General features: G+C 36.4%; 4 protein-coding genes and 1 pseudogene across 5 annotated transcripts; 2 read left to right on the top strand and 3 right to left on the bottom strand.

The window, feature by feature from the left end:
- Positions 1 to 5,003: 5,003 nt before the first annotated feature.
- LOC110727113 (probable carboxylesterase 6) lies at positions 5,004 to 6,441 on the bottom strand. Its single transcript, XM_021906656.1, has one exon. It carries the CDS (start codon positions 6,291 to 6,293, stop codon positions 5,283 to 5,285), a length of 1,011 nt encoding a protein of 336 aa, XP_021762348.1. The 5' UTR covers positions 6,294 to 6,441; the 3' UTR covers positions 5,004 to 5,282.
- An 8,674-nt stretch (positions 6,442 to 15,115) lies between these two features.
- Positions 15,116 to 22,868, bottom strand: LOC110727112 (65-kDa microtubule-associated protein 5-like). The gene is made up of 11 exons (XM_021906655.1): positions 22,435 to 22,868; positions 21,221 to 21,424; positions 20,883 to 21,128; positions 20,582 to 20,797; positions 19,757 to 19,912; positions 19,488 to 19,647; positions 18,955 to 19,106; positions 18,479 to 18,566; positions 16,784 to 16,857; positions 16,358 to 16,432; positions 15,116 to 15,890 (listed from the first exon to the last, which is right to left on the bottom strand). Exons 1-11 carry the CDS (start codon positions 22,492 to 22,494, stop codon positions 15,639 to 15,641), a joined length of 1,683 nt encoding a protein of 560 aa, XP_021762347.1. The 5' UTR covers positions 22,495 to 22,868; the 3' UTR covers positions 15,116 to 15,638.
- Positions 22,869 to 23,482: 614 nt separating this feature from the next.
- Positions 23,483 to 29,675, bottom strand: LOC110727111 (proteasome subunit beta type-3-A). 2 transcript variants are annotated; one of them, XR_002512480.1, is made up of 8 exons: positions 29,520 to 29,675; positions 29,233 to 29,414; positions 28,930 to 29,037; positions 27,752 to 27,841; positions 26,541 to 26,625; positions 25,711 to 25,805; positions 23,774 to 23,903; positions 23,483 to 23,736 (listed from the first exon to the last, which is right to left on the bottom strand). XR_002512480.1 is itself a non-coding variant. In XM_021906654.1 (7 exons), exons 1-7 carry the CDS (start codon positions 29,523 to 29,525, stop codon positions 23,855 to 23,857), a joined length of 615 nt encoding a protein of 204 aa, XP_021762346.1. In that variant the 5' UTR covers positions 29,526 to 29,675; the 3' UTR covers positions 23,513 to 23,854. The 2 variants fall into 2 exon arrangements, 1 of the variants encoding a protein (XP_021762346.1); XM_021906654.1 differs by having other exon boundaries at positions 23,513 to 23,903.
- Positions 29,676 to 42,680: 13,005 nt separating this feature from the next.
- LOC110727109 (cytochrome P450 4d2-like) lies at positions 42,681 to 53,920 on the top strand. Its single transcript, XM_021906653.1, has 7 exons — positions 42,681 to 43,227; positions 44,613 to 44,812; positions 46,066 to 46,704; positions 48,578 to 48,728; positions 49,746 to 49,922; positions 50,839 to 51,008; positions 53,260 to 53,920. Exons 1-7 carry the CDS (start codon positions 42,930 to 42,932, stop codon positions 53,365 to 53,367), a joined length of 1,743 nt encoding a protein of 580 aa, XP_021762345.1. The 5' UTR covers positions 42,681 to 42,929; the 3' UTR covers positions 53,368 to 53,920.
- Positions 53,921 to 55,430: 1,510 nt separating this feature from the next.
- Positions 55,431 to 58,879, top strand: LOC110727110 (annotated as a pseudogene).
- Positions 58,880 to 70,811: the final 11,932 nt, after the last annotated feature.

Raw genomic sequence — 70,811 nt, 5'->3', positions numbered from 1 at the left:
GTTCTCTTTAATTGGCACACATGAGTGCCGCTCACAACACAAAAACGATTCCGATCTTGAGATTGTTCCACAACAAACAGGCATCGTCATAGTCTCCAAGAGTAGACCTCACAATCGAATCCAAGGTATTCACAACCAGGACACCAACATCAAGTGCACGGCAACCCAATCCTCAAGCTTCTCAGCATCACTCGGCTTTGCAACCGTGCCATCAATAAAGCCAAATTTTCTCTTCGCTTTCAAAGCCATCCTCACGACCTAGCCTATTCATCGTAGTTTTCACCCCGAAGTTGAATTGGAGTGATGATGTTACCCGGCCCGTCGCTGGAGACTAGGTGATAGGTCAAGTCGACCATCTGCTTGTTTCCTCCATCGCCGCCAGTCATCCCTCAATCTCACACACAAAAGAAAGAAATTAAAAATAATGTAGGTTTGTGAACTCTCACAACCAATCTCACAATGAACGTTGATTATGAAAAACAACGTGTAAAAAAAATTTGGATCTCAATTAGGCTCTGATACCATGCTAAAATATACTCTATAATTATGTTCTGTAATTCTCATTCAACCTTCATGGCCATGTACAAAATATATAGACTAAGATACTTTGAGGGCAAGACCAAATATTCCTAAGATAATTCACAAAATATTCTATGCTATCTTTTCACAATATTCACAATGTTATCATATCTCTCAAATATATCCCAATAGTATATTTGTATGACATATGGAATTGAATTAGTAAAAGCTAGTAACCTTCTAATTTTGAATATACACATTGTAATGCATCTAATAGAATTACGTATGATTATATATTATCTAATAAACTAATGTAAAATTATAGTCAAAGTTTATAAATTTTGAACATAAAGAAATGTTACAACATTATTGAAATCTAGCAAATTTTTTGACTTTTTTAAAGGTAGTTAGGTAAAATAAAAAAAAATGTGCTAAAAAATATTACAAATTCTAATAAATGGTTGGTTACACCATGTGGCCAACTTACTTCGTTAGTGTTATAAGGGTTGTTCGGTAAGTGGTATATAGGTTACTTTGTCAGTGTTATAACTGTTATTTAGTTAGTTTTATAGGGGGTTATTCGGTTAGTATTGCAGGGGTTCTCGGTCAGTGTTATATAGGGATTACTTTGTTCTTTTACAAGCGTCATATGGTATGGTCAATTGGGTTTTTTAGGCGTGATAAAATACAAAATAAACCAAATAAAAAATTATTATTTTTGTTAATTTCTACTGATATTAAAGCTTGAAGTTAATTTGTCTCTGGCGTAGCTTAGATTATCTTGAGTTGCTTGGACTCCAGAATTGTAATATGTTCAAGTTCAACTAATATTAATATTGTACGTGAAAGAAACTTCGCAGCAAATATATAAATTTTTCTATGGTGTCTTCCCTTTCAAATTAATGGACCCCTTTGAATCTCATTAATAAATTTAGTTTTTTTTTATAATTAAAACTTAGCTTAATCAAAGTTAAACTCCGATTCAAATACTTTTACCACAAAATTAACGTGGGCATTGATGACTCAATCATTACATAAATTAAATAGCGACTTTACCTTAAATTAACAACTAACACAGCAGGATATAGTTTACTCATAAAACGTGGTATCACGAACAAGATAGGAAAAAGGCCGGCATAGATCATAGGAATACGATTCTAGATAGGGATGGCAACGGGTCGAACTCGGAGCGGATTATTCTAAATCCGACTCCGATTCTACAGGAAGTCGGAGGCTAAATCTGACTCCGACATCCAACTCTGAGACTCTGTCTCCAATCCGACTTTAATATCCGTCCTCCAACTCCGATCTGACCCGATTTCCGAGTTTTTTTCGGTTTTTCAACATACTTTGAGAAATTGGGCTATTTGGGCCTTTGCAACCCACACCCACTGCCACCACAACCCACTTCCAAATCCACGATCCGTCGGGGTCGGATAATCTGTCAGAGTCGGACCTTTGTTGGAGTCGGATTTTTTTCTCGGATTTTTTGTAGGATCCGACTCCGTCCCTCCTCCGATTCGGAGTCAGATTGTTTTAACGGACTCGGACTCGGATTACTTTTTTCTCAGACTCGGAGTGAATTTTTTTCTTCGAATCAAGGCGGAATAGGGTACTCCATATATTTTTTTTCCAATTCGTTCAATGCAGAGTTGATATAAGTCAGCCCGCCCAACCCACCCTGAACTCGGGCAGATTTTGGGCAATTTTTTCGGCCCGAAATTGGGTCAGGCCCGGCCAAATTTAAATTTTTTTTTGACGGTCTTGGTAATTCATTTTTATGTAATTTTAGTTGATTTTTTTACCCGCTCTGAAATTGTCCGAAAAGCCCACACGGTCCAGCCATTTTGGACGGATTTGGGCATATAATTTTCGACCCATAATTTGGCCCGCCCTGAGAAATGGGCTGGTTTTTTTGCCTTGGCTCGAACCCGACCGAGCCCGCACTTTAATCAAGTCTAGTTCAATGATACATCAAATTTAGCACATTTGTCAATTTATACTTTTAACCTATTAGCAATAATTAAGACATTTATTGTTGAATTAACGCGTTGATACACGTGATATAAGAAAGTTTTAAACGTGTCTATAAATTTAAAACTAAAGAAGTATATGTTTGTTCAAATCGCTCATGTTTCTATTGAAAGTCATTTTCAAAGAATGGTGTCCAGTTTAAGCAGTACAATGTGGGCTTGGGTCAGTTGACAATATGACATATCACTTATTAGTGACAATTGCATATCATTTCGGTTACTAGTCATATATAGTATGAATACCCAATTAGAGCCCACATTGTACTTATGAAAATTCAATTATATCAAATACTAGCTTAGGACCCGTGCCATGTACGGTTATTACTAAAACTTTATTTATTGTTATCTTAATTATAAATAATAAAAAAAAAATATAACAATATATATCAAGCTTTATTTATGTAAAATATGCATAAAAATTTGAGTACAAAATGGACAAATATATTATACACCTTATACAACAATAAAAGGTTTATAATAAATTTTGTCGATTTGTACTCAATTTTGTATGTCAAACCATGATAGAAAAAATACATTTCCTTGAATTTAATTAATAAAGTGCTAAATTAAATTATCTTGATTGTTACATCAGTTAATTTTAAAATTTTGAATGATTTAATATTGTTTATAAGTAAAAAGTACAAATTATATGGTCAAATAAACATAAAAAAAAAAAAAAAAAAAAAAAAAAAAAAAAAAAAAGATATTACTTATATATTTGCATTGTAAAGTTTCATATGCATCTTTTACAACGTTTTTTTTTAGTGTATGTATTTCACTATGTAATCCAACATGTAATATACTTTGTTAAAAATGATATTTATTATTTAATCATCATATTTGATTTAATCTTTCTATAAGGTGATGGTAGTAAATTTTGCTGACAAATTAAAATTGTCATTTTTATGTATAGAATTTATTTGTATTTGAAGATTTAATTTAAAAAATTATATTAGCAATATATGGAATAATATAATCTTTGGTGATAACTTTTACATATTTTCTATAGTACAAATGATATGAATCATTATTACTTATTATTATTATTACATGATAAAACTATTGTGCTCAAATAGGAAGGTTTATATTATAATAATATGTTAAATATTATTCTAAGAAGATTTGACTAAATAAAAAATGGTATTGGAGAAAAAAAAACAACACCAGAAAGTGACACGTGTCATTTCTAGTGTCTGTTTTAGTATTATGTAATTATGTAATGTAATGTAATGTAAATGTAATTGATATATAATAAATAATATGTACTCCGTAGGATATACAAAGTAAAAGATATAAAATAATATCGTATGCAGTAAAAGAAATGGAAAATATGTGAATAAATTTTTTGGAAGTAAATCACAATTATATGATTTATTGAATATTTTTTTAAGGATGTGAATCACAATTATTTAAAGAAGTGAATATTTTTTATAAGAAAGCGAATAAAAAAAATGTTTTGGAGGGATATAAACAGCACCAAGATAAGAAGTGACACGTGTCATTCTTGGTGTCTGTTATCACTGAATGAATGAATTGCATTTATAATTAATTATTCACTATTTAGTGATTTCTCCTAACTTAACATGATATAAATCAAAATAAATAAATAAAAACTCATGTGGGAGCTGTGGGATAAATGTTTCTTCAACATTATCATTATTCACGATATAAATTTTATTAGAATGAACAAAGGGGTAATTAGCAATTTCAATTCCTCTGTGAATTCATGCTCAACTTAGGAGAACAATTATGTGAGAACAGAGGAAGTACTTATTTGCATGATACTTCTTGATCTTTTAAAAAATTGTCGATACATATCGGAGTTACTATACTTATTGTGGTAAGTGCGTAAGTCAGCGGATGTGGTCGTTAAGGACCACCATAATTCAAGAACATATATATATAATTTTCTATGGAAGCTGACTTGAAATTTTTTTCTTGGGTGCATATTCTTCTGGAATATTATTAAATTGTAGCCGAGTAATAGTGGGGATTTAGTTATTTAGTTATTAGTGGGGATTTAGTTATTTAGTTGGGCGTTGGAGGTATCAATTAAAAAAAGAAAAGTAAATTTCTTATATTAAAAATTTAAGACTTTAATTTTGTTGGTTACTCAAGTCATCCGAGACTGAGAGTTGATTAGTCCACAATTCCCATAACTAAAGTAGAGAGAATACCAAATTAGAGAAAGCATCCTTTCTCCTTTCTTTTACTAGGTATTATTGTAAAAATTTTTGCAAAACTTAAAGATTTAATTTAACAAGACGATTGATATTGACAAATTATAGAGAGTAAGGGATGCTCAGGTGGTTAGAGTTTTCCTTTCGGTTTCAAGTATTGATTTTCATTATCTGCTCTTATGACTCTCTAAACACCAAAAAAAAAAAAGTTACAATAAAAATTAGAAAGATGAAACATTGCAACAAATATGAAACTTTTATATAATAATACTTTTTTAAAAATAAAAGTTAAGGAGTACAATAAGAATAGAGCAAGGAAAGTATTCATAAAATTGTTTGTTGACAAAATCCAAATAGCAAAGATCTTCATCTAAAGTACATCACCATTCAACCTACATAATCATTATTAGGACAATATGAAGCTACATTACTACTTGTCACACTAATCACAATATCTAAAGTGACACAAACACCTTCATTATTTGCACCAAAAAGAAAAAACAAACACCTTCATTGTTATGATTGTTGATTCATAAGTCTTTATCTCCAATCAATGTCTTCTTATAAATTCAATTATAGCATCATAAAGTTTACCAGTTTGGGCCTTAGTCTCAGGATCATGGTCCACTGCCATTTTATTGAGGTAAAAGCTATGAGTCACATTTTCACTCATATAAAGCTCCACAGTTTTATTAGCCTTCTTTAAGGCTTCGTAGAATTCCATTTGTGTGTCAATGAACAAATCTTTTTCAGCAACACAATACATGATTGGTGGCAATTGGAGCCCATCTAAAGGCGGTGCGGCGGGGCCCATCGGGCATGTAATTGGATGATCCTTGTTGCTTCCAATTGGTAAGGCTAGGTTCAAAAACTTATCAACCATGTCTAGGGTCAGAAATGGGGTTTGGGGCATTTCTGACTCGGACCGGCTTCTCGTGGCTCGAACCACACCCGGGTGGATCGGAATCGACCCGGCTAATTTTAATGGGCTCAAATTAGTTTTTCCACCCTGGGCCCCCACTTCATGAACTAGGTTACCACCTGAGCTATCCCCGATTAAAAAAACCCGTCCAAAATCAGCCCGGCCCGTGATCCACTCATCATGGGCCTTGGATTGGGCCAATGAGGTAAGCCACAATAGGGCCGAGAACCCCTCATTAATTGCAGACGGGAGCCGGTTCTCGGGAGCATGCTGAAGGTAGACCGAGACGACAATGGCCCGGCCCAACTTGGCCAACTTTGAGTAAAACACATAATACATAAACCAATCGGGCTCACTTATGCAAAACCCACCACCCGGTAAGTGGAGGATCACGGGTAACTTCTCATTCGGGTCATCCTCGGGTCGGGTCTCGGGCATGTAAACCCGAACCCGAGGACCCGATTTGGGGTCCACATCACGGACTGCAACCCCGTCGATGAATTCTTCATGGGCCGGAGCCGAGTCAACCATGAACTTTGCCTCGGGTGGTCCGACCCATGAACGGTCCACGGAACCGTCATCGTAAATCCTAAGCCAACCGGAGACTTCATCAACTAGATTTCTCTCTTGGACCGGCATGGCTATAAATGGTGGGAGTTTAAGTAAGAGAGAGTTTGTTATTAGATGAGTTTGGTGTGTACTGGTATAGTGATGAAATCTAAGAGCTATTTATAATAGATTGATAACATGATGTGGAAAATAAGAAAAAAAAAAACAAAAAAGTAATAGTGCATGCATGCATTACTGCATTAGTTTGGAATTTTCATGGACATTTGGTAGTATTTGCATGTAAAATAATAGGGTGGTGTAGTAACATACTTTACTACCGAGTGTCTCCTTTGACGCTACCTAATATTCCATTTTTGGAAGACTATTCCCTTCGGGTCTTATTGCATTGTTGATGTTATAACAAAAAACTATATTAAATTTCATTAAAAAAAATTAAAATAAAATAAAAAATTTAATAAGTTAGACTGAGGAGTGAGGACCTAAAATGAGAGAAATTAAATTAAAAAAAAAAAAAACTCCGTAAGATATGAAATATACTTCCTCTTTAACTAATTAATTACGAGTACAATATTTATTGCACAAATTCTTATATGTTGTTTGACGTATGGTGTGGTCACTTCACATTTAAAATAATAATCGGGTAATAGGGGTTACAGTGATGAACAAATGGGATTACATTGGCGGATGTGGGGTTACTCTATTGGTGAATTTATTTTTTTATTTGTTGAAAAATTAAAACAAAAAATAAGAGTTACTTGAATGAACAAATAAAATTATTTTTTTAATTAATTAATATTACTCGTATAATGAGTTTGGATTATTTATATGAAATGGTAGAGCTAAGATTTTCAAAGAGGGGACGTTGCATAAATTATTAATCTAAATTACAATTTTATCTACAAGTCTTCACTATTGAACCCATGACCGTGATATAATTCTTTATAGATTTTTAGGTAGAGAGGATGGAAAACGAGTAAACGACCTATTAAAAAAAAAAATGATGCGCAGGGAAAACAGATGAAGTCGCTTAGAACGTTACTACGGGGTACTCTAGAATTTTTGAAGATTTGTCAACTTGACTTGTCTGGCCACAAAGTGAGTTAGGTGTGTGAGTGTGGTACATCACATCAATAAAATGCACTCTTTTCCACAGCAATTTCCATTGAAATTACATAAATAAGGGAGCTACTCATTTACTCTTCCTTATTGACTGTATAAATGTTCATTCACCCTTATCTATTCTTGACCGACTTAAACTAAGAAGGTTTGTATTTTATAATCATAAACTTGTGGGATAATTATTTTAGGAGTCTTTTTGCGGTGAGGATTCTCTTATTGGCTTATTGTTTTTCCACTAATTAAAGTGTTTGGCCACTCACCTAGCCTAATTTGATATATGAGAGGTTCTAACTCAGTAAAATATTCTAATTAACTAAAAAAAAATGAGAGCATATTTTATGCCATGTGCAACCATTGCTTTTTTGTGAAAAATGTTATAAAAAGTAAATTATGTAGACGAGATTTTAATTCATACGCATCAAACGTCATTTTAACCTAAATAGTAAATTAAAGTCTACTCAATTAATTATTTTAAACCTCTAAGCAAATTCAAACATCATTCTTACTTCACATTATCTTTGCTGATCTAACGTCAAAATTATAGCATTGGAAAAGATAACACTGTAGGGAGTCCACAGCCACACGATAATAAGAGTCAATTAGTCACTAATTCACTATCTATATATGTTTCTCTATGCCTATATTATACTCCCTCTATTCCATTAATATGTAAGAGATAATATGTTCATATGAGATCTTGTTGGATTCGTCTCGTTCTATATTTTATTAATATCAAGGTTTTATAATTATAACGCGTATGAAGAGGATATATATATCTAAGACCACATTCCTTATGTGAGAACCCTATTATATGTGAGGACTCATTATAATCATTGGATCAATTACATCCAACGGCAACAATTAATCCCGATCAAACAAAACTCCTGCGTTTTTTCTCTCTCCTCCTTCCTCTTTCACGCGTTATTTTCTCTCTCCTCATTCAATTTCTCTATTTTCTACTCTCTTTCTCTCTGCTATTCTCTCTGATTTTTCATCACTACTTCTTCAATCTTCATCAATTCTTCGTCAAGGTGAGTTTGTTGTTTATATTTTCGTATTTTTCAATTTATTTTAGGTCACATTCAATTACATTCATCGTTGATTTTGGTTTTGATTTTCGTTTGATTTTCACTGATTTCAGCTCACATTGTTTATTAATTTGTGTCGATTATGTTTTACTTTGTTTTTTAGGTTGATTTTAGTTTTATTTTCTTTTTTTTTTTTTAGTAGTAATCAAGTTGAATTTAGTTTTATTTGCCTTATTTTCGTTATTTTTCAATTTTTTCGTTTTTTCTTAAAACCTAGAAATCACTGATAATTTGTACTATTATGTTGATTTTAGCTTGATTTTGGGTATTTTAATTATTAAGTGTATTTTAATTTGATTTTTCGGTTTATTTTAGTTCTCAATTATGTTTTATTTTCTGGTTTTATCTTACTTTCTGTTTGATTTTAGCTTTATATGAGTAATTATTAGTTGATTTTAGTTTTAATTTTGCTTCATTTGAGTAATTATCTTACATTTTCTTTGTGTTTTTTTGGAAACCTAGAAGTAATTGCTATGGATTCTGCAAATGAAAATGTTGCTTAATCATCCCTAATTATTCTTCAAGAAAATACAATGTATGTGTTTCTACTCATTTTATTTTTATTTTTTCATTTAATTTATTTGCTCATTTTATGTTTGTTGCTCAATAAAATACTTTGTGTTTAGTTTTACTTTTTATATTTTGTTGCTTATTTTATTTTTTGCTGAATTTCGCATACTTTTTGCTATTGGAAGTATGATATTCAGTTTTGTTGGCTGTGATAGCTTGGCTGGACAGTAAGAATGAAATGAGTGTTTGGTTTTACTCAATGCTGTTATGAGGTTGGCATTTGTTAATATTGGGTTCCCATTAGTACATGATTCCGAGACCAAGCAATTAGATGAGGCTTATGAATTGCGGTTGATACTAATTATTCCGACACCAGGAAGACGAGAATGTGAATTAGCTATGTATGTAAGATATTAAGTTCGCTGCCAAATTTCTGTTCCTGCCCGTGTGATTGCTACTTTGCTAAGATTAAAAGGGATGTATAAGTCTAGTGTAGAGATATTGCTATGTTGGATAGCTATGCGACATTGTCACACAATGAATATTATATTGCTTATTTGGAGGAAAAAAAAAAACACATATTTAGAGATAGAGTTCTTTTGACATGGTAATTGCATAAAGATTTCCTAGCAAAATTGCATACAAATCCATTACCATTCCCACTATATAGGACCGTTTACCAAACATGATTTAAGTTATTTTCTTAAGTAATAGAAATAGGTTGTGGTGTAAGGTTGGAGGGTGGGAGGAGGGGGATTTAAGTTCACATCTTATTATCGTACTTTTGTTTATTTACCTCATTGGATATCCATGGGATCACTTCTCACGATCAACAAATAGATGACTGGATGTGAATTTTTGCCTAGGATTGGGTTGGGGCTATGAGGGTGGGATGGATGCTCAGTAGAGACAGGATTCTCATCAAGTAATTGATTGAAGCAGCCTGGTTCATTTCCATTTACAAGGGTTCACACTTGCTGTAGCAGCTCTGTGGAGCAGTGGTTGATAAGAAGCTTAAGGGGAAAAGCAAAATTTATTGTAAATTGCTAACCATCTAACATTACTTTTTGATGTTCATAATAATTAAGGGTCACTATGAACTGCAAAGCATCTACGACTATTTTGAAGGACGATGTAGTATTATTGCATATTAATCGGTATGAATTGTAGGCTAATGTTTAGAGATATTTTGAAATAAAAAAAAAAAAAAAAAAAAAAAAAAAAAAAAAAAAAACCCACAAAATTTTATGTAGTTGCTTCTCATAGATTCATATAATTTAGCATTCATTGGACTGAGATTCATGTTTCATCTCTTATTGAATCTAGTGAGCAATTAATGTACTCCTTCCTCAGTGTTCTTTGGAGTTTGTGGGTTCACTTTATGCTGAAATGAAAATAGGAACCTACTAACAGCATAATAAAAGCATTCAATTGGAAATTTCAGAACATTTCTTAATTTTTTATCATAAGTTTAATCTGACATCATTACAATCACTATCAAGTTTAATCTGATATTATTAAAATCTTTATCAAATTAATCAAACCTAAATAATTGATTCAATTCAAAAAATTTCAAAGAACTAAATTCAACCAAATCAATAATTGATGCAATTAAACATGCAATTCAATGATTAATGCAATTCGAAAATTAACATGTAATTCGATAATTTTAATGAAAATTCTAAATTAACATGTAATTCAATAATTGATGCAATTCCAAAATTTTCAGAGCTGTAAAATAAAAAAAAAAGTTGAACATTAAGATTAACATGCAATTCAAAATTAAAAGTACGAACAAACCTCAATGATTGATGAAATTGTCGACCATTGAAATTGTTTAATGTTTAACAAGAATAGGAGAGAGAAATTGTCGACCGATGAAAAATTCTAATTAGTTGACATTGTTGAGCTTTGATGTGCAGAAAGAATAGAGAGATTATTTGTGAGAAAGAAGAGCATAATTAATTAATCGCCATTGATAGTTTTCAAGCTTTGTTTTGCAGACAGAATAGAGGAGAGAAATAAAGCAGAGATTGAAGCTAACGAAATTTGAATATGTCGTAATTGTTAGTTAGGCAGGTTTTGGATTATAATCTCAGCTGTTGGATTTCATCTAATCTCGCAGCTGAGATTTGTCCTCACATAAGGTGTGAGTTGTCACATAAAGGGTGGTTCTCATCGGATCCCGACCCTATATATATATATATATATATATAAAGATTGAAGAGTATCCATTAGGAAAAATACACTTTAATAATCCCAACTATGAGCGATTTACTTTTAATAATCCCAACTATGCTATCAGTTTGCCTCCAATGGTCCCAATGACCGGTAACCTGCTGAAAGAGTTTTTTGTTTTTGGGTTTTAATAGCCACGTGTCAACACGTGATTAGTCCAAAATTAAAAAATAATAATAAAAACATTTAAAAAAAAACAAAAGAAATCCCCAAAATTCCCAGCAACCGTCAAACCATAACCTTGCCGGATCCAGCCGGCCACCTCTCCTTAACCCTCTAAACCGGCCGGCCGACCCCCTTTGACCCACCCTTGACCCCCGAAACCACCTCCCAGCCAACCCTAACCCAAAAACTCGAAATTTCGGCGACGATAAGTCACCGAATCTACCTGGGACTTCGCCGCTACACAGAAGTCGTTGCCAAAGAACACGCCCGCCATCACACCACCTTTGCCGACCAAAAAATCCACAAGCTTCGTCAACAGCGCGTCGTCTCTCTGCTGCTAAGGTGTGACAGGTGGTGGCGGTGATTGCAACCTACATGTGGTTTAAAGGAGGTCAGGGTTGGCTGGGTGGGTGGTTTTAGGGGTCGGGGTGGGTCAAAGGGGGTGTACAAGGTCGGCTGGTCAGTGTCGGTGGTTAAGAGAGGGTGACCGACCGCCGGCGAGGTTAGGGGTGGGGTTAGGGTTTGACAATGGGGAAAGGATGGCTGGGATTTTATTTTTTTTTTTATGTTTTTTTTTTTATTTATTTTTTTTTAATTTTGGATCAATCACGTGTTGACACATGGCATGGTTACCTGTTATAACAGGTCATTGACTTGATGTTGACCGGTTGGGACCATTGGAGGCAAACTAACCCTGTAGTTGAAATTATTAGATAATAAACCTTAGTTGGGATTATTAAAGTGTATTTTTCCATTCATTAATCACTTACTCCTTCCTCTTTTTTTTTTTGGTGGAAGGAGTAGTGGTTAGTTTTTATAAGTTCATATTCCTTTTTTCCATCATAAATTTTATTTTAAGGTTTTTGTTAACAAAGTTGTAACACCCCCAAAATTCGAGGCTTTGTAAAACAAAGAGTAACCTTTTTACCTTTCAAAACCCAACCGTCGAACCTTGTGAGTGTTACTGCTACACTTATTCTCCATAGAAAACAAATGCAAAGCAAAACAAAATACCATTTTATAAACTAAGTGATCTGAGTGGCGGTGAAAAAAAAATAGTCGTTACATCCGAATTGTAAAACATTTTAAAAACATTAATTAAAAGGAAAATAAATAAGTTCGAAATTAAACTAAATTGTCTTAGCTACGTGATTATTCTAACATCTCCTCACACATAACCGAGTACCCTCTTACCAACCTGCAAAATAAATCAGAAACAAGAAAAGAGAGAAAACTCCCAAAATCATATAAACTGAGTAACTCCAACTCCATCCCGTAAAATAAATAATTTTAGTTCAAAAACATTTTATACATAATACAATTACATAGACATTATGATATTAAACCATTACCACATTGTCACATAACACTCTTATTACTTATTATTAAGAAAGGGAAAGAGAACGACAGTAAGTCGGGACTAGTCCCTGTCACCACTTACTTTACAGAGGGTCGCGCGTAACCCTCAAATGGCCATAAATTAAAACAGAATGTCCCTAGTTTGCACACCCCTCACTAATGCCCATTGATTAGGAGGAAGACTAAACAGCAAAATACGTTAATTTAAACCAACTAGTAGCAACCATAACTACTAGTGGGCAACCTATTCTTCACCCTTTCGGGTTTCATTTCCCTTCTTAATTTTAATGTACATTTAATAGATTAAATTTTCCGATCACATTGCACACAAGTATTGCACAAATCAATTTAATCCCAAGCAACAATGTTTCAATTTCAGTATTATTAGAACATAGTCATTCTACATGACATACTAGTTACAACTCGTTTCCCAATAGGCCTTGAAGACCATCAATCACATATAATCAATCATCCAATTCCCAAGATTTTAATTATTAAAAAAAAAAACTCATACGATACCAATTAATCAAATTTTCGAAAATACTTTTACTAGTACACAAATATAAAAAAAAACTAGTATATAATATGATCCCATAATATCATACAATAACACACTCATCACATATAATTACATAAGCCCATAGTTGGCACACAATATTTCAAAAGAATTTCCTAACGGGATTCTAAAGATGATGGACATTGAAAATTACCTTGAGTTGCGCGTAAATCTCAAGGTAAGTAACCTCCAAAACGTTCACCTAGTAGCCTCCATCTACAAATAAACAGATAATAATACTAAGTCAGTATGACTCATATAGCTGATACGAAGTTAGTAGTAGTACACTAGTACGCGGGTAATTAAGCAACTACTTCTATTGTATTGTATTGATACTAAATTTGGAGGAAAAAGAAAAAAAAAATTATTTTATTAGTCAACTATGACTATAAATTTAGAAGTATAGTATGTGAATAAAGAAATGGTCCACTACTCCACTACCACAACTTTTCCCCTCCTAGCCTGCAACTAACCCACGCACAAAACTCCAAAAAAAATTATTTCAAAGGTGTCCACTTTGGCAGAAAAGAAACAACCCATTTTTTTTCTAATTTCAATTACAAGATGTTTAACGAGAGACAAGAAGATTAAAGAAATTGGGTGGGTAAGACAAGAAATCAAGAAAAGGTTCAATCAGCATTTCGAATTTGCCAAGCTCAATTCAATATAGGAGATTCACAGTAAGAAAACTCATGGCTTACTGATGAAAGATCGGTTGGGGATGACGACTTAGGCAAAATTGAAAGGGATGGGTATTATTTGATAGTGTTATACGACATATCAGTTTTGGGATTTAGGTGTATATATAGATTAGAAAACTTAGGTTGAGTTGCTCTAGAATAATCAGAAGATAAGACCCAATTCAAATTGAGTTTGTTGTAACTTCCTATCAAAAGGATCAGCTTCAAAAAAAAAAAAATTCAGTTTCTATAAATTATCCAAATTCAGTTTTTTTTTTAATAAATACAAAAATAAAAATAATTATTATTAAAATTTTTACTATAACATATAAATTTGAAAATAATTATAATTTTAAAAGCTTATTCTAGAAAAATTGTTGATTAAATATACTCAAAAATTTGGGGTATTACAAAAGTAATTATTAATCACTTACTCCTTCCGTCTCTGTCTGTTTGCAAGATAGATAAAATGGGGGTACTTTTGTCTTTTTTTAGAGTATATACAAGTGGAGTTAATGATGAGGATATATTACTATACTCCATATAAAGAAATAGTATAACTTTTAAAGGACATCACAAAACGATAAAATGACGTATGAGGTAGACAAATAAAGATGGAGATAATAAAATCTAATAAGACTATAAATTTAATCAAAACAGTCAAAATTGGGTGTAAAAAATACCATCATAAAGAGTGGACCGCTCAGGTGGATTTAACTAATTCTTATGACTGATTAGATAAAAATAAAATAATTTTCACATTGTGGTTAACCTAATAAATTGACAATAGATCAAAACTAACAATTTGGATTTATTCAAAAAGAATTGTGTTTTATAAAACATAGTTTAAGCTTGATATACCTGTGAGTTAAACAACAAGTGATACCACCTCCATCCTAAGTTTTTTTTTTTTTTTTTTTTTTTTTTAAAGTATCATCCTTAATGTTCTTAACAACTCGTCCGCAGCCCGTAGAATTATTGGCACAAGAATTAGGCCTATTAATTTATTAGTGGCTCGACAAGTGGGTTGGTTACTTGATTGTGTGTAGCTGTCCGCAGGGGGTATGAATTTATAAAAACTAACCATTACTCCTTTCACCAGAAAAAAAGAAAAAATGCAAAGTTTATCTCTTCGGTAATAAGCAAATTTTGTTTATCAAATGGCAAAATTGTCTGATTTTTTCTCTTATTTGCCCAATGTGTAAACCATAACATGAGCTGTAAAAGTAACATAAATCCTTGGTACTTTCATACCACCTATAAACATTGAAATCAATTTTTTTTGACAATTGACATTGTAATCAACTAATCATGCTATGTATTGTCCTATAAACATTGTAACAGTAACATGAGGGTTCAAACTTCAAAGACTTGCTCAAATCAAAGAAGGAATTCTTACAAGACAATTAATTACTTGTTAAGAAGTTGGGCAATTTAAAACATATCAGTAACTAGTTTCAGAAAATATGCAGTTCTCCAAATTCGCCCTATATTAACAGATTCAAGCTTTTAACAGATACTAGTAACTAATTTCAGAAAATATGCACCCTCCAGAAATATCAATTTTGACAGATTCAGACATGAATGACCCTCCTAAACTATTGGTGTGTACGCTACGAAGAACTACTTCAGCATCATTTCATCCTGAAAGTCCTCTTTCTCAACCATATTAAGGCCATCAAACCAAAATGCATCAGGGTCAGATACCACGAGACACAGGATCATCCTTGGCGAGTGCTACAAAGTTCACTGGTATAACTCTTGCGCTATCTCTGCGCTCTTTACTACCCGAGATCCCAAGACGCCCTGAAGGAGTTCCTATCCTACGAGTATTGGGAGTTCCGACCATGGTATTATTATTGGTGCTCTGACCCAAAGGCTTTTTACTAGGCTTTGAACCATAGAGCGCTTCTTTTTCTGTAGCAAGCTGTTCTTGCAACTTTTTCTGCTCCTGCAATAACCAAAGACATTTTCATTAAAAATCCTCCGCTTTCTTGAGTGTATACAAACGTTGCCAATTAGTTAAAGAAAATTGCCTTTTGCTTCAGACATTCTCAGTCACAAACAACTCCTTCGGTCTCATGTTAATCTCTCACTTAACAATGTCAGTCCACAAATTAATCTTAATGTAACCTAAAATTCCCATGCAAAGTTGGGCTTCAGTTTCACTTACTACCTTTTCTCCCCTATATCACATCAACCCTTTTTTTCTCGCAAGTCCTACCCTTTTTCTTCTTACTCTATCCGTATATTATTACAATTGACTTTGTGAGACTGATGCGATAAGTATTGCTCATCTATGCTGAGGCAAATTGATTAGGTTCGACTTAAGTACAATTGTGTAGAGCAGTACACTACATCAGGAAGTGAGAAAAAGGTGACTACATGATAAAACTACATACTAGATCACAGACATACCCGAGTTCTACGTTTCTCCTCTTCCCTCTGCTGACGCTGTAAGGTGTATTCTTCTAATTGATGTAACAACGGTTCCTGATAATTGAAAACAAGAAAAGATGTTATGTACTTCCTCCGTTTTTTTTTACTTGCTACAGTTTGACTTTTACACTATTCACATATCTCACTTTGACTAGTTTTAGTGGTTTATAGGTTAGGAAAAATAATAATCATGTGAAATCTTGTTTTACTCGTCTCGATTTATGCTTTAATAGTATCAAATTTTTATAATTTTTACACATTGGTAATTAAAGATATTAACGATTGAAATAGTGCATTGGCAAGCGTGAAAAGAGAAGTGTAGCAAGTATTAAGAAACAGAGGAAGTATATAATATGAGAAGAGAACTATTAGTAAAAACAATGAGTAAAGGAAGTGGTCAATCACCTTATCATAAAGGAATGTCATTCCTTTCTCTACCTCCCAAGCTTTAACTTTCGTTATTAAACTCTCAACAAGAGCTACATAAAAAGAGTGCAGACTCGTGAAAAACAATTCGAATTCTTTTAAAAGCACAAGATGTTGAATACCATTCCCAGATAAAATTAAATGATTGATAAGATAACAATCAAAAAGGTGTAGAACCAGCAAGATGCCAAGAAAAGAACAGTAAAACTAAGTACTCGAGGATACACCAGATTGCTCATCACTTCATCTGTACAAAACTAGCAGAGAACTGACATTTATTTCTAGTATCACGCAAGGAATTCTAGCAGAGAACAGCACAGCCATTTGATATGTTTAGGTATCATGCAATGAATTCTTGATGGAAGAAGAAATACAATTTAAATGTAAAGTAGTAGTATGCAACAATTACAATGTAGATAGAGCAACACAGCCTGCTAGTTCCCCTTTTATTTAAAATGAGAGGTGCCACAGATAAGATAGTAAGTGCAATTACTTTAATCCATAACTCACAACTACACATACAAGCTAAGTCATCCTATGCATAAACTACAAGATACTCCAAATACATTAATAAGCTACAGAAAAGCAGTTGCAAAATCAAGTCAGATATATTAGTACCCTCAAATTTATTTAGTTTCAGTAAAAACTATATTAGAACTACACAGAACAAATTACAAGTAGAGGACAAGGTGATCTCACAAAATAATCAGAAAAGGTGCAACTACTAATTAGCCCAATTTCTTTAGATTTACCCTAAAAAGTCTCCAACCTCCTTAGCCCATATATAATCAAACAAATTGATTTTACCCCACAACATAATACTCATAATAGCGTTTCCAAGAATAATAGGTTGATCGCACTCTAGCCACACGATCCACAAAATAGCCATCATTGCATTTTGCCAAAGACTAACACTTCTATAGTTAAAACTCCATGTTATGCTAATCATATTATGGTAATTTGAAGACATTTACACATTAGATGGTAAATTGGAGTTATAGATGGTTTCACATTAAGAAGAAACTTTTAAGGAAACAAAAACACATACAACTCCAACATACCAATGTTTTCTCATCTATTATATATTCATTATGATAAAAAGGAAGAGAACAGTAAAAGCAACAATAAGTTTGAAGCATAATGTTTGATAATTAAAGGTAGACCTGGCAAAAAAATTGAAAGAGGAGAGCACAAGGAAATTTTCTCGTCTTACCTCCCCTCTCCGAACACCCCCACGGCCCCACCCCTTTTTTAATAGTTAGCTTTAACATGCAAGCACAAAATGATATAATCAAGAGCAATATGACGCCATCACCTATGTTAATTGGACTTTTAAAGTCTTCATACCGCACCAATAATCAGTGTTAGATACTCAAAACTAAACTCTGACAAGATATCTATACTTAATTATAGATCAAAAAAAGAATCGAAATGGCCATGTTTGATGCAAACATCTGACACTAATTGTGGTGCCTTAAGTATGGATCAGCATATTTCTTTCAACCTTTATAATAATGCAAGTTGTGAATCATGGCAGAAATTTAGCTTGATCCCCCAAAAAGATGAATAAAAACCAAAATATCATGAAACTGTACCAACGTAAACCTTGTAGCTTAGCCCTAAATGGTATAATCAGCAGAAACGTTCAAAAATATAAAAACTGAAGACGCTCACATGGAATTTTGCCGACTAGAGTCCTTGCCTTTTCTGCCCTTTTCAAATTTTTATGTCCTCCTCTACCAGCACAGTATCTATTATCATCCTGAAGAGACGATAGAGTATATAAGGAATATAGAAACATGAAACAGGATACATTTTTTTGATGTATGTATACAAGTACCGAGAAGTGCCACTTATCAGAGGCTCACATTACAGCTATCATAAATTATACCAAGATGTTGTCATCATTCCATCATTGAACATGTTAAGACACAAGTACAGGTGTGTAGCTACAAGTTTTATAGATTATTTGGAATTGAGAAGATAATAAAAGTATTAGATTGATTTGTTGATTCATCAGTACATTTGAGAAATATGTAGAATCCACAACTGCAACCATTGTGATAAGTAATACTTGGAGTACCACTTAGCAACTAGAACTTAACTTGGGCAGTTATGTACAATCTAAAACAAATTCCCAACTTCATTACCTTTTCATATCCATCTAGCCAGATTTCTTCCTCTGAAGCATGCTTCCACTTCTCAACTCTATCTAGTATATCCTTTCTGCTCTGAGCTTCTTCTTTAGCTTGTCTTATTTGATCATCCATACGAAAGAGCATCTCAGACATATCTACTTTGCCTGTGAAGCCATGAGGAGATAACAATTACTAGAAACATAGCACGAATGAAGAAATACTATGAAAGCAGTAGAGCCCACGACTCCTGAAAGATGCTCTACGACAAGATTGGAAAAACAATATGACTGAAATCCAAAATAAATAAATAATGATAACTTTAAATTAAATTTCACAATATCACTGGAGTACGATAATTTAGGATATCATTTCTCGATGGAGGCAATGGTCAATTAGCGCTTCTGCGGGTTTTTTTTCACATTAAAAAGGACTTAAGTCCATGGTTGAAATACAGGTATTATAGCCTGAAATTTAGTGGAATCTTCCAATCTAGAACGAGAGTTAAAAAAAAAAAAAAAAAAAAAAAAAAAAAAAAAAACACAAACCAGAATCTATGAGATTGGTCAGCATTTTCCTTGCTGCATCACTGTCTACATCCACATGAACCCCTCTATATATTTCTTCTAATTCAGTTTGCCTCTTCAACACTAGCTCTCTCATCTTGCTGGCTTTAAGAGTATTCAACTGCTCAACTTCAATTTCAGTCTAACAGGGGAAAAAAAATGTCAGGCTCCTAGGATAAATATAGATGCGACTAATAGGTTAGAACCGTAAGTTTTGCAAATTAAAACACATTGAGAGAGCAGAATAATACCCGCTCAATGACATCCAGTGAAAGTGAGCCAGATCTGGAAACCTCGTCAACAGACGAAGAAATTAAGGATGTGAGATTCTCAAACTTTTTCTGCTCGATAGTTGGGGTGTCCAAGAGACTCCACAACTCCATAAGAGCACTACCCAAATCTTGAATCTGTCAAACATGTTTTAACTTTATTACATATTTGTCCAGTAGTTCATAACAAGTGGTAGTGTCAACTTGGTTATGTTCACAACAGAATTGATTAAGGCAAAAATATAAATAATGAAATGAAAGCATTTCATTCATTCCTATGAGATCAACGTATGAAAGTATAATCTAGGCATCTACCTATGAAGTCATGAACAAAGAAATTATGTAAACAGAAAATTGATCAGTATAGAAGAAGAAATACTGCAGTTTAGCATATTCAAGAAGATGAAATACTGCACTTTTCCTTTATTCAGCATCCATTCAACCCGAAACACAGTTATATAAGCTACAGAGACAATCACTAGAATATTTCAGAACTCGCCACAGGTACAATTTGAATTCCATTAAATTCTTCAGCTGAACAGCACCATGATCCCAAAGGAATAACAGAAAAGTCAGACATCAATACATGATCCTGTAGAAATGATTCAGTGGGGAAAAAAGTCTTATAGCTAAACAGTGACTCTTCAGCATGTCAGACTTTTTTACTGTCCAGGCAAAAGGTTGACTTTGGAAATACTAATGTTAGGTCACAAACAAATCAATATTCTTATTTACATCAGGAACTGTCAAGAATTAAGGGAATTAGAACGCCTATGGATACAAGAAAGATGTGTAATAAATATATACCTTTTGCAACCGTCGCTGCTTTTCTTGCTTTAAAGAATTCACAACACCAGTCAGCTTAGCAAGAGTATCATTACTTATGCTCTTCAAGTGGCCATATCCATGATCAACCAAAGAAGGGTGGACCTCATCTACCGTTGATCTAAAGTCAAGAGACATTACGACTGATAGCTCATGAATAGCACTTATGTGACTATTAACTTTCTGCAAACGGAGAGCCTACAATGGAGAGACATATCTATGCATTAAAGCAAATTTTTTTCAAAGCAGCGATTATAGATGTTGAAGATACTAGATAGAAAACCTTCTCATTCTGAAGCTCTTCAAGATGTGATTTACGTTCAGCCAGCCTTTGTACTGTTAAGTCTTGTTCATCCACTTGAGGTTCAGCATTATTTATAAACTGATCATTCCCAGCTATCTCAGCACAAATGCGGATTATCTGGGACTCGATGTCAGAGAATTCTTTTACTCTTTGCAGTTTCTTTAATCTCAAATCGTCTAAGTTAGGTTTTACAGAAGATAGCTGCTCTCTGAGAGTGCCCTTTGCCTTTAGAATAAAAAATAAAGGAATTAAAGTTTGTAAAAAAACAAAATGAAATAATATTGCTGAGACTGAATGCCATTAAAAGAGAAGCAAACCCGCGTAAAAGAGGCCCTCTCTCCCAGTGTTGACATTAGTCTAGCAATTTCAGCTTCACCCTCAGCGAGTGTTTGATAAAGATCAGATTTGTACTTCCTTGTATTCTCCACCTTCCTTCGGTAAATGTCAAGGCATTCTTGCTCAAGTTCTAAAAGCATCCTGTCTCTTTCACTATCATTCTCCCCAATTTCATCCCATATTTTCTAAATGAAGAAACATAAAAATTATAAATAAAAGAAAAACAGAAAACCTTGAAATTAAAATTTTAAATGAAATCACTCAAATGTAAGACTTTAGGAGATAAAATAAATTCTTCTAATTCTAAGAGTACCAGACTGCACTACTCACTCTTTAGCAGTTAGACCCAATTGTAATAATTCAGACATTTTCTTCTTTAAGACATTCATGTAACAGAAGGGATCTCGATTAAAGACTTAAAATCAATAGGAGATAACTAACCCGGCTAAGAGTGAAAAGCCACTAAAACATCTATGAACAACTACTTTAACTATTCAACACACATGAAAAAAAAAAAAAAAAAAGTTGACACAACACAAGATGATGACACAAACCGGACTAAAGAGAATTAACAGGTTCAGTCCCTAAAGCAGTAAATTTGGTATAATTTTATCATTCAGGTTAACTACATTATGTTGGGGTTTCGCACCTGAAAATGATAATTGATACGTGCTTCTCCATTAATTTCTCAAAGAGGGTTTACTATATAAATCTATTCTTGCAATTGTATCATGGTATCATCCCCCATCCAAATAAAATTTGCGATAACCACCACCATCACCACCACAACTATGACTGCTGGTTTTATGACGAGAACCGTGACTGTCCACCACCACTCACGATCACAAAAAGACCAAGAATTTGAATAATTTTTACAAATATACATACGGCATTTGCACCAATTTAAGCAATCCCTCAAATTACAATAATATTAGTATCAAAATCACCCCGTTTCGCCTAGTTTGTTCACTCTACGGCTTAAAAAACAGGCATTAACAATAATAATCACCAAAATTCCACAATATCATACTAAATCCAAAAGTTCATCACAAAAGAAATGCAAAACAGCCAAAATTAAGCAATTCAGAAAACCCAAAATACACTCACTAAAATCACTAAAAATAAGTACAAAAATCAAGAAAACAAAATTTAAAAAAAAAAAAAAAAAAAAAAAAAAAAAAAAGGGCAAGAAAACCTGCAGTTCTTGGAGTAGAGTACCACAAGTAGTCTGAGACTGAGAAGAAGCCGCTCTCATATCGTATGATTAAAGTGAAGAGAATCAATGGTGAAACCCCCAATAATTTTACACAAAACCCTAGAAATTGGGAAATTTTTGAGGAGAGAGAAAACCAAAAAAAAATTGAAACAAGCGTTGCAAAGTAGAATTTCAGAGAGTTTGATTTTGAAGGATTTGATGATTTTTGTAATAAAAATGGGAATTTTGTTTGATTTTTAGGGATTTGTTTGATTTTATTTTGTGTAAGAAAGGGGAAAAAAGGAAGGTTTAGTTGTTTGGCGCGAATTTGTAATGAATGTGAAGTGTTTTTAAAAAAATTTAAAATTTTATTTGGAGTATCATTGCATTACGGATACGGAGTACTTTTTGTGCTACGGCATTTACTTTCAGTCCTGTTTTTTACAAAGAAGACGGAACCAAAGTGGAAAATGAAAGAAAATAATACTAGTACATTAATACTCGTACGGTTATTAATATACGGGAATATTTGGACTCCGGTTTTTAATGAAAGGAAATGTTTTATACTCCGTATTGGGATTGAAACTGACCAGACTTGAATCAACTTCTTAAGATATAAATAGGGGTTGGCAACTTAAACTTACAATTTAATCTACACAAACCTTAATCTTCAATAGGCCAACACTTCATTGGTAATTATCTTTGTTTATTGATATTTCATTCGTCTTTTTAAGTGATTCAATTTTGACTTTTTGCACTATTCACTTATTCTATATCTCACTTTGACCAATGTCGGTGATTCATACATACTTGTGCAAATATGGTTAAAGCATGATAATGTGGCTTTAAGCTATGGTTAAGTTAACAAGAGGAGGCTCTAATAGACAAAATTCAACCATAATACTAACTATCTATCAGTCTACCATATACTAAACAAAAATGAAAAGAGACTGATTGGCTACTGGCTAGGCTTAACAATTCTGGTGAAGTTCATCAGATTATGAATTCTTAAATATAACTAGCATTAGCCATCCAGGAGTTAGTTAGCTGAGCAAACAATGATATTCAGATCCCATTATACTGTCAGTTTGTCAATCAGGCACACTTATTCTTCAGCAAAATGTATACACATTCTTGTGATCCAAGTCAGTCCCTCAAATAATTCATCAAAAGATTGATCAAATTAATCACCGGCCAAAATAATGGCTTGTGATTAGAATGGAACTCAGGGGATAACAAGATCTAAGTCTGGAAATATCTAATTGCAAACACTGTCCACTAAATGAACAAGATTTCAGAATTAGCACACGCTAGTTTCAACAGCAGATTCTATAAAATTCAACCTCCACGGAAACAAGTCTAACTACATTCCAAAGACATGATAGAGGGAATAGGGAAAGATAAGCCCTTGAGAGATATTCTAATCCATCCTGCCCTTCAAGATGTGCTCCTTGATCTCTGTTGGAGTACTGCACAAGCAAAGGCAAAAGACAATACAAAAAGCACTGTTAGGTTTGCCAAATAAAACTGAAAAAGGGATAAAAAAAAAAAAATCTAAAAATTAAAATTTAAAATTTAAAATAAATAAATAAATAAAATAAAATAAAATTAAAAAATAAAAAATAAAAGTAAAGGGTGGGGATCTAGAAAATACAAAGAATCATTTTAATTTGAATTTCCTCTTTGGGATGACTAATAATAAGAGTTTGCTTTCTCACCAAAGAAGAGGCTATAACCCAAGAAGAGACCACAATCATATTACATCATAGGACCACAACATACACTCGGTTATTAAGCTAAAGCTGACTCTAGACATAGAATCAAAGATAGGTATGGTCAAGACCTTAATTACCAATGTAGCCTTTCTTTAAAAATTTATGTTATCACAAGGGTAATAAAGCAAATTGGGTATCACAAGGATAATAAAGGAAATTTGTAATTACAATAAAGTCTACATGTATAATTTAAGATTTGGCCAACTAATACAAAAACTAAAATAGAAATATGGTCTATTATTAAGGAAAGATATTGTATCTTCAATTACTATCATACCTACTTGTTTCTATGATATGCGAGTATAGCAACAAAAGTGAAACAATGTTCTACTTGCTGATAGAGATAAATTATTATGGACTTGACCCCAATTAGCTCTTATCACAGACATGAACCTTGATAGAAAACTAAAACAGCCCAAGACTCATGTGCCCTACCCAAGATAGGGGTTTAAGATCCTCTCTTGTCCTGATTCAGTCTAGGTTTGGAAAGAAGGAGCCCCTACTTGTACATACCCATACCCTATTGTCTTCGTTTACTCTATCCGCTCCTTAATCATAGTCCCTGCAGTCTTTTTTCAAGACACTACTGCATCCTCCACCCCTCCAACCCCCCCCCCCCCCTTTTCAAATCTTTTTTTGTTATTCAAACACTTGCCTACACGGGTACACTACTACTTCAACCACTCTCCCACTGTTGTTATATTACTTCATCAGGACCTGCAGCAGCTGATTACAGGTAACGATAAAAAATCTCCAGACCCACTTGCAGAATAAAATTGCTAATCTCTTTGTGGCACAGCAGGCCCCAAGCAGATAGGGCAAGGCTAGAAATCCAACGCGGGCAAGAGGGTAAAAAATTACAACCATGAAGCTAGCTTTCAAATGGAGACAAAAAAAGAAAGGACAATCATTTTGGGAAAAAGTTATTGGGCTATGTTACATCAACATTTAATTTTGTGTTATGTACCTATGTCAAACATTTGACACTCCAACAATTGAGCCCGATAATTCAATTTATACTCGGACATCAATTATCTTGAACCACATACTTGTAAAATATAAATGGAAAAGAGAAAAGAAAGTAAGCAATACAAGCTTACAAATAAACTAGAAATCAATAAAATAACAAGAGCATGAACCTCAAAATGTGTATATATGTACTAAAACAATAGAAGCTCATACAAAAATTCTTTAAAATCGAGATTGTTTTTTTAAAAAAAAAATTTAAATCGTTGTCCCCATATCCAAGGTGGAGGGACAGATTTTTTTTTGTCAAAAAAAAAAGGAGGGACAGTACTCCTGCTAACCAATGCCAAGATCCCCTGACACAAGCTAAAACCCACAACCTAACACAACTAAATGAAGTCTACAGGGATCTAGTGCTCTATATAATTGGAAAGCACTGGAAGAAACCATCCAAGCGGCACATAAGATGAGTATTATGCAGTATTATCAAAAAATTGTCCAATAAAGAAAACAGGGTACAATAGATTCCACTTACACAATATAGACATGCCCTCCCCAACCACTCAAACAGTCCCGGTCAACTGATGCCTGTAAAGCCTGGGAGACTGTCTCGAACAATTCTTCAGGTTCCTGAATCACAGGAACAAGATTAATGATGCTGACAGAAATTCAGCCAATGTGAAACATTCAATGCTGTAAGCTAAAACTCCAAATCACTAGCAAAGGCTGAATAGATTTTGAATTTTTTCTGAATCAGTTTGAGTTGCATTTTTACACATATATCTCCTAATGAAGGCAAAATGAGGGAGTATAAAACCTTATTAATGCTTTACTAATACATCATCCTAAATGGGATATATGGGATATAGGTTAGCAGGAAACATAACACCACTAATCAGAAGAAAAATACTTTACACCATCAAGATCAAGTAAAAATTCAGATACATGAAAACTTAGATAAATGCAGGTACTGACACCTTTTTAAACACTTGACAGTTAGATACAAGATAAAGTTACTATTCCACAAGAAAACCAATATATAACCAGGTCTATATTCAACCATATAAGATAAAACAGACAGCTGCAAACAGATTTAGGATCAACATTTTTGAAAAGCCAAAGTCCAGGTTCATAATAAATCTTTAGGCAGAAATTCAAATTTGCTAGGAAATTCCAATCCTCCGTGGATTGTTGACCCATAGTCATGTGTGAAACCAAAATAAAGAACCATAGATTCAATAGCTCAACTTAGAATCATACAAACAAACAGAGATGGTAAAATAGCAAAAACCAAAAATTCATCAGATGTCAATGTGTCACAATAAGTACTCAAAGAAGATTTAAAATGCAAGGAAAATGACTTACCAAGTCAGGCTTGTACATAGATTCACAAGCACCATACAGAGATTCTGATGCAGTTCCAGCAACAACAAAATCTTTAGCTAGCTCCCTGTAAATCGTAAAAAAAAAGAATTTAAAAATACAAAATATAGAATAAAAAAAATTTAAAAAAAATGAAACAAGACTTCAATTTTGCAGTGATTGGTAATGCAGCAGTTGTGAAATGACAGAGATAACATTGCATTTACTACAATGATCCATCTTATAATTATTTTCTGATAAAAAAAATCTCTTCATTATAGGTTTAATGGTGTTAAAGGCTTATTTTCTAAACTAACAAAGAAAATCACAACTATCACACTGTAAAGACCTCACAAAAAATCAACCACCCCATCAAGTTTAAAGGTGCTCTAGGCCTCTAGCAGCCAGTGAATACAATGCTTTTCTCAAATATGGTACAATAGATTGCAAGATTTAGATTTTTTTCAAGTCCCGTTAGCATGAAAGAAGAGAAAAAGACATAAATTCCAACTTCATAGAGAATGAACACGCTTTCTTCTATATCTCTGATAAATTTAATGGTCACATGTCAGTTACTCAGTTTTAGGTACGCAGTTTGATTCAGACAAACAAATCCCAATTTCCAATATGAATCAAACAAGTACCATATAATGCTGAAGATTCTCTCCACCACCACTAGATATGAATTTCAAACCAAAGAAGATTCTAGCCAATGTATAAAAAAGCTCAAGGCGCACCAAGGCGTCTCAGAGTTCCACACCTTAGTTGAAGTGAGGCGCATATTATAAACAATTAAAAAAAAAAAAAAAAAAAAAAAAAAAGTTGATGTGCCTTATCAGCGCCTCATTAAAATCGCTTTACCTAGACCACAAAAGGCGCACGACCCCTCACGCCTTAGAGCCTAGGCATGCTTTTTCAAGTACTGGTTCTAGCAGAAGTAACATATTCATCTTCTTTAATCATGGGAATATGAAGAATACAACCATGATGCCTCAAGCAAATAAGACATCATCAAAAGGAATTTAACTTTTCTAATCTTTTTTTTTCCCCCATTTTTTTTAGAGATATTAGTTATTATAAGGAGTTTCAACAGCCACATAGTCGCAAGGCCTTAATATTGATGTTCATATAACCTTTAAAATTTTAAATTACTGATATCGCAAACGAGTATTAATTCCAAAGAATACAAAGTGGTAACAGAGAAGAGAGCATACTTGGCTCCAATCGAATCCATTGTGCAAATGAAAGGCTTGTTATCGTCACCTAATCCAGCAATCACTGGCTGGCAGAAGTATGGGCCAAACCTAGAGAAAAAAACAGAACTCACATTCAGTTTTCTTAAAAATAGCAACCAATAAGGCGACAGCAAAATATTGGTACAACAATAGATATGGAATTCAACAACACAGGATTCAAAGATATCTGTATGAACACCATTTCTCAACTATGAAGTTTTAATTACTAATTATTGATAGCTTAAAGAAAATTAGCACAGCACATAAGGGATTTATGAGATTGCGCACTGTATGACTAAAATTACAAATTAGGCTTCTGAGCTATGTCTGGAGTACCAGATACTTGATGGCGAAAAGGAGTGGCAGAATAGTAAATGGTCAGTCTTTTTTCACTTTATACTCCGTAATATACAGCACGTAATTAGTGTCAGTACAAATCACAATATACTATACAGCATGTAATCAGTATATGTACAAATCAAAAATAATGCTAAATCCCAATCTAACAGCCAGTTCAGTCCATTTTACCCCATCTTAGGTAGTAGCAATAGACCTAAAGTCACAGCATCAAGAACAATACAATATTAGTTTCTTGTTGTCAAGGTGGAAGTTTAAAGGAACAAAGGATCTTCTGTTTCCATATAATTATTAAGATAGGCACTTTTACTCTTCTAAAATTAACCCAATTACATCCATATTTGTCCTCTAATAATACAAAAGGAACAATCAAATATAAATGACTTGAGCAACAAGCGTAGAGTATAAGCTTCTAAAACAATGATCAAGAACATCCCTTTAATTTAAGAATATGAAATGCACACAACAACCCAACGAGGAGCGTTCGGTCCACTTAGCCTATAGGCGATTCCATCCCCAAACTAATTGGTAATAGGAGTTACTCCTCTAATTTATAAAGTGGTTATTTTTCTGAGGACAACAAAGGGGTTTCAACAATATAAGTCTTAATTTTAACCACGGAACATTTCATCAACAACATTATACATTCATACCCCGTCCGTCCAAACTTAATCGTCACATTACTAATTCAGATTATACTACCAACACAACTACTAATTGAAGGTAGCATTAGAGACTTAGAGTAATAAGCAAGGCAAGTATATATATGAAAAACGAATAAACAAATGAAGAAACCAAACCTTTTCTCGTACAAAATTGCAGAGACAAGGTTAGCAAAAGTTTCAGGCTTCATGTCTCTCTCCTCTCTCAGCTGATACAATTTGTGCCGAAACACAAGCCTCTGGTACCTTCAAATTTATTATATCACACTATCAGCTCCATATTTTCTACATTATTCTCAAATTACACATTAATTCCAAAATAAATCACAGATTTCATAATCACACTATCAGCTCCAGATTTTCATCAAAATCCCCCCAAAACAATCGCAAAAAATCACAAACCCAGAAATTTAAATTGAGAAAATTGAAAAAAACCCTTACAGAGTTTGAGCATCGGAGCCAAGACCAGAGAGACCGATGAAGAGACGGTCGTGAATTTGGAAAATACGCTGGAAATCAGTAGCAATTGTTTGAAGCTGAACCCCTAATCTTCGATCACTACCAATTGCGAAGCAATTTTTCCCGACCATTGCCACTAGGGCACTTCCATTGTACTCGAAGATCTGCTCATTTCATCGAAAATCAAATTAAATTACAATTAACAGCAGATTTACGAAATGAAGTTACAAAATTGAAATTAGGGTTCGTCGAAGAGAGAGAAAACTTACAGACATCTGAAGATGAAGGAGGAAATCTGCGAGTGCGAGAGAGAAAGGGCAAAACGAGTGAGTTGAAGAATAGAAGAGAGACAAAGAGGAATCGAGCTTTTTGTATCAGTGTTTTTCTTTTGCAAATTAAAAAAAAAAAAAAAAAAAAAAAAAGACGTAATACTCTGGTTTCTTGAACAATAAGGCATACTCGTTAAGCTAGCATTTTCAAAAGTTAAGCACTTAAGCTTAATTAAAATAAAAAAGGAAAAATTGACAACAATAATCCGACCTTCAATGGGCCTTCACATATGTTTAGTTCACTTTATTTTTGCTTATCAGAATTTATCTGATCTAATCTCATCTGGTCTGATCTGATCTCATCTTATTGTCTAATTTGACCACACTTTGACCTTAAGTGTACGATAATCTGTAAGGAAAAAATATATCAAGTGGGATCTTGCTAGATTTATAATAATGTATAATTTATTATATGTAATTTTTGTAATATTTTTCATTACGAAATTAAAGATATTTAGCGATAAAAAAATTGCACATAAAACGATGATCTGATCTGAACTTATTTTTTCTGATCTGATCTGATCTGAACTTTTTTTTCTGAAATAAGTAAAAATAAGTTTAACTAAACAATGCCTTAGTCTCTCGGTCTCACCTTTTGATTAACTCAATATAAACCCACCTTTTAACATACTTTACTTAGAATGATCCTTTTCATAATATGACCTTCTACAAGAGTTTACTTATTTGACGTGGCACAAATTTTTTTTTATTTTTTTATTATTTTTTTTTTAGAAAAGTCAACTAAGTCTTACCCACCCAATTTACTGAAACCCCCCAGGTCCGAAACTATCCAACAATCCGCAAGTTTCCTCTTTCACCCTCCGTTCCCCAACTCAATCATACATCCATGGATGCCATACTAAGGTTTGTGTTGTCCCTTTTATGGAAGCTAGCCATTCTGCAAGTCGCTTCACTATTGGGAAATTTGGGAAAATAAGATTGTCCCTTTTGAATCGCAATTTCTATCTTACTCCCGAAGTACCGTGAGCATGGTACTCCGGGGTCAAAATGACGTCGTTTTTAGCTTGGGCAATACGTATACAGTCAGCCTCTTCCTCCATTATCCCCTCCTTCTTCCCGATTTTCTCCCTTTTCTTCCTGATATACTTTGTTTCCCTCTATTTTCTTTCAATCTCCATGAATTTAATCCTCTTTTTTCCAAATTGCAAAATTTTCGTTCTGATTTTTCTCTAAATCCAATCAAACACTTCTCCTTTCGTCAATTACTTTTCTAAATTGAAGATGATTTTGCGCAATTTGCTGGGTATTGAGGCCGATGATGCTCGTTGTAGTGGTACAGAATCTGCTTTTTTATTGTTGATTTTGATGCGGAAATCATTGTAGATCAAAATAACATTTAGTTCTAAAATAATATAATCTATTTATAAAATAACAATTATTAGTTCTAAAATAATATAATAAGAAATAACATTTGTTATTTCTAAACTAATATTTCTAGCTATAAAAATAGTATGCTTCTATTTGTAAAATTACATTGATTATTTTTAAAATCATAAAATCTGAAATAACATTGAGTAGTTCAAAAATAATATGTACAATAACAATAAATAACATGTTTAGTAACTTGAATAATATATATCTTTAACAAAGTTAATGGACTTGAACTACTTGCTGCTTTAGTGGAATAATATATAACATGTTTTCGATGGATGCAATTGAAGAATTTTTAACCGTTTCAAATGGTGAAATAGAGAGAGAAAAAAGAAGAGTGATAGTAGTGGAGAGTGAAATGAGGATGGTGAAATGAATTGATCTGATTTTCGTCTGCTTTTTTTTATATATATATAAGGGTATGTTTTGATGTTATTTCGTTTTGTTAATTTGTTATTTCATGAAATAAATTCTAGCGTGCTTTTTTTAAGTTGGGTTTCTAACCCATTTATTAGATTGGGTCTGGAGTACAATACTAGGTAATCCAGGAATACCTAATAATAATTGTTTTTGAATTTTATTTCAATTTATTTTAATTTTTTTTTGGCAAAGGATGTATACTATTGATGTGTGTAATAATCGCAAGTGATGTGAGTTCCTTATTTGGTTGAATTTATGATGATTATTTTGTTTAATTTCTAATTTGCAAATTTTATTTAGAATTTTTTGAGTAATTTTAGAAAAGTTACATGTTGGGTTTTGTCTATAAATAATTATAAATTTTGTGGTTTAATTGAAGATTAGTATAATTGTTGTGTTGTTGTTTGTTAGTTATGTAATTGCTCGTTGTTTCTTATTAGTTTTATACAATGGAGGATGTTGATGTTACCATGGAACTTCTTGCCAACATTTGGCCTTGATTTAATAACACGTAAAACAACTTCGTTATTGTAATAGAAGTTGATAGGTAGTTTTATTCAAAGTTTTGAGCTTGACCCAATTCTGCTTGATTTTTGATTTCATACAACCATGGAAGATAACTTGGATATATTGAGAAAAATTGGAAGGAAAAGAGATGTTAATCCATGTTATAATGTTTCTCTCTATGAAAAGGTAATGAAAAAACAAAGCGGGAAGAAGGTGGGTTATAAGAAGCAAACATATTCCAATGCTCAATGCCACATAAGATGGTAACCTGTTGTAGCAGGTCATATTATAAATGGGACCATTTTAAGAAGAGGGTGTTAAAAGTTGCGATTATATTGAGTCAATTCAAATGTGGGACTAATATGAGAAGGTCTATTAAAGGTGGGATTATTCCCATCAATTTTTCCTAAAAAAAAAAAAAAAAAAGTTGTAATTAGTAAAAATTATGTAAATTAAGATGTTAATTAGTACAATATTTGTTTAGATGTTACTTATTACAACATATTTGATAAAGAAAATTAAGGATTTGGTAAAGAAAATTAAGGGTCCATTTGGTATTGCTGTAGTTTATACCCCCTTCGTTTTTTTAAGTGTCCCACCTCCCAAAAACTATATTAAAAAGCATTCCTAAAACAAAATATATGCCACGTGTCACCTTTTTTAAGCATTATAAACATGACATGTAGCTAAAAATTCTTATAGCAAGACTTAAACTCAAGACCAACAAGTATTTAGTTTTGGAGGTCGGGGATGGGTTAAAGGCGGTGAATCACTAAACATCGCCCGCAAATTACCATATAAAGCCCACAAATATGACTTGGTGTGACCATTATGCCCATTTTCTAAAATTGAAATAATCTCGGTTTAAAAAATGTGGAGCCGTACTGGCTCGCCGGGGGAGACCGGAGGGCAGGCCGGAGATGCGGGGGACGCCGGAGGTACGTCGTCGTCGACGGAAAATGAGGTAAGTCACCGTTAAAATTCACGGTTTACCGTCGGAGTGGCTCCGGCGCCTAGGATGGACGCCCAAACCGTAGCCTAGACGTCCAATCCAGACGCCAGAACCACCAGAGTGGCGTCCAGCCCAGACGCCCAGACCACCAGACTGGCGTCCTGGCCAGGCGCCACTCTACTGGCTGAGGCGGCCCTGGCAGGCGCCAGTCCAGTGGCTGTGGTAGCCCTGGCAGACGCCACCCTTATATATTAATTTTTTTTTTTTTTTAAAAAAATCGAAAATGATTTTTTAAAAAAATTCGAAATGGGTTTTTTTTAAATTAATTTTGAAAATTCGAAATAGGTTTTTTTAAAATTAAGTTTGAAAATTCGAAATGGTATATTTTTAAATTTAGTTTGAAATTCGAATTGGGTTTTTATAAAAATTAAGTTTGATTATACATAATTATGCTTTTTTTTGTGTTAATTCTGTGTAAATATAGAAATTAAATGTATTATCCGTTAAATGTATTTATTGTAATATATAATTGATGCAGGATTATGGTGGAGACGGAAATGATTACAGTGGGATATTTGGACATGATGGTCCATTCGAAGAAGCTCAACAGGCGATTGATTGGGCAAAACAGGTTGCAATTGCAGCTGGATTTTGCTTGGTAGTAGTAACTCATAAATCTCAACGGGATGGTAGAATGGATCGCATTTTGAGATGTGACCGTTATCGCAAAAGAGAAGAAAGAGATTTTCGTACAGCCACTCGGTTTGATACAAAGCGGAAAGGTTGTGGGTGTGAGTTTAGAGTAAAGGTCCGACAACTACGGAGTCGTGACGGTTGGGAAATGATTGGTTACTCTAAATGGGGGTATCACAACCATGAGATGATAGTATATGAAGAGGGTCATCGACAGCTGAGCGGCTTAAGTCCTGCTGCGAAACTAGTTGTGAAAGAAATGAGTGATGCTCAAGTCAAGCCTGCTAAAATATTAGCATCTGTGTTAGAGAAATTTCCAGAAGACCATCCAAAACGAAGACACATCTACAACGTCAGACAGCAACTCAGGTTTGAACGGTCAGAGGGAAGGAACCCTATACAGCAGCTGCTACACCAGGCACAATCACGTGGTTACATGTTCTGGTTTGATTCTGATGAAGATACAGCGGAGGTGACTCATCTTTTCCTTGTGCATCCTGATTGTGCTGATATGATCAAGTCTTGGCCATTTGTGATTTTGATCGACTCAACGTACAAGACAAACAAGTACAAGTTCCCACTGGTTGAGATCATGGGGATGACTCCAACGAACCAGAACTTTCTGATTGGTCATGCAATCATCAAGGATGAGACGGCTCCAAGTTATTATTGGGTGTTGGAGAAGCTGAGAAACTACATCGGGCCTAATGTTCATCCAGCAGCCATCGTTAGCGACTGTGAGGGAGGTCTCTTTGCCCCCATAGCAGAGCTGTTTCCAGAATCGAACCACTTATTGTGCACATGGCACATCAACAACTGCGTGAAAGTGAAAGCCTACAACCTTTTCAACAAGAATTTGGAAATGGCAGAGAGATTGGTGAATGGTAAGTGGCGGAAGATCCTACAGGCTACCACAGAGGAAGCGTATGAGCGAGCATTGGCTAACTTCAGGGATTCGTACCAGTGGTGTCCGACACTGGTGGACTATGTGATGCAGCAATGGGTCCCTCACAGGGAAAAGTTTGTCAAATATTGGACAAACCAGGTACTTCATTTCGGGAACACTACAACATGTAGAGTTGAGAGCGCTCATAGAGCTACCAAGGACTGGATTGATTCATCGACCGCTGCTTTGGATACACTGTTCGATAGACTTAACAAGTCAATTGAAACTCAGAAGAACGGCATCAGGAACTCTCTAGAGGACTCCAGACGACGACATGGTACGATGTATAGCCATTTTATATTTAAGATTCTCCATGGTCGTGTGTCGCACTACTGCTTGGGGTTGATTCTCACTGAGCTGAACAGGATGAGGGACTTGGCTGACGAAGTGTATGCTCGGTGTGGGTGTGCTATTTCAGTAACTCATGGATTACCTTGCGCATGCACCATTCACCGCGTTATTACAGAAGAAAGGGCGTCGTTACATGTTGATCAGGTCCATTCATTGTGGAGGACGCTTGTTATTGGTGAGCATGCAGACACTCAAACGGCCGACCGTGAACAGGAGGAGTTGGAGCAGTTTCGTTCGATGTACGACCGAGTGTCCTCCAGCCATCCTTCTATTATTCGTGACGCTACTCATGTACTTCATGACATGTTCCACACGTCTACCTTAGATTATGAGGAACCCGAAGGAGTTGACCGTCCTCGAGGTCGACAACGGCGGAACAGGAGTGCGTTTGAGTATATCCGTGGTCTTGGTCGTGGTCGTGCTCGTGGTCGGACATCGTCATCTAGTCGTAGTCAATCTTCATCGTCTGTGAATATGCCCCTGAGAACTGGTACGTTTTGGTTGTTTACATTGCACATAGTTTTAAAGTGTTACTCCTGCCTTCTTAACTGTCTATAATTATATGGTGAATAGGAAGAAACGATGTTGATCAGTTTTCGTACAAGGAAAGGATACCTGCGATCATCATGCCGTACTTGGAAGGGTGGAATGATGTAGTCGGAGATGGTAACTGCGGATTCCGGGTCGTGGCTGATTATACCACGGTGGTTCAACATTCGCACAGCGAGCGTAGAGGGTTGGGATGCGTTTCTTGGGTCGTCATACAGACATTTCATCCGACTAGACATGTCATCCGATTTTCCAGTGCCACCGATTATACCTCGGTGATACAACATTCGCACAGCGAGCGTAGAGGGTTGGGATGCGCTATATCATGACCGGATCCACGAATGGAACACCCTAGCTGCATTTTAGTTTTTCATGTTTACATTCTTCCTATGTAATCTTATTTGTACGTTGCTCTTTTAATGAGAACATTAATCTTTTATATTGTATTGCTTACTGCATTCTATATGTTGCATGGGTAAGTTGCGCGGATCCACGAACGGTTATATCAAAATTTAAAAACAGCAATGATAATATGTTTAAGTTGGAAGCTAAAAGAACAATCTAAAATGTTACAAACTTACAACATAATGTCCAATTTAATAAATTAAAACGATAATATTTAAAGTGCTCTATAAATAAAATGACAAAACCATCAGTAATCCCTCCTCGACGACGACTCCCACTGCGCAAGGGTCTGTTCCAGACTATCAACAACAGCTCTCACTGTTGCACTCATGCTGTCCTTCTCAAGAGAGAGTTTCTGTACGTCCTGCATTATCTTTCCCATCCACTGCATACAACAAAAAACAAAAGATGAAATACAATAACAACATATAAAACTTAATTAAAAGACAACGATAAATATAATATGAGACATACCGCTTCCATGGTAGTAGGCGGTGGCACATAATCATCATCGCTGTGGTCGAGATCTGCGATCAACCTCGGGTGCGAATACCGGTTGAACCATTCCATGTAGTAATGGTCACACATGGGAGGAACCCCAGAGGGCGGCCGCTGCAACTCCGCAGTCCATAAGCGGGCCACCATCGGAAACTGGTCCCACGTCCCGGTCATGATATCCGGCCATTGCACGACGTAGTCCCTCGACGATGCAGGTCGGATCGCCTTCATCGGGCATGCCGGGGGAGGAGGGACAACTTGGACAAATCCAAGCTGGCGAAGACAACGCTGGGGCATGTACGCCTCGACGATCTCACGATACTGAATGAGTTCCGTGTACAGGGTCCTGGGTACCCTAACACTAGGGTTTGGGCCGAAAGGCATCCAGTTCACCTGCACATAGTTTTAAAATTTAATAACATGAATATAATATGTGCAAATAATAAAATGTAGAAACAATTTATAAACGTTACCTCTAAGGGGGACAGCCTGTCTAGCAATAACCGTATCGATCGGAGGCGGTCAACGGACTTCTTCTCCGAGCGCGGACTCCACGCACAAGCACGCGGCATCCCCTCATCAATAGGAACCGGGTCACGATGTGGTCGCAATGCAGGAAAGTACTCGTATATCCAGGTCTGCAATAGAGTCAGACACCCAGTGATACCTGCCGCGTCAGCCCGACTCGCAAATCCTAGTTGGCGATACAAATACGCCAACGTAGCCGATCCCCAGGAAAACTGGCCTACACTGTCGGGGTCACACGCCTCTACTATGTCGCGTGGCCTAAGCTTGTTTCCGCCGCTCTTATCCGGAAACAAGGTACATCCGAGGAGTAGAAAAACATAAGCACTCAGCTGTGCGTCGTGCGTCCTACGTGCACTGGGGTACAAACACCGCTGCAACACGGATGTGATCTTCACACCTCCGTGTTCCCAAACACCTAGCACCTCGGTGTACAGTGCAGCCCTGTCCACCGCCAACCACAGCACAAAGTCGTTTACCCTCAACACGAATCCCCAGAATGGCCTCGACGTCATGTAACATGATCGTCATCTCACCGAACGGAAGGTGGAAAGAGTTTGTATCCGGCTGTCATCGCTCAATGAAAGCCGTGATCAGCGTACTGTCAATCTTATCGTGCATGGTGGCAGGAACGTGATTCACCCCAGTGCCCTCCAGTCGCTCGAACATCTCGCTCTCCGCCGGCCAAGCCTCAGCCCATGTACGCAAAAAGCTACAAGTCTTTTCCCGGGTATGACATTTCAACAACCCCGTAACTGAAGGCCTCTCCTGGTCCTCCCAAATACGGGCAGCTATGTGTCCTAGAAAGCTAGGAATCACACTCCCGTCAACAGGCCCACCGGGCACCTCACTCCTAACAACCCAAGAATCATTACCGGCCCTCGACCGTTTCCTGCTTGCCCCAGATACAGTGGACACAGATGATGTGCCAGATCTACTAACAAACCTACCACCCCTACCCTTACGCACCTCCACCATATGTGTCTCGTACATGTCATCAACCCTCTGACTGAATGGACCGTAATCATCATATGGTCCACTGCCATCGTCCACATCCTCATCCTCATCTGCGCCCTCCTCTTGCTCCTCCTCCTGGTCACCCTCCTCAGCATCATCATCGTCATCGTCATCCTCATCCCGACGGTGGATCCATTCTCTACGAGCTGAGGCCGAAATACCACGGGATCTGACATGTCTATGCCCCGACCTCTCCACTGAATAGCTTCTACTAAGAAGCTCTACATTCTTCCCCGCACCATGACGACCCAGTGAATTCTACACAAAATTTTAAAATATATAAACATACAAAAATTTATACGAAAAATAGCTACCACTACCCAAATCAAATAAACTAAAAACATACTAACAAATTAACATAATAAAGAAATTAACAAAACACTTAAATAAAAATAATAGAATAAAAAATACACTTAGAAAGGAAATAAAACCAACACAGAAGAATATATATAAACATAAATAATTCATTCCCAATTAAAATAAATTAACTAACCAAAAACAATATCAATAATAAAATTTAAAATAAATTAACTACTGCCGCCGTTTACTGGGGCTTCCATTCAAAGCTTATAACACTTTTCCTTCCGTCCGACGATTGAGCAAGAGAACCCGGATCAGCAAGAGAGCATCTGTTGAGGCGTCAGCGAGCGATTCAGCAAGCCCTAGAGCACGGAACTCTAAATCCCTACTAACCAAAAACAATATCAAAGTCACAAAAAAAATATAAAAACAAATCAAAATAGAGAATAAAAATAAAAATGTACAAAAAAAACAAACAAATAATTGTAAACAAAATATAAACATAGAAAAAATACAACAAAATTGAAAAAATTTATAAAAATAAACAACAAAATATAAAAACAATTCAAAAAGATATTACACAAAAAAAAATAAAAAAAAATAAAAACAATATTTTAAAACAAATATAAAAAAAAAAAAAGAAAAAAAAGGGGGGCGCCTTGGCTGGACGCCCAGCCAGCGGTGGTGGCGCCAGCTGCAGACGTCGCCACCAATGGGCTGGCGCCTGGGCTGGACGCCACAGCCACGGCTGCGGCGCCTTGAATAAACGCCACAACCGTGGCTATGGCGTCCAGCCCAGGCGCCAGCCTACTGGTGGCGGCGTCTGCAGCTGGCGCCACCACCGCTGGCTGGGCGTCCAGCCAGGGCGCCCCACCTCCGTCACGGCGGTTTTCCCTTTTTTTTTTTTTTTACAAATTGTACCTTGCCTCCTTGGGACCTCCTTCCCTCCGCCGCCGCCGCCAATTCCTTGCCTTGCCGCCTCGACATTGCCGTTGTTTGAAATTTTTTTTTTTTTAGAGAGGTTGAAAGAAGATGAGCGATGAGAGTGTGAGTGATGAGAGTGTGAGTGTTTTTTTTTTAGGTCAAGGGCAATATTGTCAAACCAAGTGAATTTTGTGGGCTTTATGTAGTAATTTGTGGGCGATGTTTAACAAATCCCATCCCTAAAGGCGGTGTACAAATCCAGCCATTCGGTTTCGATGGGTAAGAGGGGTGGTTGGCCGGTTTCCGGCGAGGCTAGGGGTGGGGTTAAGGTTTGACAGTGGGTATAGGTGGCTGGGAAATTTTTTGTTTTTTTTTTAAAAAAAAATTTAAAATATAATTTAAATAATTTTTAATAAAAAAAAAAATCAAAGGTTAACCATTTTAACTAAAAAAGTTAGCCATAAACCTAAAAACGGGCACTATGGTTAATTTTTCTAAACCTTGGTGTCACTTAAGAGAGTTGGAAAAAAGTTCGTTTTCCACGTAGAAAAGTTGAATTCATGAGACCACCATGTAGAATTTCCTTATTTTTTTTTTTAAAAAAAAAAAAAAGCAAATTGTTGATTATAGTTAGATATTAAGGATTTGAATATTTAACAATTTTCACATATATGTTTGATTATCATGTTTTATTTCACAATTATGCTCATGTTTCATAGTTTTTATTCATGATTATGATAGATTTTAATCACAGCTGCCATAAAAAATTCTCAAAGCTTTGTCAATGAAACCATCAATAATGTCTTAAATCTATTATACCCTTTTATTGTTCTCTCTTGGACAGATTTTTCCCTTCTCATAATTTATTCTGTAATAAATATATACCCTCTCAATCACACAGTAAGACTCCAATTAACCTCCCATTCCAATCACCTCTCCCACTCACCATTTTAGATTCTGGAATTGAATTCAAGGGTTTCAAATCAAATTAGACCTAAGCTACCAAACACTACTTAAAAGTATTATTTATGGTTTGACTGTTTGTACTCATGTTTCTTGATTTGTTTTGTAAACATGTTTGAAAAGAGGTAGACTTGGTTAAATGGTTTTGCAAGTATGCTTAAAGGTGAGCCGAGGATTATTTAAGTATCACGAGTGTGCAAAGAGAAAGTTGCTAGTTGAGGTTGATCGAATTAAGGTTGTACTTATATCAAGTATGTTTAAGAGTTTGTTGTGAATATATATTTTGTAAGGTTAATTCAAGAGTTATACGTAGGATCAATTTTTGTTTTGAAGTGTATTAGGAGCTAAGTGTAATCAATTATATCAGGAGCGGAACCAAGGGAGGTTGGGTTGGGCCTAGGCCTCCCCCTTGGTTTTAATTGTCTATTAGATGTTATAACATATGATGTTAGTTGTATTATAGTTGTTAGAGAAAATGGTTGATAATTGAAATCATTAGCAAAGAACAATTAAGAAATTTGATAGTAAAATGGTCAAGAAATTGGAAGGCGGGAAAATCCTTCAAGCAATTACTTGAAAACTATAAAGCCCACCCAAAGCAAGGAGAATAGTTGTATTGATTTCAATTAGTGTTTACAAGAGTAATATCTCACTAATTTCCACTTTAAAGCACAAGGGTTTCAAGAACAAGAACCATAGCTCTAAATAATGTGTTTTTCTCTATTCGGGGATAATCAACAAAAAAACCCCAAATGGGTATTTATACCCCCGATAGAGTATCAGGTAGGCACGGACGTGCTAGCCTAGATAAATCAGACTAAAAGCTACTGGTCGTCTGTAACTCCAGCTGCATGGATGTGCCAAATTTGGCACAGACGTGCAACTCCTGTTCGGGTCAGCACATATAGATTGTAGTAGAACAACTATAACTTCCTCGTATCTCATCGGAATTGAGCTTATGACCTATCGTTGGAAAAGCTATTGAAAGAAGCTTTCACCTCAAAACTCCAAGTAGTTTGAGAGATATGCCCAGTTGAAGTTGACCCATCCAATGCTTCCTTGCTTAACACAAGTAATTCATCCCCTTAGCTTATATGCCAAGCCTCGATTGATTCTTGAGTCATATTCCAACAATAGTTGAGTTGGTCTTTGGTGAATTTTGAATCTTCAACTCCCAAGTTACACAAAAAGCTACAACACTATTCTAAGCATTAAATTCACTTGATGGTTGTCATTACGTGTTTTTTAGTTTAAATATTTAGATATACTAGTAGATATATTATATTTGACCCCCCTAATAAACCACTTTTAGCTCCGCCACTAGATTGAGGAATGGATGAGATAAGAAGCAAAACTACCAACCCTACTCTTTTCTTCTTTCTTTCTCCCTTCGTTCTTTACTTTTCATCAATGGCATGTCTTTTAATTTGTTTTCAATCCTTATCATCCTCCTTAGAGCATCCATTGCGGTTGCTAGTAAGGACCTGCTTGCAAATTCAGAAAAATAAGAGCAACTAGCTTCACCGTTGTGGTAAAATTTAACTTGTACTTTTCTCAAGCAACGTAGTTTGTACAAGCTTGAAAAAAAGTAGTTAACACTAGCCATCTTCAATCCTACTGTGCATGAATTCACGTGAAGGGCGAAATGAGTGAGTGCAAGCTGGGCGCCTAGATGATGTTGTGGCAGTTGTGGCTTTATCGGCGAGGGAGCTTGTAGTTTTAGAAGGTACTACTTTGGAAGTTGTGCTGGCCATATAAGCTACAACTAACCGTTGTTGATGCTCTTATACCTCTAGGATTTGTGATTGTGTGGATAAAGAATTTTAGAGGGGATCTTATCCCCTATCCCTCCTCTCATCTCCACCTCCCTTTAAAAAACATTACATTTTATGCCATTCCGATCTCCTTATCCTTATTCTTTCTCTTTTATCCTTCCTAGGAATAGCAACGGATCAGATTCGGGTCGGATGCGGCTAAATCCGAATCCGATCCATTTAGTAAACGGACCCTGGACTCCGATCCGAATCTGTGTCCGAATTCGAAAAAGCTGAATCCGAGTCCGATCCGGCTTGTAATTTTCGGGTCCGAATCCGGTCCGTTTATTCGGACCTCCGAAATGATCCAAATATATTTTTATCGTTTTTTTAAATGTGTGATATAGCTGTAATTGCGTGTATTGTCATACCGAGTAAAGTATAAACATAACATATTTAAAATATGAACTAAGTTGCATAACAAAATTTTGCTACAAAACAAGCAAGCAATTATCAAAAGTTATAAAGCATGTGCTCATACTCTCGGACTCGGACTCGGGTCGGACTTGGTCGGACTTTGCGTAGGGTCCAAGTCCGATCCAGCTCCTATTCAGATTCGGATTATTTTATCGGATTCGGACTAATTTTAAACGGATTCGGATCAGATTGTTTTTCTTTGAATCGGGTCGAATTCAAATCAAACTCAGATTGAATTGCCATCCCTAATCCTTCCTAATGGCCCTAAACAAACACTCCCATATAACAAAGGAGACTCGCTTTATAACAAAATATACCTCAAGATATTTCAATTTGTATTTTATCTCAACTTCAATTTCCCAAATTGCTCCCTCGTATTCCTGATTAAACCACAAAACTTCCCTATCTTTATTTTATACGCGTATTATGCACTTTACTACGGAGTATAGAAGATCTTGACAGCTCTAGAGTAGTATTTACTTCAACTTCCAAATTCCAATACTTCTCACAGAATCTCCTTAGTATTCTGAACTCTCACATTTTTATTTTCTTAATTAAAGTCAAAGTAGTAGAAAATCAAATCCACCAAATAATTCACAACTTTCTACATCAAAATCAAACCAAATCCCCAAATCAATCAAACCCTAATCTCTGAATGCCACTAATTTTGGAGCAAGATGACGACTCCATGCGACTCTCAATTCTCTCTCTTCTTCACCTTCATCTCTCGCCGACTATATCAATCGTCTGAATCATCTGTTTCTTGCAATCAAATGTTGTGGGATTATGCAATTCGAGAGATTAATTTCTTGCTTTGGCTTTCTTTTGTTGGAATTTCTGCTATTTTGCTAAGAAAATTATTTGTTCTCTTCAAAATTTGGTCGTATGGTAGTCGTATTCCTGGTCCTCCTTCACCTTCCTTTTATGGTCATTCTGCGCTTTTTACTGGCGCCAATTCTCATCAGGATCTCACTGGTATTTTTTTTTTTATTTTTTTTTGGAATTTTTGATGATTTTGTAGTGTTTTGAGCTGATTTTGTTGATTGTTTTGAGCTGATATTGTTGAGCATTTTGAGCTGATTTTGTTGAGTGTTTTGAGCTGATCTTGTTGAATATTAGGACTTGCGTGTCAGAAATGAGGTGGTGTTGTTGTTCAGCTTGTTGATTAATTTATTAATGCTCGAAATTGAAATATTAATGCTAATGCGGCTGATGGCGTATGAGTAGTATTGTAGTTTATTTATTTTGATGATTATTTTAGTGTTTTGAGCTGAATCTGTTGAAGTATTCAACTTGGTTGTGTTAATAATGAGGCGGTGTTGTTGATTAGCTTGTTGAATAGTTTATTGTTGCTTGAAATTGAAGTTGTCAATCAGTAGTATTTTAGTAGGTATTTTTGAACCATGACATATAAGATGAAACACAGTTGTGTTTTGGTTTTCATTTTGGATGAAAGTTATCTAGTTGTTTTTGGACATCAACAGGGTTTCAATTAATGTTGATGCTGCTTGTTTCACTGATTTTGGAATCTTGTTTCACTGGTATTCTGCTTGTCATTTTGTATAAATTTCTTCTGTGTACCTGTGTAGAGCCATCAATGGCCAACTAATTATATTTGAATGAACTCAATCATGAGAAGTTTTTTAGAACAGAGCTGCCATCTCAAAGTCCTAGGTTGTATGTCAAAGTGCAGACTATTGTTGATGGCTTGATGCTATGTCAAAGTATTATGAGTGAGTTATACCAAAGTTTGTTGACATACAGCTATATTTGAACATTTTTAATTAAGAAATCATGAAAAATAAAACTTTATTGTATAGGGTGCTGTCATGCCTCACCAGTCTCTGAAATATGATGTGGAACTATGTTTTTTATTTTCGTAATTTTACCTTCAAATGGCTCTTTAATGTTAGAAAATGAACTTGCTAAGTGAAGTAGGATTACTTTAGTACCCCAACACTGCATTTAATTGTATTGTCAATAAAATTTATCTGATATATGAATACTTTCATTTGTGCACAAGTCTTCCAACTCAATTAGTGATGGTAACCCTTACATATTATTGCTTATATCAAGCAAAGATTACATCATACGCCCTCCATCCCTAAAAGATTGCCCCATTTCTATTTTTAATCATGAGGACCACAACTTTGCTCTCACATACAATACATTTTGCTCCACCACTTTTGTCTCTTTTAAATTCCACTCAACCAAAATTAAATAAAGTAAAAAAATTAAAATAGCTTGTGAGCAAACAATTGAGTTTGGAGGGAATATCAATGGTGTGCATTACTCAAGTATAAGAGGCATTGATGCATACACTATTAACATCCTTGTCTAATTTTTCAATTCTATTTCAGATCTCTTGGATAATTCACATAAGAAGTATGGATCAATCATAAAGCTGTGGCTAAGTCCTACTCAGCTTCTAGTGTCTGTAAAAGACCCTTTGGTTATAAATGAATTGCTGTTGAAGGCTGCCGATAAATTGCCTTTGATAGGAAGGGTGTACCGTTTGGCCTTTGGACAGTCAAGTTTCTTTGTCTCTTCATTTGAAAAGGTATGCTGTCATTTGTTTACAAATACAATTTACTGAATGAATGTACCATGTTAATAATCTAATCTGAGAATTGCAAGTTTGCAATGGCATACTTTGAACAAAGTTTTCCTTTGTTTCTCTTCATTAATTTGTTTGGTTCCTTTGGTGTGGCAAGATGCTTCCTTTTCTAATATTACTTTTGCATTCTTTTTTCCAATCCAATTCATGATTGAAGTATTTTATTTAATCCATGGTGTCTTTATAGTTGTCAAGTACTGGAATTCTAGCTGAAACCAGCAATTCAGAATTAACAGGCATCAGGAGATCCAAAGAAAATTTAACGTTATGTCTGACATAAATGGCACTTTTGAAAAATTATATTTTTGAACATTTGTTTATTTCACTTGTGGCCTGAAATATATCAATTCTCTCAATCTTTTACTCCCTCCGCCACATTTTACTTTTCAGTCTTTGGAAATTTAAAAAATTAAGGAAACATAATAATGCCTTTTCTCCCACTAACTCAATGCAGTCAATAATAAAGTACTCATATTATAATAGTTTGGTAAACTAAAAAACAAAATAAATGTTGTGAAAAGGCACTCTGATCATTGCAAGTTCAATTTTATATTATCAATTTTCCCCTCAACAAGATTGTCACCAAATATTATCAAACTATTATACTACGTATATTAGTTGGCTGAGTTAATGTTAATATGATTTTGGGAAAGATAAAAGCATTATTTGACTTGTCACAAGGGCAAGTAATTTGGGAGTTTGGGACTGCCTAAGATGGATGATTTGACAAGTAATATGGAACGGAGGGAGTACCTCAGATATACATAAATCCCAGAGTAATGATGAGGTAATTAGGTGCTGAAAACCTCCTTTTGAGTAAGAGGAGTTTAACACTATTACTTGTTTACTTCATTGAGAAGTGAAGCAGCTGCAATTCTAGCAGCCCTCTTACTCTCATGCTCCTTTCCTTCCCTGTTTTCATTTCAGATATGTCTTTGCAAATGTTAATTACATCACTAACAAAATACTTTCATTCTTTCTATGAATCAACATTTGTCATTTCAAATTACCAATTGTAATTTATAAAATAACTTAGTCTGACATATCCTCTTACTTCCTTCTCGAGCTAGTGAAACTCAATTCCAGATATAAAGATTTATTATGTCAAACTGGAAAAAAACCTTTATTTTATTTTGAATACCATCAGCAGTAATCAATTTGACCTTGCCTAATTTAGCAATTAATTTAAATGGTAGGTCAAAAGAAGAAGGGAGACTTTGGCAGTAGAGTTGAATGGGAAGTTGCTTGAGAAAGCAAATGCAATGACTGATAGAGCTGTAGAGTCTGTAATGGAAAGAATATGTGTCACCATGGACAAGGGAGCCCTTGATTGTGAACTTTTCTCCCAACACATGGCTTTCTCCATCCTAGGAGCCACATTTTTTGGTGATGCTTTTTTTGCGTGGTCCAAAGCTAATGCTTATGAGGAGCTTCTTCTAAGGATTGCAAAAGATGCTTGCTTTTGGGCATCATATAATGTTCCACCATTCTGGAAACAAGGTTACTGGAAGTATCAACATTTGTGCACAAAGCTGAAAGCCTTGACTCAAGATATTGTTCAGCAGTGCCAGATGAACTACAAGCTGTTATGTCAATCCAACTGCCACAGCAATCCTAAAATGAAAGATGAGGAAGCTGCATCTGGTATAACGTTTTCAAGTGGTGTGGCAAAGCTTGAGAGTTCAAGCTCACAAAAGCCCTGTTGTCATCAGAATCAAAGGGAAGAACCAAATGGAAATGTCATGGGAATGATGTTTCATGGGTGCCTTACTACTGCTGGTTTGATCGGTAATGTCCTGGCAAGACTATCCATGCATCCTGAGATACAGGAAAAGGTAAAATTGTTGATTTTCCATTCCTTTAATTTGTTCAATCTTAAAATATTGCACTTGCTGCTCACATTCACTTTCTTGAATGATTTGGCTTCATGCACAGATTATTAGACTATTTGGATAGACATTATTGATTGAGATGAAATGATTACTTTGTATGTTTATAGTTCGTACTTGACATGCTTTTTGACCATGCATATCTATAATGAGATAATACATTGATTTATGAAAAAGTTAAAATTTTGGAAATACACATTAAAATACTTCTAACAATATCACACATGATAATGTTTCTTATTAATTAGTAGAGAAAATATGTGGTAAAAGTTAATGATCATTAACCTGAAATTTCAAATGGAACTAGTAATTTGAGACAAAGGGAGTATTATTTGCTCTATACTCTCTATTTTTCACATACTTAAGCCAATTGGGATCATATGTGTTTGTGGTTAAAACTTAGAAGTAGGATTTTTCCATGGTCATTTTTTCAAGTTTTCTTGTCATTTTACTTTTTCTCAAGGATTTCATCCCCATTTTTTCTTCTTGCTTTTTTCCTTGCTTGGACTAACATTAGAGCTACAATATGCTTGTTTTGTCTCTAATTTGTAGCATTTCAACAGCTCAACATCATTATCTTTTTGCATATTTACCTAGTTATGGTGGTTCATGTGTTCCATGAAGGTAATTGTGCAGTTGACTGGCTTGCCAATTGTGGAAAGGCTCAATCAGATAATCTTGTTATTCTAGGTAGCGCTCCTATGGAGCTTCGTAGGATTATTAGTGAGGATGTGCAAGGTGTGGCCTTCCCACACTTTGTTCCTCCTTGATAGGTTATTTGGTTGTATTTTGTTTGTTTTATTTCCGGTTTTTACCTCATTTGCCCAAAAAAAAAAAAAAAAAAAAAAAAAACCTAGTTTAAGTGGAGAGTTTGAAACAAGCCTAGGTTGTAATTCATGAACCAGATTCACCTGAGCCGTCTTTGTGCAACTTAATACTTTTATAGCATGTATCGTGTCCCAACTTGGTGCTTTGGGCACATTTATGTTAACCATTTAGGATTGAAGCCTTTGATGGGCGCCTTGGATGGTAAACTGTTAGAATTAGATTATCCTGATGTAGATTCTTTTCCAGAAATCTTGTTAGCTTAAATTTGAATTGGATTGAGTAAAGGAAAAGATGAAAAAACAACCTGAAAGATTCACCTCATGTGAACTATGGACTATGGCAATTGCTGAACAAAAGAAGTGTTTCTCTTGGCAATTAATTTATCTCTTATCATAATGTTATATGCATCTTGAGGACAGCTAGCTCTCTCTTTGTATATCACTTCTTTTAAAATTTGTTTTCTTATCTACTAAAAGAATACCTGCAAAGTCCACTGAACAGAATGGACTAGAGTTGATTGGTACATACGTTAATACAGATAATCAAAATGGGGGAACACTTGGGAAACTGGAAGAGGGTTCATGGATAGGAGGCTGACAAAAGTTACTGAGTGTAAGGGCTTGGGGGATTGAGGCTTTCAGAGGAAGGATTCAAAGTCTTGAGACTTTGATAATTTCATGGTAATCAAAGTAGGTTTTGCTAGCAGATGACCGGGTAAGGAAGATAATTACTTCTCAATATTGGTGGTCTGGTGGATACATGCTAAATTTGGTTTCAGTTTTGTTGCATGTTGTAAGTGCTGTAAAGTACATATTTATTATCAATTACTCATTCTGATTGCATATTTGTTCTGGGCTTACCCTGTTGTATAAGCTTGCTATATAAGTGTTTATAAGCACAATGAGAGAAGTTAACTTGCCTTGTTCAAATATTTATCTGGCGTTAGACAGAATATCACACATCTAATTTTGGTCTGTTGATCCTATTACAGATCTATCTAGAGGTAACTACCATAAGAAAACGATTTGATAAGCTAAAAAAGCAGGATGTCAGTGAAATGCACCTCTTATTGGCTACCTTGTATGAATCTGCCCGCCTCCTCCCTGCTGGACCTTTGCTGCAGAGATGCTCCTTGGGACAAGGTATGGGTCTCTGACTGAATTTTGGTGTATCCAAACTGGATTTATGTTGTGCTGAGGAGAATTAGCTATATAGTTGGCAGTGTTTAACTCATATTCATGCTGAATCTCCATTAACACACTTATCATATATATAACTGTTTGCCCCGCATTCGTAAAACAAATGGTATGATTAGATGAGGTGCTTTGAATAACAATGATCATTGTCATAAGTTGAAATTAATTCTGTAAATTGATAACAATTAGCAGTTACCCCCCCCCCCCCCCTTCTCTACAAAAAAAAAAAAAAAAAAAAAAAGCAGCAGGACAATCATTTCATGGCAAAGCCATCTTATCCATGAAAAGGAGGATTTTGAGATATTGAGCATTGTTTGATTAAATTTCAGATTGTTAGTATTGAATTAGATAGGGTGCCATTTTTTATTGGTATCCCATGTGGAAGGTTGTCATATCCTATGTTTGTTGGACTCAGCTAAAATGCCTAGATATGCCAGACATGGCTATTTTATGAAACTTTTGCATAATTTTAGTCCAAAATGAAGTTTCAAAGTATCATACCCATGTCCAAATGTTTAATATTTTGATATGATTACTTGATGTATAATGAAGAGTTGGTGTTACATGCCAGCTCTAACCACTAGTGGTCTTAAACCAGTTTATCTTAGCATTTTTTAATTTTTAAAAAAAACTTATTTGACATAATTCTAGGGCTATATGTGCTCATGGTTTCCCTTCATCTAATGGAAAATCATGGCAATAATTTAATTTGTAGCTTTATGCAGTTTCTTTATTTCATTGTTGTTTCCTTTATCATTAATATAGTCTGTTCTCTAAGTTGGCGGCTAACTTGGGGTATTGGATTTTTTTTTTTTTTTTTTTGAGAGGGTGGGGGGAGTTGGAATCACTGTAGAAATTTTTGCTTATGGCATTGTACCATTAGATAAAAGCCTTTGTGTATGGTTGATTATTGCTCTTCTGTACACCATTGTGTACATACTGAAACTCTTTGCCTTGTTCCAGACTTGGGTCTTAAAAACGGATTGCACATTCCTGCCGGAGCTATGCTTGTTGCACCAATACAGTTGGTTCAGATGGATGAAAACAATTGGGGAAGTGATGCTGCACAGTTCAATCCATACCGTTTTTTGTCAAAGTCTGAGAAGAGTTCTGAACTTAGCAGGAGCTCTGAAACTACAGGTTATTTTTCCTTATCTTTGTTACTGATTCTTCCTTTTCTATCTAAGGAGGACTAGTTATCCCTAGTATTGTTATTTTCTTTCCTATTAAGGGCTATAATTGATAATGATATTACTGATATATTGCATTTATGTGATGTAGAGGAGGTAATGATCTTGTTCAGGCTGATAATAGTTTGTGAATGTCAGTTTATAATTATCCCATTAACTATACCCTTTATGGCCATGAACTTGTCTTTAAAATCTTGCCAGTTCTAGTTTAATGATATACTTCTTATATGGCTCGAGCCTGAAGGGGAATCTCTGGTTAACTAAATGAGACAGATGCCTAGATCCTCCTCCTCTGTAGCAATTCGTAGAGGTGGATTGATAAGTGGCACAAAGAGTTATTGTACATCCTATGCAAATTTTAGTAGTCTCATTTTGAATTTGCAAACTTTGGAAAATGAATGAATTGGTGAGTAAATGTAAAAGTTGTGGAGATCAACACTTAATAAACTCAAGAAACAATAATGCAATAAAGATCCTAGATACTAGGTGCAAAGTATTTAGGCGTATGTTTCATAGAATTGAGCACATTTAATAGAGATTAAAAATTTTGGTGTTAAAGAGGCAGGTGTGTGCTTCAGTACGCCTTTTGTTGCACCTTAGACCTTAGTGTGCCGTTTGTGCAATACTCCAATCGCTTGGGCTTTAGCGCTTAGTTGTGGCATTTTTATACACTGGTAGAGATCAATTTTGAGATATGAAAAAAATTTGCATCTTGAAATGTTTGTTATTATTGTAAAGAAAAAGAAATGCAGACATAGAAGGGCGTAAAAGATTAGAGATTTTAAATGATAAACTATACCAAATTCAGTATAACCCATCTAATTATTCTTTTTTACAAGTATTTTTATTAATTGCTATTGGTGTAGATGCTGCTGAAGTGCCTCCAGATTTAGGAGAAGGGTCATACATCCTAAGCAATCCATATAAGAATGCTGCTTTTCTTCCATTTGGTTCTGGTCTACGTGCATGTGTTGGCCAGAGGTTTGCCATTTTAGGAGTTGCATCAATATTTGCGTCACTGCTTGAACAGTATGAGGTTTGTTTTCTTACTGATGATTTAGGTGTATCATATCAGATACAACACTGTATTTTTTTTTTTTTTTTTTTTGGTTGAAGCTTCATGCATTGAAATGTGCATTTTATTTATAATTGATCTTGTGCCCCATTCTGCTATAATTTTTGACTAGAAAGGGGATTGCAAAAGTTGGGGATCATGTGTGATAGGTAAGAACTGGATCAGTTGGTGGAAAAGGCGTTATGAGCAATTGTAATGTTAGTGAATACTCACAGTAGGTATTAGGCCTTTAAGGGTTTTTAGGAAACATCTAGGCTCTCTTTAGTTTGACAAAATACATTATCATTGAATAATGATTTCATGGAAAACATATTTTCAAGAAAATCGATAATTGCACCCTAGTTTTCCTTTGTTTGTTTCTTTACTCTATAGTTATTGTGATATTGAAATTGGGAGTGGAAAGGTGAGGATGGATGAGATGAAAAAAAAAAGAAGGTAAGGAGGAAGGAGGACAATGTGGCTTCACTTCTTTTGTAAAGGAAAATGTTTTCCATTATTGAGAGTGTAATTTCCTCCATTGGGAAAATTATTTTCCACCCCTTCATAAACCAAGCAAAGGAAAATGAGGGAAAATTTCTATGAAAACATTTTACATCAAACCAAACACTCCCCTAGTGCTTTCGAGATCTTTCTTATTTGTAATTTTAATTTTCATCTTGATACTATGGTCCTTATCTGTGCTTTTTCTGAATACGTTCAAGATCTGTTCTCTTGCTAAGAAAAAATGGAACCCTTTTGATTATTTTGATGGAAGTAGATAATAATCTTAAAGAATAGCTTTCGAGTCATTCTAGTTTCAGCGGTTGCAGGGAACAAGATTTTGATACCCATTGTCTGTATTTTACATAATAATCTTATCCTTGGACTTGGAAAACATTATGAACAACTATTTGCCTGCTCTCATTGCTGTAGTTGCAATTGGATATTGCTGAAATGCAAGTTTTAAGTTCCTGCTGGAGGATTTGATCTAGTTGATCATGTCCTTCTCTTTCTTCCTTTTTTTTTTAATCACAATTTTCAAGAATTATGACCATCAAGGAGGGTACTTGATGATCACAGAGGAACAATCTTATGGTAGGAATGAGGCATTTGGTTCCCATTGCTTCCTTGAAAGATGGTTCAACGTATAATACAATTTCTGTTCCATTAATCTTGCAAAAATCATTTTTTAAATATATGTATAGTTTTGTGCTTCCCTACGAACAATCTTAATTCATCATTATGTTTAATCTTCTCTAAGTACAGATTATAAACTGTTGATATTTTGAAAGTATATTTCTAGACAAATCAAACAAGATCTCACATGACTATGTTTTTCTTGCGGATAAATCATAATAGGTCAAAGGGGAATGTATAAATGCTAATAAAGTTAAATGATAAATTAATGGAAGGAGGAAGTAAGTTTAGCTGTTAGATGTATTGCATTTATGAATGTTTGTGTTGCTATGTACGGGTGAGTGCAATTTGAACAAAATATGATGAAAGATGTCATATCTTGAAACAAAGTAAATTACTAAGAGCGAGTCCATTAGAGTGATATGTATGCTTAATAATGGTATGTTGGTGTATGATGGTTTATTTATTGTAAGAATTAATGCTATGAAATTACTAGGTTATAGAATTAGAAATTTTCTGTTAATAGGAAATATATGTATATGTATATGTAGAAGAATTTTATGCGTTAAAATTGAGGAATATCTTGGAGTAAGAATGTTGTATAATGCTACATAGAGGGAGATTATAATGTATGAGGTGTATCACCTAAGCATTATCCAGCTTTGATGAGAAAGAGAGAGCTTGAGATTGTTGAGAATTATATTTGGAGTTTTGTGGTTATGTAGTTGTGGTATTTCTTCTTTATTTGTAAAATTGTTCTGTGGTAGTGACAGCGAGTTTATGAAGTTTGGCACAATCATGTACTAGATTGTGAAATTATATACTGGTAATTGTAGCTACAGAACCCCCTTTCTGAATGGCCCCATACATCATATAACCTGATTATCTGAAAGTATTGTGAAAGTATATATATTATCAATTTTGCTTCCTCTTGTAGTGTCAAATATGTGATTTCTTTCCCAACAGCTATTATAGACAATTTTATCATCTGCTATATGCTGTAGAATTATTTAACTTTTGATGAAATTGTTACAAAATATTATCATGTCAAATGGCACATGGATGTAATCACTTGTATATGTTATGGATTGTGCAGGTAAAACTTGAACCTGGATCTTATATAGAGCCGAGGCCTTTAATGACCAATTGTGTACTTCAGCTTGGTCCGAGTCCAAAGATAGTTTTTGTCAGACGTGATGCATGATTGTACCTCTGTTGTGCCGCTGTCTGTTCAAATTGTACACTAGTTTGTTGTCCTTTTTCTGTGTTGACATGATAAAAAGGGAGACATCTCTGTTTTCCAAGGTTGATTTGGGAGAAGCCTTTTCCTGCTCGCTCAGCTATCAGAGGAGAGATGCTACATGAGTACAATATGGCTACTCGTGTTTTTTTTTTCTCTCTGTATTTTTCATTGACCTGAAGTGCTGGTTTGGTGCCGCAATTTTATACTGGTTTTGAAGCACTCTGGCCTATCACTGCAGCGAGCTCTGTGATTTTCCTCCCTACCTTTGGTTTTGTAAAGAGATTGTGTCTTTGCTTTCTTTCTTTTTCTCCGTAAGGAGTTATGTTGTAATTTTCTGTAATCCTGATGTAAAAAAGCAGCATCACTTTGGTACAATTTGTATCAGTTTGTTATGGTTACGTTGCAATCTATCTGCCATCAGTAGAAACTTGGCTACTTGTAGCATATATGTTGGTTTCAAGTTGTCTGTGAATTGTTATAATTTTCTTCGATGTTTATGTTTCCTTCTATGTGACTTGAATTATTGTTTTATACTCTGCAAGATGTAAACTACTATGGAGAACGGTGAAAAATATTTCAGGTTTTTTCCAAAACTAAGCCATTTTTGGTAAATATTAACCAAAATGGTTGCGTGGTAAAAGTATTTACGAAACTAAGTTTCTAGGGTAAAACGCTGTCTCGGACAGTGTTTCACGTGTTGACTTTTTTCTTTTTAATTTCGTAATTTTTGATTTAAAATTTTCTAAAAAAAAATTACCAAGTTTCTGATTTAAAAAAAAAAAAAAAATAGTTATTAGCGTTTCACTTACTATTTTTTTTTTTTTTTGGGTAAAAAATCAAAAACTTGTTTTTTTAAAAAAAAAAAAAAAATTAGTGAAACGCTTTGGTTATTGTTTTATTTAAAAAATTAAAATGTAAAATGCTGTCTGAGACAGCGTTTTACATATTGAGTGTTTTTTTTTTTAAAAAAAAATTTTAAATCAGAAATTACGAAATTAAAAAGAAAAAAGTCAACACGTAAAACGCTGTCCGAGATAGCGTTTTACACTTTGATTTTTTTTTTTTAAAAAAACCAGGGTATAAAATACTGTCCGAGACAACGTTTTATCCTACAAGCTTAGTTTCGTAAATACTTTTGCCACGCAACCATTTTGGTTAATATTTACCACAAATGGCTTAGTTTGGGAAAACGTCCCAAATACAATAACTGATTATACATTTATACTCCGATATAAGGTCTCATGTATTGCTTGAATTGAACTAGTTTATATTACCAAATCCAAATTGTTTTCGAAACAAAATTGATCTTTCATGGATTGAATCATGTGATAAATTGAATGAATAATAGAAGATTGATTTCTCATGACACATTATGCATCATTAGACCCAAAAAAGTGTTCCACAAAGTCAATTTGCACAAGACTAACAATAAAACATCTAATCTTACTATATACTATGCTATATCTATTGAGACCTTGTTTAGTTCATCTCTTTTGGTATATTCAATTAAATTCAGTTAAGTTTCGATTAAATAAAACATACCCTAATCGTAGTCATTTTAAATCATAAATAGAAATTATAAACACTTCTTGCACGATGAATCTTCGATTGTACATATATATAGTAGCACTCCTAGTTTTACAATAAATAATTTGACATTGCCATTTCCAATCAAATCGTGCATGTTTGTTTGATATTCCTTGGCATGACAGACAAAACTAACATGTAAACTTGGGAAAAAATTATTTATATAATTTATTTAAGAAAATATATAAACCCTATAATTATATGTTTATATCTTATATAATTTCTGCATTTGAACGTGGGGTGTACCATTATCATAAGGAGTTTGACCCTAAAAAATGGTCTACCACTTTCTTCCATGTCCAAAATTGTTTTGTCAAATGTCAAACATACTAACGTATCCTTCGCCAATCAATAATGTGCAATTGCATTCCCACTTTCTTCCAACACTTAGCCTTCTTATAATAATTGTTATTGTCTTCTTTTGAAAATCTCTATTTTTTCCTCTCGAACATCAAATTATTTCATGGATTCTATCTACCAACTTTCCCTCTCTATTCTATTTCTAGTCATCTCTTATCAAATCTTTAAAAAGCTTACCATTAGACTACCACCGGGGCCATGCCCGAGGCCTATCGTTGGTAACTTTTATGACATTAAGCTACATAAGTTTGAGTGCTTTACCGGATGGGCCCAACATTATGGACCCATCTTTTCGGTTTGGTTTGGTTCGAGTTTGAACGTGGTTATATCAAATTCAGAGTTGGCTAGGGAAGTTTTTAAGGAGAATGATCAACAATTAGCCGATAGATGTAGGAGTAGATCTATTGCCAAGTTTAGCAAGAATGGTAAAGGGCTTTTATGGGCAGATTATGAGCCTTACTATGTTAAGGTGAAAAATATATGTGTGGTGGAGCTTTTCTCTCCTAAAAGGCTTGAGGCTCTTAGACCTATTAGAGAAGATGAGGTCACAGCCATGGTTGAATCCATTTTCAAGGATTGCACCAATCCTGGTAAGGTTTATTTTACCCTAGCTAATAAGTTTTCTATTTTTGTCTACTTAAATATTCATGCAAATATATTATGCACACATACATTATACTTACACCAGTTTATAAAATGGTTACACTTTACTTTTTGAAGTCAAAGTTCACAATGTTTGATTGAATATTGCAACTCATACAAACATCAAAATAATATCATGCGTGATCTTGTTTAATTGGTTTCAAATCTATATTTTTTTAATACCAAATTTTAATGATTCTTTTACTAATCAAAGATATCAATATTTGAGGTGTGAATTGAATACTAATATAATGAAGCCATAACCTTTATGGTATTTACAAAATGAAGCCATCTATAGTCAAGAAAAAATAAAAAAAATGAAGCCATCAATTTTCTTGATAATTATAATGGCTCATTTATAAGGGACATCACAAAACCCCTATTAAAAGTGATAGGAAAATGTGGGGAAGGTGAATGCATGATAAAACATCTGCACCTTATGACTTATGTACACCTACAACATCATTGTGGAACAATTATTATAGACATAAAACTGAGTAATTTTGATCGATTTAGTTTAACTTCATCAAATTTTGGATTAAATATGGACTCAAATACTACAAAAACCAAATTAATTTGCATTGGATTAGATCTAGAGTTAATTAGGTAGGTCATGTCTAGTTGTCTACCACCAACTTTGAAGTTAGAAATTAATAAAAATTTAGCTTATGGGTGGTGAGAACTTTATCATTGTTAAAATAAGAAATGGAACTTTGCAATACACCAAGCTAGTATAATAACTTTTAACTTAGAAATAACTTGATTTGATTAGTATAACGTAGTACATTGATCACTAGGTTTATCTAGTAAATATTTGGTTGATCCTGATAGTTATTTCTATAAGAGAGAAGAAAAGAGAAAGGCCATATTTATTTTTTAATAATAATAATAATATTATTATTATTATTATTATTATTATTATTATTATTATTATTATTATTATTATTATTATTATTATTATTATTATTATTATTATTATTATTATATAGTGAGTAATCACTGTGTGAGAGTCGCTATCTCTTAGTGTATGTATCATTGGTTACTTTCGATGCTACATAAATTAGTTGACATGTCAAATTAAATGTGCATAGAGTTGGTACGATATGTCACTAATTTAAAGCGACTACATGATCCTAATGCAACATATTGCTATGCTTTGACGTAGTAAACAGGAGCAAAAGCTTGGTAGTGAAGAAATATCTAGAGGCAGCAACATTCAACAACATAACAAGGCTAGTATTTGGGAAGAGGTTTGAAGATGCAGATGGTGTTATGAGTGAGCAAGGATTGGAAATCAAGGCCACATTGGCTAATAGACTCAAGCTTATCGAGTCGGAGTCTAAGGCCGTATCGGAGCACATTCGATGGTTTCGGTGGTTGTTCCCCTTAGATAGGAAGGCATTTGCTAAGCATGTAGCTCGGAGAGATGCACTTACCTTGCAAATCATGGAAGAGCATAGTCTTGCCCACCAAAAGAGCTGCGAAACGGCCAAGCAAAGCTTTATTGATGCCTTAGTCACCTTGCAAGAGAAGTATGATCTTAGTGATGATACCATTACTAGCATCCTTTGGGTAAGTTCAATGTTACTACCTTTTCACTCGAACTTGCTATATTATATTCTCAATCTTTTTTTCTTTCACAAGAACAAATTAGGTCATGAAACTGTTGAACATCCACTTGCGCCAACATGTGAATTGTCCTACGACATGTAAAATTAAGAAGAGAAATGACAGGTTTATAAGCTAGAGAAGTTACTAATAATATCAACAATTGGTTTCAGTATGAAACATTTTTGGATTTAAAAGTGAATTGAACTCTTCTCCTTTTCATTAGATTGCCCAAACTCGAATATTACACGTTGATAAATTTTACGTATATTTTATTGATTGTTGCTTGATATTTCTACATTAATTTTCCTTAATAATTATGCAGGATATGGTAATTATGGGCATGGATACTATTGCCACATCCGTAGAATGGGCCATGGCAGAGTTAATCAAAGATTCAAGACTTCAAAAGAAAGCCCAAATTGAGATGGACCAAGTGATTGGATCAGACAGAATCATAACAGAATGGGATTTCTCAAATTTACCATACTTGAGATGCATAGCTAAAGAAGCACTAAGGCTACACCCTCCAACTCCCTTCCTCCTTCCACATAAAGCTAACTCCCATGTTAAGCTTGGAGGCTATGACATCCCTAAAGACTCTAATGTCCATGTTAACATCTCAGCTATTGCTCGGGATCCAGCGGTTTGGAAGAACCCGTTAGAGTTTCGCCCCGAAAGATTCATGGAAGAGGATGTAGACATGAAGGGACATGATTATAGACTTTTACCATTTGGTGCAGGCAGAAGGGTATGCCCTGGAGCTCAATATGGTTTGAATTTGGTTACATCTATGTTGGGCCATTTGCTTCACCATTATAATTGGACTCCAGCTGATGGACTAATGCCTGAGGACATTGATATGGAAGAAAACATGGAATTAGTGGCACAAATGAGAACCCCATTACAAGCTATTGTTGCCCCTAGATTGCCTGACCATTTGTATAAAAGAGTTGTTGTAGACTTGTAACTTAGTATTTATACATTATAAAAAAGTCCATTTTTACCCCTAAGTTCCACTTCAATATAACAAATACAAGTACTTTATAATCGATCTATAAGTGTATTGATCTTGTTTGTAAATTTTCTATTCCTTATATAACATATTGGAATTTTAGAATACTTTTCCTACTATCGTCACTACTTGAAATAAGATATTATTTAAGTGTCGAATTAAGCTAGTTATTAACTCGAGTAATGTTTTTTATTTTATTTTATTTTATTTTATTTTTTAACAGTAATAATGTTTCAAGTTGTTGCTTGTCATATTGGACAAGTGTGGTGAACAATTTGTAAAACATTAATAACAAACAACATGTTACTAGCTTGAATTATAAACATACAATACATGATTGCAGAAGCGTTAATTTATGATATACCTCCAGCCCTTGCAAGTTAAGTACGAGAAAAACAAAGACTCGAACCACCTCGTCACGACGCCAATACCGTGAAAGAACTCTTTCTTAACTTTGGTGCTAGACCCTCACTCTCACTTTTAATGATGTTTATGTGTTTTGAGAGTTGGATGCAGTGACCTTGTAGCCGTGATAAGACTCTCGTTGAATGACATATATATAGGGAGTTTTGCTATCAAATACTCCTATTTTACGTGAATTGGTTTTGAGTGGTTTCCTAAAAAGTGGGATGATGGGCAGTAAATTTCCTTGATCATGGGAAACTAATTTTCAAAATAAATGGACCACTTAACTTAATTAATAATTATCTATTTTCAAAATAATTCAAAATAAATCCAACATTCTCCCACTTGGTCCATTTAAACAGAAAACTCAATATATGAATCATAGCGACGAATTCCCTAATAACGAGAACTAATCTTCCATGTATCACAATACATTCAGTTTTCCACCACTCATACAACTTAATGAGTAAACCTCATGTTCACTCTAGGTCAAACAAAATGACATTTCTTATTGAAATAACTAAATTTCCAAAAGTACGTACATAAATTCTAATAATGCAAGAAATATCAATACCGAATGAAAAAGGTTTCAATACAGTAAATGTTTCGGGGTTTTTTAATGTCATGCGGGAGAGTTACAATTCCGGGACTGGTATCCTTCGCCTGTACCTGTAAAACAACGGAGACTCCTTGTGGTGGGAGCTCCGCCTCCGACGGTCAAGTTAGTACTTGTTTGAGGAGTAATAAGTGCGGAAAAGTAAAGGTGGGAGATCTGGTTCCTCAAGGTGAGGAGTGATCACTGTGTTTTGGCTTCTTTAGGTCAGAGTAATTAATTGCTAAAAATCCCCTTTAATGAAGATTAATTAATGTATTTATAGCCTTGGGAAGCGTGCCTAATTTTAGGGTTTTTGGTAAACCCTAGATCCGACTGGGCTTCCCCGGGAAGTGGGCTTAGGTGGCCTCTTTCCAAGCTGGCAATAAATAGGCCACATGGCGTGGCTTGAGTGGTCCATAGTGGACAAATGGCCAGGTGCCACGTGGCAGGCCCTGAGTGGTCCAAATGGAGGACACTTGGCAAGACCTGATTGGTCCACGTGGCGTACACTGATTGGTCGGGGGAAAAACCCCCTAATCATTTGCTCCTCACAGGTGGCACGTGACTGGGCACATGTCACCTGTGACAGGTGTCGGCCTGTAACAGGCGACGGCCTGCTATAGGTGTCGCCCTGCGATTGGCCGAACGTTTTTCCCGCTTAATTTTTAAACTTGGGAGTGACCTTTCGTATTCTCATTTTACCCTATATAAGGGCATGTTGACTAAGTCTTTTGTTCACATTTGCGAACTTAGCAAGAGAACTCTCGAACCCTTGAACTTGAGCTCTGACTTTCTGGACGACTATTTCTACCAACCGCCTGCTTTTATTAGACGCCTGTTCGACCAAGCTTCCTTTCAGAACTTAAGTTTTAGGTAACCGTCTGTTCCTTTAACCCCTTTTCTGTTTTGCTTTTGCATTTTTTCTTTCTATTTGAAAATGAGGCCTCAAAAGCATCCGGCACGGCCTAGGTTAGCAATCAGCCAGTCACCGAGGACGGCTGAGTCTAGGACTAGGGGTGCTGACTGCCCTTCAGTACTTCAAATTTTGCGCAAGTCCCGAAATCCAACTGTCTTTGTATCTATGCAGGACAGTATGGTAAGAACAAAAAGAACAACGAGGATGGAAAGCTCTGATGGCTCTTCATTCCGGGTTTAAATTAGTGAGCTGTCGGACCAGACGCCTGACAGCGCAAGGACCCGAGGTGGCTCTGCTGCCGAGAGCTCTGAGGAGGGGGACAAGGTGGTCCCTTCCCATTTTTCAGTTGACCTAGCTGGTTAGTAGTCAGCCCCTTCTGAAGAAGAGGGGTCGGCCTCCTTAGAGAGGGAGGAGTTGGGCTCTTCTGAAAGTGAGTCCGAGTCCAGCCCTTCAAGTCACCTGTCTCCAAGTTCCAAAGAAAGACATTCTCGCTTGGATGAGGCAAGGTTATCTCACTCAGTCGAAAAGGGGAACGACTGGGCAGAGCCATCCGTCTCTCATAGGGTATTGAACACCCCTTATTATTGTCATGTTCCCAAAGGCCGAATTAAGGCCATGAAGGAGCGAATAGAGATCTTTCTGTTGGACCATGTGATGGGTCCGACTTTTGAGTTATTTGTGCTGGACGCTGAAGATACAGTCGTCTGGCCCGCGGGGTATAGTTACGGGGACGCTTGCTTTGGATGTTATGAGGCGGCCATTAAGGCTAGACTCCGCTTTCCTTTACATCCGACAGTTCAACAAATCCTCGATGGGTACGAGGTGGGGCTCTGGCAGTTAGCCCCTAATTCTTGGTTCAACATCCTTGGCTATGTGGCCGGGTGTGAAATGCATGGGGTGGAGCCGAATTTTGAGGCGTTCACCCATATGAATTATTTAAGTCGGACCCCAAAAGCAAGCGGTACCGGATGGTACCAAATTACGAGCCACAAGGGCTATTTGATGACAAGGGGGAAGGAGAATAAATGAAAAGATTGGAGAAATACTTTCCTCCTTGTTTCCAATCCCGACACGCTTCTGAACAAGCATTACAATAGGTGGAATAGGGATCCACTTCTTCTTGCAGGCGGCCGTAGTATACCGCCTGTTCCTCGCCGGGCCAAGGAGGAGATCCTTGACCAAGGACTCTTCAAAGTAGAGATAAGGGCAAACTCTACTACTGGGGTACGGGAGCAGGTGCCTTTAAGCTGTGTTCCCAGATTTCAATGGCTATACGATGAGTACTTTTTGGCCGCCTGTGGCCTTAGCAGTCAGACCTCCATAGGTAGCCGGCCTCTTGTGCCTCTACATGCATTACTTGATTTATTTGTTCAAGTTTAACTAACTCTTTGTCGCCTATTTTCAGTCGAGGCTATGGATCAAATCTCTGCATCAAAGAAGGCGGCTGCCCTTCTTCGAACCTCCATAATGAGCCTCAAGCGGTCCTCATCTGATTCTCCTGCCAAGGAGACGCCCATAGTGAGTTTCTCTTCTGATTCTTCTTTCGAGTTTCTCTTTGAACTCCTCTTTTTGCTAGTACTGACTTTTCTGAGCTACTGCAGGCGGGCTCGTCCAAACCCTCTTCCTCCCAGAAACCGGACTCAAAGGTTCGGAAACAGACAGCTGGGAGTATGCCTGGCTCTTCCAGAAAACAGTCCGCTGACAAACAACCGCAAACCCCAAAAAGTGGGGGTAAGCAAACACAAGTCCCTAGGGACAGCCGACTTCCAAGAGGTATAACTGGCTCCTTCGGACCTTGTTAAATTTTTCTTCCTTTGATATTCTCTCTCTTGTTCTAACAATTTGTCTTTGAATTCAGGCGACCCTCAAGAACTAGACTTGGTCCAAATGACCAAGTCTATGGTTAAAGCCATCCCTCTAGAGGAGAGGGATGCGGTCAAGGGAGTCGACACCCTTGACTTAGATGAAATCATGGGTCTCCTCTCTGAGGTATACTTAGCATTTTTTGTAAAATGTCGAATGACTTTGCAAATCTGACGCTTGGTGCTTCTTTTTCAGACCATGCTCCGTGTACACGGCCTCCGTAGGCCGATCAGCGCTAAAAACAAAGAGGTAAAAGCTGCCAAAGCCATGGCCGCCTCTGACTTTGACAAGGCAATGTTTCAAATTGCTTAAAATGAAATTTTGACAACTGATATTCTTTATCATCAGGCTCAGGCCACTTTGGAGATCAGAACCAGGAGCTGGAGCAGACGGTCAAAAGTCTTCGAGACGAGCTGCGTCCACTCAAAAACATCGCCCATAAGGCTGAAGGTCTGCAGACGTCTCTGGACACACTCAAGGAGAGCCTGGAGAAGCAGGAGGCGACCATCACCAAAGATCTTAATGCGAAGGCCGAGACCGAGAAGCTGGCCCTAGCCCAGGCGATGATGAAGGACTCGGCCAATATCATGAAGATGACCTGGTCGTCCCTCTTCCCAAAAGCTAGCTATGCCGCATGGGATAAAAAATTCGACGCTTGTACTGAAGAGTATAACAAAAGGATCATGCAACAAGCGGCTGAAGAGGACGAGAAGGAAAAAGAGACGGCCAGCTCCAGCTCCGAGGAGGAAGAAGAGGTGGTGGCCCTTCAACCAATAGAGACGGATGCGTCTAGAGCTCCTGCCCCTGACATCGAGTCGACAAAGGAGGATGCTTTGAAGAATCAAGCGCCCATCGTTGAGCTCGATCAGCCGGCAGTTGAAAACCAAGCCCCTCCCAATGTTTAAAGCTTTTATTATTCAAACTTTACTCCGGCCTGCGTGCCGTTTGTTTTTTTGTATCTTTACCTGACCAAGGGGTCGGGGTTATGAATATTTTGCCGGTCATCATGGCCGGCTGTTTTATGTATGAATCCGGCAACCACGTTTTGGTTGCCTTTTATCACAACATCTTGTTTATGCTCATTTTTTCCAAGTATAGAGGGTCCTTAACGTCTGCTTGAATGTTATACCGACTGTTTTTGTATGCTCTCTCTTCTATTCTTTTTTTTTTAAATTTTTTTTTTTAATTTTGTAAGCCAAGTTTATCAAATACTGACCGCCTATGCCCCTGGACGACTTGTTGTCTTGGCTCCAGATTGGCAACCAGTCGGCCATGCATCCAGTCGATTTCCCAACGTATTTTAGGAATCACGTTAGGTTTGCTCAACTTTTTCAAGTTAAAAAGGAACAGGCCGCCTGTAAATGGGCCGCCTGTTTGCTTAAGTAGAAACACAGTCCATGCTTTCTTTAGCTAGGCGGACCTATCATTGCTCTTTGAATCCACACCAAGTGTAAGAGAGTAACTATGAGCCATCTTTGAGATTACCCATTCTTCATTTTCATGTTTGAGTAGTAGAGGTACCAGGCGGCGGAGGCCGGATGACACCCTTGATTCGCCAAGTGTTGCTTGGCTATTTACTCAATAGGTGTTCACTTAGTAGGAGTAGTGATTTGAGAGTTCCTTCTTTCCAGAAAGAAGACGGACTCTTTATACCTTTTAGGTTCCATACGAAGTATGTTGGAGTGATTATGAGTAATCTTTGAGATTACCCAGTCATCACCTCTCTTGCTCGAGTAGTTGAGGTATTAGGCGGCGGAGACCGGCTGATCCCCTTGATTTGCCAATTTTTGTTGGCTATTAACTCAAGAGGTACCCCTTGCACTTATCCCAAGTGATACAGGTGGTTATCCGACTCGGATGTCAACTGCTAACACTTATTTGGTTAGTGTTAGAGTTATCCTTGTCTCGAAACGGCTACGTGGTTGCCCTTGGGGACAGTCGTCTAGGTGCCGTGTACTTAGTTTATAGAGCAATATTCCACCCAAATGGGAGCTGCTCTCTGCGACGAATCTCATCCGGAGGGATGTCGCCGGACGCCTGCTATGATTTTGGGACAGGTCGTATTAGTTTAAAAATTGGATCAGTTGGCTTGGCGCCTGGACTGACCATCCGGCCATAGGCCTTGTTTTGTTCAGGGTGAACAAGTATAGGAGAGTAGCCGACTGTAAAGTTACAGGCGACATGCCCCTCTGAAATAGTACAAAGTAAAGAAAAAGGAGAGTAGTCGTCTGCCCATGGAACAGTCGGCATGCCTCTCTGTTTAATATAGATAAAGCAAATTCTGCTAGTTTTATTAGCTTCTCTCGGCAATTACATAATTTAAAAGTAATACCTCTTTAAATTATCTACATTCCAAGTTCGAGGTAAGGGTTGGCCGTCTGGTGTTTCTAGGCGGTAGGTGCCGTCCCTGACCTCTTCATAGATTCGGTAGGGTCCTTCCCAGTTGGGAGTTAATTTGCCTAACTCATTAGCCCTACCGACTGCTTCCATCTTTCGCAGTACAAAGTCCCCCACTTTGAGTGGACGCCTGTGTACCCTTTTGTTGTATGCCCTTGTCATTCTCAAGTGGTAGATTTCATGGCGCAAGGTTCCATTACCCTTTCGTTCTGGGAGTGAATCCAATGCTAGGCGCATAGCCTCCCAATTTGCTTCTTCGTCATAAAGCATTATACGAAGAGTCGGCTCGTAGTGTTCAATTGGTAGAACAGCTTCTACCCCATAAGTTAGGAGGAATGGAGTCTCTCTACTCGCCCCTTTCTCAGTCGTCCTAATGGCCCAGAGAACATGTGGTAGTTCGTCTGCCCATAGTCCGCCTGCTCGTTCAATTTTCTTCTTGATACCGTCTGAGGTGATTTTATTGAAAGCTTCTACTTGGCCGTTTGCTTGTGGTCGGCCGACTGATGCAAAACAGTGTGAGATGCCTTGGTCTCCCAGCTAATTTTTGAGAACAGGCGTCTCAAATTGGGGACCATTATAAAAAACCATAGACATGGGCACCCCAAACCGAGTGATGACATTTTTCCAGATGAACGAGATTACATCCTTTGTCTTGATACCCTTAACAGCTTCGGCCTCCACCCACTTAGTGAAGTAGTCGACTGCTACCAATATGTACCTCCTGCCGCCTGTAACAGGCGTATAGGGACCTAGGATATCCATGCCCCATTTAGCAAATGGTATGGGACTATGGATGGCCGTGAGATCGGTGGCCGGATGATGAATTAACTTGCCGAACCTTTGGCACTTGTCACATGTTTTAACCATTTCCATGGCATCAGCTTCCAATGTAGGCCAGAAGTAACCTTGCCGCCTGGTTCTTTGAGCAAGCGACCTGCCGCCTACGTGAGAAGCGCAGTACCCTGAATGTAGATCTTCTAAGACCTCTCGTCCTTTTTTGGGGGTAACACATTTCAGGAGGGGCTAAAGATGCGTTTTGTTGAAAAGTTCCCCTTTACGCATTTCAAAGTTGGACGCCCGTTTTTTCAGTAAGGCCGCCTGGTATTGATCACTCGACAAGCTGCCGACTGTCAAATAGGTTCTGATTGGGTCCATCCAGGTTGAACTTCTATCCAGAATTCCAATAGGCTCTCCTCAATACTTCGTTTCTCCATAACTTCCCAAAAGACAGTCCTTGGCGTGTCACAGGAGGCCGAAGATGCCAGCTTTGAGAGAGCATCCGCCTGGTTATTCTCGGACCTGGGTACTTGAGACAAATGAAACTCTTCAAGTGACCCAGCTGCCTGTCGTACCGCCTGCAAATATTTAATCATGGCCGGATGGGTTGCTTCGAATTCACCGTTGTACTGGCTTACTATCAACTGTGAGTCTGAGCAGGCATCTATTATTCTTGCCCCCGCCGCCTTGCACATGCGGATACCGGCTAATAAAGCTTCATATTCCGCCTCGTTGTTCGAGGCTTGGAAGTTAAAACGTAGAGCATACTCATACCTGTCGCCTTCTGGCAACTGACATATGACGCCTGCACCACAACCATTTGCAGTGGAGCTCCCGTCCACATAAACCTTCCGGACTTGGTCTGGAATTTGAGAATCAGAGGGCCGAGTCATCTCTACTATAAAGTCAGCAAATGCTTGTCCCTTCACGGCTTTCCTTGGCTCGAACGTAATTTCAAGGCTCTGAATTTCTATTGCCCATTTGATCATTCAGCCTAACGACTCCATGGTTGCTAGTGGCCGCTTGATTAGCTGATCTGTGTATACTACTACCGAATGTGCCAGGAAGTAAGGCTTCAATTTTCTAACTGCCATGAAGAGAGCAAGGCCAATTTTTCCACTAGGGGGTATCTCAACTCGGCATTCTTCAACACGTGACTGACAAAATAGACCGGGAGCTGGCAGCCGTCCCTCTCAGCAAGGAGGATGGCACTTAGAGCATGGTCAGGCACTGCTAGATACATATAGAGCACTTCTTTGGGCAAAGGGCTGACCAGCCTTGGTAAAGAGTGAAAATGTTCTTTCAGCTTTTGGAAGGCCGCTTCAGCATCCGACCCCCATTCAAACATAGCTTTCTTTTTGATTTCCTGAAAGAAATAAAGGCATTTGTCGCCTGATCAAATGAGAAATCTTCCCAGGGCCGCCAGACAACCTGTTAATTTCTGGACCTCTCTGATTGTGCGGGGCGACTGCATGTCTATTGGTAGGCGTGTCGCGTACCTATCAAAAATAACCTAACAGACCAATACTAATGTAGACTGGCAAGTAAGGGTCGGATCCCAAGAGACTAAGGTTCAAAAATAATTAAATAGAATTAAATTCCTACTAAGCAAGAATCAATTATAATCAATTATCTACGGAACTAAGTATGAGAAGAATTCGAAAATAACTAAATAAGATGATTAAATCAAGTACTTAAAACATCCAAGATCTAGTTTCACCACAATTATTATCGATGCAATTGTAATTTTACCTTTAACATACGATTTCAATCGAACGGGGAAAATTAAACCCTAATAATTACCAAGGATCTCTCTCGAGTATCAATGGCTTCCCTAACATACAATCAATCCTATTCTCATGGTATCATGCATATTAAAGACATTAAACAAGTTACTCTCACTTCCCAATTATCAAACATAACTAATCTCGTGTTATGAATCAAACCCTAAATTAATTTACTCAAATCCGTTTATACCCAACTCTCGCTGTGATAAAAACAATGGAATAATCACAATACTATAGTTATGTCTAACCTAGCATTGACATAATCACAATCAATTTAGCAATTCAATTGTTAAAGTTGTTAAAGAATTTAAAGATTTAATTCATGCATCAATAATAATAGGGTTACACTAGATCTTGAATTAAAGAATCTACTCACACATGATTAAAGAAACAAAAACAAAAATATATAATGAAAACATAATTAAATAACAAAGGATGAAAAATAAATACCAAATCTTGAATAAAATTGAAAGTAGAAAGCTTGAATCTTGAATCTTGAATTACAAAAACTTAGAAAATAATAATGGAGAACTAGTTCTTAATAACGTAAAAATAAAAGGCTAGAATAAAACTAATGAAATAATAAAACACCACTTAGTATATAAATAGCCCTAGAAAAGATAAGAAAGTCGACAAAAAGCTTGGCGCACAAGGATCCTAGGAGGCACGGACGTGCCTAGTGTGAGGCACGGACGTGCCTCTCTAAAAATAAAAACGCTGCTGAGTCTGTCTTCCAGGCACGGACGTGCCTGGTGATGGGCACGGACGTGTCTGCTCTGCTGCGCGTATCACTCATCTTAAATCAGTCATAACTTCATATCCGGAGCTCCGTTTGAGGCGTGTAATATATCGTTGGAAAGGTCTTCAAGTCTACTTTCCAATGCAATTTGAATCACTCCATTATCATTTGTATACCAAAAGTTATGATCATAATATTGAACAGATGTCATATTTGTCAAGTATTTCATCAACGTTTTGCTTCATTTTCACTCAAGTTCGTCTCGAACACATGATTTAATATTTGTGGGCCTCGGCATAGCTTCGTGACTTCGTAAAATCTCCAAATTAGCTCCGTTAATCCTGAAATACATCAAAAACAACGAAACTACCCATAAAAGCATCGAATCATTGAAACTAAACCAAATTACACCAAAACGGACTCAAATACTCAACTAAACTAACAAAACTAACTAAAAATAAGCCAAATAATATACACAAAACACGACATATCATCTATGATCGCCTGCACTTTTTCGGGGTTAGCCTCTATGCCCCTTTGATTGATAAGAAATCCGAGGAACTTTCCAAACTCAACTCCAAAAACACACTTCTTAGGATTGAGCATGACTTGGTGCCGCCTAAGTGTGGTGAATGTTTCTCAGAGGTTGCCCAAATGGTCCGTCTTGAGTTTAGACTTCACTATCATATCATCTATGTATGCCTCGACGTTCCTTCCAATTTGATCAAAGAACACCGTGTTTATCATTCTCTGGAAGGTGGCCGGAGCGTTCTTTAGACCAAACGACATGACCGTGTAACAGTATAGGCCCTGATCTATGACAAAGGCCGTCTTCTCTTGGTCTTTCTTCCATAAAGGAATCTGATGGAAACTAGAGTGGGCGTCCATGAAACTCATTAAGGCGTGGCCGGCTGTAGAGTCAACTAGACTGTCGATCTTGGGCAATGGATAACTATCTTTGGGGCATGCCTTATTCAATTATGTGTAGTCCACACACATGCGCCACGTACCATTCGGCTTTTTCACGAGTACAACGTGTGCAACCCAGTCAGGGAAATAACACTGCCGAATGAACCCTGCATCATGTAGTTTTTTTAACCTCGGCGGCAGCCGCTGGCTTCTTTCCTCACCATGGTTCCGTTTCTTTTGCCTGGCCGGCTTCTTTTTCGGATCCACAGCTAACTTATGCACTACCAAGTCTGGACTGATACCTGACATCTCATGTACCTCAAAAGCAAAAATATCCTTGAATTCCTTCAAAAGTTGGTGAAAATTATCACCAAGTGCCGCAAGAGCAGTCGTCCCAACCTTAACTGTTCTTTCAGGGCGTGAGTCGTCCAGGACGACATCCACATGTTCACCAGCCGACTGAGGGCGGAACTCATCTGACCGCTCCTCGGCCAATGATTGCTATCGCTTTTCCTTTCTTTCGGCCCCCAGTTGAGCATCCTTTCTTTTCTTGCCGCCTGCTACTTGGGCAAGCGCATCCTCCTTGATTTTCTCAAGGTCCGTTTTCTCTCCACTTGGGCCAGTAGTCGCCACAGTGGGTTTAATATCCGAGAGGTAACACTCTCGTGGCATTTTCTGGTCTCCCCTTAGGGAGCCGACTATCCCATCATCCTTCTCAAACTTGAGCAGCATGAGAGATGGAATGATGACAACTTTGGAATTGTTCAGGGTGGGTCGCCCTAAGATCATGTTATAGGCCGAGAGCTCTTCAAAAACTAAGAACCGGACCACCATGTGACGGCACTCCCCTTTCTCACCCAGACGGATGGGTAGATCCACCCGTCTCCGTGGGTGTACAACGCTTCCTCCAAACCCCACTAAAGGGTGAGATACCGGATGTATGCAGTCAGGTTTGGACTTGAGCTTTGCCAAGCACTTGTTACTAATTAGATCAGAGGAACTGCCGGTATCTATGAGGATCCGGCCAACTCTTTGGTTGGCCACTTTGCACTCAATTACAATAAGGTCGTCATGCGGCCCCCTAACGCCTCCCAAGTCTTCCTCTGTGATGACAATTTCTGGGAATGAACTCTTGGAGGTCCGTCCTTGGTTGACGGAATCAACATCTAGCCGCCTGATGTTATCTTTGTGGCCCCTAATTGTGGGGCCGCCTCCTGCGAAGCCGCTTGCTATAGTATAGACAACAACGTCGTCAGTGTCAGAACTGTCAACTGACCGGTTCTTCTTTTTGACCGCCTGTTTTTGTTTGGGGGGTGCATTCCCCTTGGACTTCTTGACATAGGAGTCAAGATCCCCTTTATTTGTCAGGCAGTCCAGAAGACGCTTGAGGCTGATACATTCATTGGTTTCATGACCAATGTCTTCATGAAAGTGACAGTATTTATCTTGGTTCCGATTGCTGGCAGAACCTTTCATAGCGGCCGACTTCTCAATTGAGATTCGACCCTTGATTTCATTGAGGATAGTGTGGCTATCCTTGTTGAACTCGTACTTTGGGGAGTAGGGTTTAAACTCCTTTTTCTTTTTCTGGGACGGCTGTTCAGAGGAGTTGGCCGCCCAAATTTCTTTTCTCTTTTTCTCTTCTTTATTCGCCAACTGCTTTGGTCGACTCTCTCTTTTGTCGGACTTCTTGTGGTCCGACTGTTTTCCAATGCTGCAGAGGTCGGTCGCCTGAATGTAGGCGTCCGCCTCCATCATTGCTTCTTGGAGGGTGGTCACCCTCTTTCTGACAATGTCAAATTTGA

The sequence above is a fragment of the Chenopodium quinoa genome, unplaced genomic scaffold (genome assembly GCF_001683475.1).
Source record: "Chenopodium quinoa cultivar QQ74 unplaced genomic scaffold, ASM168347v1, whole genome shotgun sequence".
Taxonomy (NCBI): domain Eukaryota; kingdom Viridiplantae; phylum Streptophyta; class Magnoliopsida; order Caryophyllales; family Amaranthaceae; genus Chenopodium; species Chenopodium quinoa.
Note: the sequence above shows the minus strand (reverse complement) of the source record. Positions and strands in the feature narration are given on the sequence as shown.

Excerpts from the sequence above, each read along its gene's own strand:
- LOC110727113 (XM_021906656.1), bottom strand. The coding sequence starts at position 6,293 with ATGCCGGTCCAAGAGAGAAATCTAGTTGATGAAGTCTCCGGTTGGCTT.
- LOC110727112 (XM_021906655.1), bottom strand. The coding sequence starts at position 22,494 with ATGAGAGCGGCTTCTTCTCAGTCTCAGACTACTTGTGGTACTCTACTC. Across the intron at positions 20,798-20,882 it reads AAGAGCTTCAGAATGAGAAG|GCTCTCCGTTTGCAGAAAGT; the intron begins GTTTTCTATCTA and ends TCTCCATTGTAG. Across the intron at positions 19,913-20,581 it reads AGCAGCGACGGTTGCAAAAG|ATTCAAGATTTGGGTAGTGC; the intron begins GTATATATTTAT and ends CATGTTTGACAG.
- LOC110727111 (XM_021906654.1), bottom strand. Across the intron at positions 29,038-29,232 it reads GGCTCCGATGCTCAAACTCT|GTACCAGAGGCTTGTGTTTC; the intron begins GTAAGGGTTTTT and ends ATAAATTTGAAG. Across the intron at positions 26,626-27,751 it reads ATGGATTCGATTGGAGCCAA|GGAGCTAGCTAAAGATTTTG; the intron begins GTATGCTCTCTT and ends TACGATTTACAG.
- LOC110727109 (XM_021906653.1), top strand. The coding sequence starts at position 42,930 with ATGACGACTCCATGCGACTCTCAATTCTCTCTCTTCTTCACCTTCATC. Across the intron at positions 44,813-46,065 it reads TTGTCTCTTCATTTGAAAAG|GTCAAAAGAAGAAGGGAGAC; the intron begins GTATGCTGTCAT and ends TTTAAATGGTAG. Across the intron at positions 46,705-48,577 it reads ATCCTGAGATACAGGAAAAG|ATCTATCTAGAGGTAACTAC; the intron begins GTAAAATTGTTG and ends ATCCTATTACAG.